The sequence below is a fragment of the Urocampus carinirostris genome, chromosome 6 (genome assembly GCF_059441175.1).
Source record: "Urocampus carinirostris isolate Australia breed hairy pipefish chromosome 6, RoL_Ucar_1.0, whole genome shotgun sequence".
Lineage (NCBI taxonomy): Eukaryota > Metazoa > Chordata > Actinopteri > Syngnathiformes > Syngnathidae > Urocampus > Urocampus carinirostris.
In genome coordinates this window covers 32,515,169-32,565,899 of record NC_142354.1, presented here as the reverse complement: position 1 = coordinate 32,565,899, position 50,731 = coordinate 32,515,169, and the positions used below count along the sequence as shown (strand labels likewise).

At 38.1% G+C, this 50,731-nt stretch overlaps 3 protein-coding genes across 8 annotated transcripts; all 3 read right to left on the bottom strand.

The window, feature by feature from the left end:
- Window positions 1–1,524: 1,524 nt before the first annotated feature.
- Window positions 1,525–13,319, bottom strand: LOC148364611 (poly(rC)-binding protein 2-like). 4 transcript variants are annotated; one of them, XM_088338771.1, is made up of 12 exons: window positions 13,178–13,319; window positions 11,281–11,304; window positions 11,178–11,210; window positions 10,944–11,060; window positions 10,590–10,721; window positions 10,387–10,515; window positions 10,144–10,218; window positions 9,884–9,925; window positions 8,901–9,000; window positions 8,769–8,821; window positions 8,526–8,695; window positions 1,525–1,666 (listed from the first exon to the last, which is right to left on the bottom strand). In XM_088338771.1, exons 1-12 carry the CDS (start codon window positions 13,244–13,246, stop codon window positions 1,630–1,632), a joined length of 981 nt encoding a protein of 326 aa, XP_088194897.1. In that variant the 5' UTR covers window positions 13,247–13,319; the 3' UTR covers window positions 1,525–1,629. The 4 variants fall into 4 exon arrangements, with proteins under 4 accessions (XP_088194897.1, XP_088194898.1, XP_088194895.1 ...); XM_088338772.1 differs by having other exon boundaries at window positions 8,901–8,973; XM_088338769.1 differs by lacking the exon at window positions 1,525–1,666 and adding an exon at window positions 6,226–6,850.
- A 6,126-nt stretch (window positions 13,320–19,445) lies between these two features.
- prr13 (proline rich 13) lies at window positions 19,446–26,934 on the bottom strand. 2 transcript variants are annotated; one of them, XM_088338767.1, is made up of 5 exons: window positions 26,615–26,934; window positions 26,444–26,488; window positions 22,316–22,350; window positions 21,761–22,239; window positions 19,446–19,982 (listed from the first exon to the last, which is right to left on the bottom strand). In XM_088338767.1, exons 3-5 carry the CDS (start codon window positions 22,329–22,331, stop codon window positions 19,932–19,934), a joined length of 546 nt encoding a protein of 181 aa, XP_088194893.1. In that variant the 5' UTR covers window positions 22,332–22,350; window positions 26,444–26,488; window positions 26,615–26,934; the 3' UTR covers window positions 19,446–19,931. The 2 variants fall into 2 exon arrangements, with proteins under 2 accessions (XP_088194893.1, XP_088194892.1); XM_088338766.1 differs by lacking the exon at window positions 26,615–26,934 and having other exon boundaries at window positions 26,444–26,608.
- Window positions 26,935–28,578: 1,644 nt separating this feature from the next.
- On the bottom strand, window positions 28,579–44,197 carry LOC148364609 (anti-Muellerian hormone type-2 receptor-like). 2 transcript variants are annotated; one of them, XM_088338764.1, is made up of 11 exons: window positions 44,032–44,197; window positions 41,828–42,019; window positions 38,488–38,628; window positions 36,651–36,743; window positions 35,340–35,434; window positions 33,377–33,598; window positions 31,895–32,009; window positions 31,670–31,818; window positions 31,448–31,604; window positions 28,797–28,933; window positions 28,579–28,738 (listed from the first exon to the last, which is right to left on the bottom strand). In XM_088338764.1, exons 1-11 carry the CDS (start codon window positions 44,066–44,068, stop codon window positions 28,637–28,639), a joined length of 1,440 nt encoding a protein of 479 aa, XP_088194890.1. In that variant the 5' UTR covers window positions 44,069–44,197; the 3' UTR covers window positions 28,579–28,636. The 2 variants fall into 2 exon arrangements, with proteins under 2 accessions (XP_088194890.1, XP_088194891.1); XM_088338765.1 differs by having other exon boundaries at window positions 31,670–31,815.
- Between the last annotated feature and the right edge of the window lie 6,534 nt (window positions 44,198–50,731).

Genomic DNA, 50,731 nt, shown 5'->3' with positions numbered 1-50,731 from the left:
TTGGGCATTTGGGTTGGCCATGGTCGAAAATCTTTTGTGTGTTTTTTGCTACTTTTTCCCTTTTTTAATTTTCTTTGTTATTGTGTTTGTTTTGCTGTCGGTCACCCCTCTTGAGGGATATGACCAGGGTAGGTAGATAGTTTTACATACTATAAAATACATGCACAATCACTTATTTTCTAAAAATATACCGCATAATATAAAATCAGTGACGCTAAGTTTGGGAGGGAACGTTTTTAAGATAGGAACCACCTCTTTGTTACTTAGTAGTGCAAAGGAGTCAGTTACTTGATGTATTCCTTTATTTGGTTGTTATTGTGCCATTAGTATATTATTATTGTTACTAGGTTTGCATGCAAACCCCTACCCCAAAAACCAGCCTGGAGGGGACGGGTGCCGCCAGGCTGTACTTGCCCAAGACACACCACAGGAAGTGGAGCCCCAAGGACATGTTCATACGTGTATTTCAAAGGGAGTTTACTTGGTCAATTAAAAAAAAAACGATCTTTAAGCAACTAATTATTCCATTAATCAAACAATGCCGTACAAATTAATGCCAGCCGCAGTTAGTTACGAGGGATGAGGGAAAGCAATGGCAAAGCGAAGCCACCAGAGAGCAATGTGGACATTATTTTAAAGCAGACTCGGTGAGCAACATGACAAGTTTAAACATTTACAAGCACATAACCTGAAAATCAAGCGCTTTTCAATTCTTAGAAATGCAGCATTAAAATGACACAGATTTTTCAAGGATTTCAAGCACCGGTGCAATCCGGTGTCCTAAGAAATTTTAACAAAGCGTGTTCAGTACAAAGAACAAGTCAGGGAGGTATGTGTTTACATTTCATTTTTTGTTTTATTTTTTTTAAACAAATTTGTGGCACCCAAGATCTACAGTCTCAGAAAAACAACAATGTGCACAAATGTCCTTTATTTCTTGCAAATTCTCATAAAAATCAAGAACCGGACAAAGCAAAGAGTGGGAAACTAACTCGCCACCTCTTTTCTTTGCCTTCATTTTGTTTCCCCTCATATAAGTGTCCCTCCCCGCTCATCCCTCCCTCCCATCCTTTGGTAGTTAAAAAAAAATACTTCTAATATTCCAAACTTTATTTTTTAAAGTATATAGCAGTCTTTACAACAAAAAGCTTTGCCCCTCAAAAAACCCTGACAAAAAAAAGACCTCCCCGCCCAGCACAAAAGGAAACATAATCCCAAGAAGGGGAATGACAACAAAAGGAAACACGCCTGTAATGTGTCCGTGATCGAGTGTGTGTCGTTACTCTCTGATGTGTAACAAAATACAATTTCGGGGGAATTAGAGTGACTAATCATCTTTTCTATCCATTATTTGTGTATTTTTCCCGCAAAATACACTACACTGTACACAACTAAATCTAAGTCTTTCTCTGGCTGCACTGTAATATGGTAGCTGAAAAACAGGGAACAGAAAAAGGTGTTGGTTTTAAAAAAAAAAATGCGACTAATTTAAAACCCCGCCTTTATACAAACAGGGTATCAAAATCACACGGGAGGCTGTGGACAATGGGGCGCTAAGAATAGAGGAAGGAAGAGGTGTTATATAGGTGTTATATAGCTTTTTGTGGATAGTGCAGACTAGAAGTTTCATCAGTTGGCTGCCAGTCCGGTGGCCTCCGAGGAAAGCCTGAAGGAAGACAAACGCACAAAAACACGCACAATGCAGGGTTGGATGTCTCAAAAACATTTTGTATTCGACATATATTGCGTAACATTCAAGGTACGAGTGCGCTACATTTCAAGACGGTAATGAAAAACCCCATTCAATTTGACCACGAGATGGCGCTACATGGAATACACTGATACGGCAAAAAGTAGCAAGTGCAGGTTGCAGAGCCCCGGGAGAGTCTACGCAGCACTTTTCTTCATTGAAATAAAGAAAATTTCAAAAAAGTATAATGTGAAACAGAGGTCAAGGACCTTTTAAACCCAAAGAGCCACAAAAGGAAAATATTTTGATTTCATTTTGAAAAAGCGCCACATCAGATATTTTTAAGACAAAATTCAACAAACCCGCTCGCAAGACATAAGCTCATTCTAGAACACATTTTAATTCACTGTGTGATCTTTAATGATTTGATAATATGTATAAAATAAGAATAATGCCAGAGACAATGTCCCAAAATTTCAACAAATACACCACTTCAAACTTGTCTCCCTCGCCCAATTACTTAAAACTGTTGAGGCTCATTTTGACCATTTTTTAAAAACAAGGTGCAAGCAGTGATTTTGTAAAAACGTCACAAAATTCTGCAAATGACGATCGCGACGTATTTTCTTTTGGAGTAGGGCGAGAGACAGGAGGGAGTACGTGTGCTCTTTGCATAGCTCCACCCATCCCTACCACTCACCTAATTAAATTGCTCTGGGTGCTCTTCCAGGGTTTTGGCATATTTACGGTTTGTTATGGGGATTTTCATCAAACGGTGTCTCAACCATGAACACCGATCATTTAATGAGCTTCCATGTAAAGGATTCCCTAGAAATATATAGCCAAAATGAGTTTGTTTTTGGTGTCAACTGTAGTTGACAGGGTACCCTATTTATACTGGACAGTACCGCTATGGGATTCAGTCTTGGTTTGCCCTCACGCGCACTACAATGGGCTTCCCTCAATCAAATTTGGAACAACAGAGATTATTTGCATGGAATCACTTTTGTCTCCGAGCCATCCGTACTTATGAAAAAAGCCATATATGGCTTGCGAGCCATAGGTTCGCGGCCCCGGCTTTAATACAGTATGCTCATTTTAAGTTACAGTACCGTAAATTATGAGTGTACAGTAAAGGATTACTATTTGAATGTGTTTTATAGCTTTTTAGGGTTAATTTATGTTTTAGTCGCTTTTGGGAGGCTAGGAACAAATTCATTATTTTCTAATCATTTAAAATCTGGAAAATATACTAGTCACGAGAAATTTAAGATACGAGCATGATCCTGGAACAAATTAAGGCAGTATGTAGAGGTATCACTGTATGTTTCTTTTTTTCTGCAAGACTATATTTTAGTGTGGACCAAATATGCTATAAGGCCCTAAGAGGAGCTTGGTGAGAAAGAAGAAAATGATGAAATCATTAGTATCGAATTAATATATTTTTTATGAGACTTAATGTATTAATCAAAGCGTCATTGAGGTAAAAGAAAAAACTAAACAATATAATACTCCTAGGTTGGAAAATTGGTATTTATTTGACATTACATAAGGCTCACCTAGAGAGAATTGACATGATTACAGCTGACCGAAAAACCATGCAAAGGCTGTGCTAAAATAAAATTTTAAAATGGCGCGGTTTGGTCCCTTCGCGTTTCAATTGTATTTATTCTATTTTGTGCTATTTGGCACTGGTTTGCAGTTGCACACGCAATACCACATCTAGTGGTCAGATGATAAAAAGTCCCGCTAACGTATTTTACTCATTTCCGATGCATTTTCTTTGTTACCATCTCAAAATTTAAGGCACACACCCTTCTATTATACCATCCAACTTTTGTGCCTTAAATCTTACATATGAGTCCCCTTTAAAATATTTAGAATTGGATGATTTTCCTGCTCGTTGCTTCGAGATTTTGAAACAAGTGTGTGATAAAAAGTTGGCAAAACACTGTCAGTATATATATAATCTTAATGATATGGTATGACAGACAAATATACTGTAGAACCAAACCATTTAAAACTGTATATTAGGTTTGAAAAGGTAGATTCACCAAAATAAATCCAGAAAGGCGTGCATCACAAAGTGCATTGAAATAAAAATAGTCTTACACAAATGTTTTTAAAAATAGCCTAACGTTTACTCCGTTCTGAGAGGGGATGAGCCAAATGCATGGCAACAAAATTACTGCAGAAAACAATTGAAGAAATTAAGCTGGTTTTAAAATGTGATGGCACAAATTCGTTTTAAAAAAAAAGAAGTCACACCGAACGTGTTTTAATTCTTATGTATGTAACACCCTAGTGGGCAATATGCAAACTTTGGTTAAATAAAAAACACCAGTTCCCTGAAATGTTTAAGTCAGACATCTGTCAAAAAGTGAGCACTTTTACTTTATTGTTGTTACAACACACAATGGCTTACTTTCTTTAAATATTATGTACAACAATGCTTCATAAAATCCTACCAAGAAACAATAACAACATATTTCTAATTGTTTTCTTTATTAGCAAGTGGGTATTTTTAGTGCATTTGAGGTGCTGAGAACTACAGTGGGCCAACTACTGCGTCTATTATTAATATATTTTTTGATTTTTACGTTTGGTCCCCACTACACCAAGGGTTTACAACATGGTTCCCACTTAGGGCAGCTCCGGTGCCAAACAAAAACTGTTCTGAAAATAGCTCACCAGTGCTGGGTCAGTGGTTTTCTAGTAAAGTGATATTTTTAAGTGGTTGACCGAGTATATTTAACCCTACCTACCAACAATAATCTGGTAATAACATAGTAACAACATAGTAATAATATGTACGTTGTTATTTTAAGAATGCATATCAAAGTTAGTGCCCTTTGCGATAATTAGGAACAAAAAGTAGCTCTCAGCTTGGAAAAGGTTGGAGAACCCTGCACTACACTATAATAGTTAGCCCATTATAGTTCTTGGTTGTCCAAACAAATCGCTAACAATTTATTTCACTTCACACTGATAAAAGGAAAAAAAGTTTTAAACAGCTGTTCCGAAAAGACATATTCATCTTTGAATCATTTGGAACAGGAAAGTGTGTTTTCAAGTCAACCTGAATTGTGTTCCACCCCTAAAGTCCCCCACCACACATGTTGTCAATAACTTACACACATCTATCCACACGATGCAAAATACAGAAGTTGCCAATAACGGCACGTGAAAAAATAATGAAGAATTAAATAATAGGGAGCAGGTTCATACAATTAGAAAGATCCAAAGCAGCGCACCCTCACAAGTCAAAGTGTGTATACCTGAAGCTCCTCTTAAAAAAAAAAAAAAAAAAGTTAATAATCATTCACTGTTATTATGGTGATGCTAAAACAAATCATACTAGCGCAAGCGTGACATCATCTTAGGAGAGAGAAACGCTACCTGAGCACAGCTTACACAAACAATGAGGGGGGAAAAAGGCCAAGCGGGACACATCCGCTTTGCATGCAAAAGTCACTTTGAATAGTCAGAATAATCACACTTGACAGGCAATAGAGTAAATATGTCAGCAAACTGTGTGCTCGTGTGTGTGTGTGTCAGGTTGCAAAATTCTGGTTTTGTTCATTTTGCAAACTTTCAATGGGAATTGATTATTATGTTAACACTGCTACTGGCAATCGAGACACTTTTTAGTGCAAGAAAAATGTACCATATTTTCCACACTAAGGAGCACCACCCACAAAAAGAATCTTTTGTCATGTATTTTTATAAGGCGAACTAGACTATAAATAGTAACTTAACAGTAAAGGGCATTCATGCATAACCGTTGGGCTCTTTGTACACCAACAGTGTATATTAAAGCAATGATCATGCAATGATCATGCAATGAATGAATAGTTGATGAGCGTCGCTGACTTAAATCCCAAAACATTGTATGCAACAGGAATCGAATCCTAGTAGTGGTGGTGAAGAGCACAGACCACTTTACCACCAGACGACCAATGGTACAGACAACATAGCAAAAGCCATTATACCCAATTTCATTATCACACCACTTTTACTAAGCCGGCCAGAAACCTTAATTTGCCTAGTGCATTTTAATGTTGAGAAACTGTTGAACCTTTCTTTGACTGTGCATCAATAACTTTGTGGCCTAATATGTCCGTAGAAGAGCACGTATTGAATTTTTATTGAAATACTCCATTCTCTAAAATTTGTTGAAGTGGACCGTTTTACCTATCGGAATACACGATGCAAATCAGCGTTTCTGGCACCCTGAGTAAAAATAGTGCGATTTAAGTTCTAATGCCTTTTTGTATGTCTTCTGTTCATCGTTGCATACAATGTCTTGTGATTTAGGTCAGCGTCGATTTGATCAATCATTGCACAATTATTGCTCAGATACCGTACAGGTATGATAACACATACCTGTATGTACCTCCAATCTTATCCACCGTATTCTGTGGTATATTGGGCGCATGGGTTATAAGGTGCAGTTTCAAATTTCTGTACAAATCAGGGGTTTTAGGTGCACCCTATAGTTGATACATTAATGAACATTAATTTATTAGATAGAAGAATTTTGCTTCAAATTGATGATTTGGGTGGTAGGAGAATGCAAAATGATGCCAGGATAATACGCAACTACAAGTCGAATACGTTAGTCTTGGTTTCCTGTTTATTCCAGAATTCCTCAGCATCTCTTTCCCATGGAAATTTACTGTGGACTTACCAGAAAGCTTGTACCGTGAGGCATGTGTTCGTGCAATGAGCGAGTTGTGTGTACACGTGGCCAAAGCAGGTGAAGATAATGGTTGGGGTTAGTAAGGGGAGAGCCGTCGCCGCTTGGACTTGGAGCCCAGCTCAGGGGCCATTTTGGGCTCGGGGTTTGCGGCCCCGCTGACAACATGGAGAGCCAGTAGAGGAAGGGGCTTGAGTGTGAGGAGACTGGACACACAGGCAGGAGAGGGGTCGGAGGAGGAAGAAGTGGAGGAGGAAGGAGGAGGCCCAGGAGGTAACAAGGACAGGGGGATGGAGGCTGAAGGGTTCACCACACAGGAGGAGGGAGCAGAGGAGGTGCTAGTAGTAGTAGCAGTGGAAGTAGTAGTAGAAGAGGTGGAGGAAAGGCACGGGCTGCTCGATTCGGGGTTCAAGGATGAGGAGGAGGAAGAGGGAGGAGGAGGAGGTTTAGAGGACTCTACACTGTAGAAAAAGAGACAAGGAGAGAGAAAGAGGGACAACACAGTCGGGATGGGTCACAGGGTAGGTTGGTCAGTGGGCAAATGGCACAGGAAAGGGAAGCTGTTTTTATTATTTATTTTATTTTGTGGAGCAAGAACCACGAGTGTCATGTCAACCCTAAACAAAACTGCAAGAAGTTAAAGAGCGAAGGAAGCCAGCACATTGTTGACCAATAAAATGAATGTACATTTAAAAGAAACGCTAGGCTAAACATATATATTTTACTAATGTGTATACGCTTTTTAGACCGATCTTGTCTTGCCAATTTCTGCATCTATGTGGATCATCTCTGACTGGTAGACGACAAGGTCATTGTGTATTGCTAATATTTTCACGGTATTCTACATAAACGGTCTTGCTGCGAACAAATAGGTGTCGCGTTGATTTTTTAAGGTTTATTATCGCCTAATAAGAAGGATTTGCAAAATTAATAAGGGAAACAATTGGCAAAGGTTGACAGGTATGAGATGAAAAGACTTGATGACATGTAAGCACTTACGGTACACTTTCATTTACTGTAACTTTAAATGAACGTACGTAGGGAAACAAATTTACAGAACTTTTTTTGCGTGTAGTAGTTAGCATGCGCAAACTGAACAAACAGATGCTGGCTATGGGTAGTCATGAGTGGTCTAGTGGTAGCCTCTGGCTGGATTTTCCTTTGTATAGCAAGCAAGTTAGAAGGTTTTTGTTCAATAAATATAACACTGAAATTCTCATGTTTAGAAGTGCTCATATAACAAGGTTTGTACAGCTTAAAACAATTTAAATACATTGCTTTAAGACTTTTTTAACTGCCCTAGAAATCAAATTTAAGACCAAGTGGAGGAAAAAAAAAAACAAAGATTTCCTGCACACGATACATCGTGCCTCGTACACATTACACGGCACAACCATGGCCATGATGAAAAACGTTCGTTGGACAAGCACCTGATTAAATTTACACTTTCCCACGGTAAACATCTCTGTCCAAAGTTGCTATGTGTATTGTGGGTAGACGTAAGACATGAGTCTGATTTAAAAGGCCTGACTAAAACCACTTCACTGTTGTGATGCTTTCGTTATTGTGGCCACGCACTGCTGTTAACAAAGTAAATCGGTGAATTATTTTAAAAAAAAAAGACAATTTATAACCTTTACTAAATCATTTAGTTCAAACAAATATAAATCTTATTAATGTGTTCATATTTTTAAGACTTTCAAAAATATGACTTGAGACATCTTAATGCCAAAAAAGGCTTTATTTTTAGAATAATGTATTAAATGACTTAAGACTAAGGATCCGCAGGAACCCTGTATAAAGATCTACCATTGCACGTAGTTTTTGCTTACATTTATTGTTTCTTCTACTACTGCCTGACTCACTTTTTTTATCACTCTGAAGAATCAAACGGCTGATTTCAAAAAGCACAAGTGAGAGAGTTTGTATTTAAAAACTTAAAGGTTTGGGGAGAAAATGACATATTCTGGCGCAACCTGCACTCTAAGGAAATGCTCATTACAAAGGAGACATCTTCGTGTTTTGGCTCAGCCCCCAACGCTGTAACTGTTTTTCCCCCCCAGTACCAAACTGAATTTTACCACTTGGTGGAAATGTAGCTTAGGTCTCAATTAAGCGACGAGTGTTTGTGCTGACCTGGCATTGATGAGGTACTCCGCCAAGCTGATGCTGGCAGGCGAGCCCGTGATGGTCACCTGCCGGTCGGTGGAGCCGTCAACTGGGTTTGCTATCTTGATCTGGGCGCCCGACATTTGTCTGATCTCGTTGATCTTGGCGCCCTGGCGACCGATGATGCAGCCTATGAGCTGAACAGGAAAAAGAAAGCTGATGGGTGAAAAGTACAACAAACCCATTAAAGATTTTTGGAAGAATTATTACCTCGTTTGGAATTTTCATCTCATTAGAACTGGTCTGAGCGGAAGCGTCCATTCCTGACAAAGACAGAAGTGTATTTTAGCGACATGAACTTTCCACAAGTAGGATACGGATGTTAACTTTAAGAGCGCGTACCAGTAAACCCCTGGTTGCTGTGTGCGATGGGGAAGGGACTCTGCTGCATAGCCAGCTGGTGAAGCTTGGTAAGCTGTGGAGAGATAGCAACAGAGGAAGACTGTGAGAGGAGGAGACAGAAAGAGGAGAAAGATTGAAGTGAAAACAAGGAATGAAAAGGGGAAGGGAAAAAAACGGCACAAAAAAAGTCAGTTCAAATTGTAAAGTTACAAATTTGAAGGGAAGGATGGAAACCTTAGTGAGGTGAAAAACTATTTTCCCGGCACCATTGAAGTGAAATCCATTTTTTTCGGTGTGGTGATTTTGAAGGGGAGACGATTTAAATACAAGTTGAACTATATTGTTTTTTTTAAAGGTTTACAAAGATATAGGGGTTGGAAACAACTAATTTACACAGCGTTGCAGTGCACATAAAACAAAAGTGGGACTGAAATTTTTGGTTTTACATCAGTGTTAACACTGACAAAGAGCATGTGTAACTTAATGTAAACTTGGAAGAGCATCACCAATGTATGCTATAAACTGGAAGGCAGCCTTTGCTATGTAAACCTTTGTGTGGGTGTTCTTTTAGTGTCTGATACAGATTTTTTCTGTGCAGTTACAATATTTAAAGGGGCTTCAAAACAAACGTTTAAAGGGTGTTAATGTTCGGCAGGAAAAAGAAAAAGTGAAAAGGGGGATTATTAATAGGAGCAACAGACAAAGCAAGTAAAAGAGAAGCAGATGGTCAAGGATTGGCAGGTGGGGTCTGGATGGAAAAAACTTGAGACAGAAAAAAACAGGACACACTCTACAATTTAAAAAAGTCAAATCCACCTGTAAACATACGACACAAAAATGTAAGGTATGGAGAATATTGAAATTCCATCTGCTTGACTAGCTGTAAATTACTAACCTTAAACAGAATTGACATCAATTACAGGACCAGAATGAATTCAAAAATAGGTAGGGAATGAAAGGGTTGAGGCAAGATTTTAACTTACATCTGGCTGTGGAATGGCATGCTGTCCTTGTACGGCATACGCCTAAAAAAATGACATCACACAACTTTCATATGATTTATCGGACGCCGGCTAAAGCAAGGCAAAAGATCAGCAGCAAATCTCCACGTTTCTTGCAAAACTTCAAGGACATGAAAGATCAATGAAAAAAGCCAGAAGACAATGCAGAATATCTTCAAAAGGATTATATAAGAACCTAAAGAAATAACATCTCAAAATTAGCATACAAAAATGGCATGTACCTGTCCGCCAGCAAAGATGACAGGGGATCCTGACGGCTTGGGTCGGTATGGGATAGTTACGCCTTTTGGGGGAGACTGTGCATAGGATATTAAATTGATTCGATCATTATAAAAAGAAAGAATTTTGTAAATACACTTCATACTTACAACAAAATATAATTGAGGCACAGTAGTAACAAATGTAAATATTTTATCAATTTCATGACTACTTTTTTCTCACTAGGCCAGAAAAAAAAGTCTTACCTCAAGCATGACCACACAGATCTGCTTGACGCACTCAATGATAGCCTGGGGTGTGCCGGCTATACTGATGGCGCGCTCTGTTGAGTTGGGCAGCATGTCGCCTGCCACTTGAACCTGAGCACTGGTTGACTGAAAGTGTGACAATCAAAGGGAAGTGAAAAAAAGCATACATTTGCGTTTGGCTTATAGAAGGAAGCAGGTACCTCTCGGATTTCTTTAATCTTGCAACCACCTTTTCCAATGAGGGAGCCGCACTGGCTGGCGGGCACCACAATGCGAAGGGTCACAGGAAGCTTGTTGGTGGCTGTATTGTTCGTCATTGAACTACTGATGTCCTGGAGGAACAGTTAAAACAATTTAAGACAGTGCTTTCTAACAATGTCATCAAGGCTCATCAGTTGTGTCAAATTATCAAGACCAGAAAAGCACAGATTAACTACAAATAACCCTTGATCAATTCTGGAATGGGTCTAATAAGTATATGCCGTGACTTGTCATTGGTTGGGAAGCACTCATTTATGTGTGCCCATCCACAATGAATTCATCTGGAACCCCACCTCTTCCAGTTTATCAATGATCATGGAGAAGGCTTTGAAAATGGCGGTAGTCGGCCCTGCCAGAGTGATGATCCTTTCGGGACAGTTGCCTTCAGAGATGTTAATGCGCGCACCACTCTGTGTGGAAAAATCTTAAATTAGAATGTGAGGAACAATCCTGTGGCAATTACATATGAATTCTTATGGTTAAGTGGATGTTAAAATTATTTGGAGAAGGACGGGAAAAGACCTCACCTCTTCTCTCATCTTCTTCACAGATTCGCCTTTCTAAAAAACAGAACGTAAGATTAAGTAGCTGAAAAATGTTTGAACTGAATTGTGTTCTATGAAGCCTTACTTTTCCAATTATACTGCCAACTTCCTGAAATTACAAAACAATGTCCATAAGGTTTCGCCACGTAATGAAGGGTAAAATTGTATGTGTATAGTCCCAAGTCAAGTGTTGCAGAATTCAATGTTCATGTGAAAAGTACTCCACTCAAGATAAAAACTTTTCAAAATGCACGCACAAAACCGAGTAAGACCTAATATCGGAGAATATACATCAAGCATGAGTATGGATATCTGTTTTGCCTCAAATGGCCTTATTTCAAATACTCTCTGCATGGCAGCTCTAATCACTGTGGTATACAAATATTTTGCCCACTCTCTGTAGTGACAAATCCATAAATTGGTGAAGCCGATGACGTAAAGTAAGTAGGGGTTTCTCAAAAACTGTTTTGAACATTGAGAAATGTAAATTGACCCAGAATGACTCAGTCAAAAATTAGGTGTCATATTTGACCCTGATCCGTCCCTTCAAACACAAGAGAAGAATATTACTAGAACAGCTTTCTTACATCTTTGCAAAATTGCTAAAATTCGTCCTATGCTGTCTCAGTCAGATGCGGAGATTATAATTCACGCACTTTTTACATCCCGTCTTGATTTCTGTAATGCACTACTCTTCGGTTTCCCGAAGTCCAAAATCAAGAGCCTTCAGCTGGTACAAAATACTGCAGCGAGGCTTTTAACTAAGACAAGAAAGTTTGATCACATTACCCAGATTTTAGCTAACCTGCATTGGCTCCCTGTTAGCTTAAGATGTGATTTTAAGGTTCTGTTGGTATTATACAAAATCATGCATGGACTTGCTCCCTCATATCTTTCAGATTTAATTCCCCCCTATGTTCCGGTCCGGAGCCTTTGCTCTGAAAACGCTGATCTACTAGTGATCCCAAGAGCCAAGAAGAGATCCGCGGGTTCGAGAGTGTTCTCCATTCGGGCCCCGGTGCTGTGGAATGCTCTTCCCCCTGATATTCTATCTGCAACCTCAGTATAAATGTTAAAATCTAAGCTTAAAACACACTCTTTAGCATATGAATAACCTATATTCCATGTTGATAATATGTGTATTATTTGCCCTCATGTGGGTTTTAGATGAGGGGATGTTATCATAATAGTCTGTAGTTTGCAATAGTCTTTAATCTGTGCAGCCCTTTGAGACTCTTTGTGATTAAGGGCTATACAAATAAACATGACTTTACGATGGAAAATGTAAAGTTTAATTAAATGTACTGCATGCTAATGAATGGGAAACGTCGAGTGCCTGCTTTCATTAAAAGTTAAATCATAGCCAGTTACTTTTATCAGTCTTTGACTAATCCATGTAGAGTTTTGCTAAATTGTACGTAATCAGAAAAGCATACTCAGCATTTGCGTGAGGTGGGAACCACCAGTTAACAAGAAAATGTGTTTGATTACCTTATAATGCATTAAAAGGGTTTTGTAATGCTATTTTATTGTATTGCAAAATCTACAGGAAAAGAGGGGTTTATTCGATGTGGGTAGCACACTTTGGTAACAACATCTTATCTGAATGAAAACGTAAAAAAAAATGATTAAGAGCACGATAATCAAAAATAAGCTTGCATAGTTTTTGGGGGCAAAAGACAGAATACACTAGGAGTGGTGATGAAAAATAGTTTGTTTCTTTCGGTTCATCACTCACGCTGCTGTTCTCATAACCTACACGTCTTTGATGAGAGTTGACTCGGGCACAACCAAACCTTTAAGTTGGTGGGTTTTTTTTTTTTGCATTGTTCATCAGTTTTGTTCAAGCAATTGCTTTTGTTTATTCACAAGGAAAAGTTGTCACCATGACAGGCCTAGGCAAAACCACGACTCATAAAATCTGTCCTTAAAGAGGAAAGGATCATTTGGTTGAAGAACGGCTGTGCATGCTGAGACCTTACCTTGCCGTGCATCAATAGCCTAATTGTAAGGGTAACATTGAGCCCTCCTTCAATCACACCGGAGTCCATAGCTGCAGCTGCTGTGCGTTGGCCTTCCTGCCTAACTTGAAGGGCTTGAGGAAGTACGGTCTTTGGTCAGAGATGATCTAATGAAAAAGGGTGGGACGATATGTTGAACATTACAATGTTAAAAAAAAAAAAAAACGGCATAACATACTCAAGTGAAGTTCCTAAATTCCCGATGAAAGACGAATTGACAAATTGTCGGACTATAAGCATTTTGCACAATATCACAGAGCAAATAAATCTTGGGATAAATGTAATAGAAATGTTTTTAAAAAAATAAAAATAAAAAAACTCCATACAATTAAGTTTTATCTTAACCCCTTACCGTTCCTGTAAAATTTGTCTAAAATCCCAATCCAAGACATACCTCATGTATAATGAATTATGTTCTGAAATCGTTTGGATAGTACTGTTTTCGTCTCTTTTGAAGGTAACACACTTGAGATTTTGTCCCAAACTGAAATAATCACTGCAAGTGCTAAAAACATTGAGTAATCGGAGTCGGAACACACAGGAATAGGTTTTTATTCTCTCTCTTTTTTGAAGGCAAATGTCAGCAAAAGTATGTAACATGGACATCTTAGCTGAAAAACAGGTAAAACAATAGCTTGAAGCATGACCTAATAGCTTGTCAAATTTGATCACTATCTGAAAAACGAAACATTTTATTTTACACATTTTTCTCATGGTACGTCCAGGCGATTCCAAAAGTGGCCATTTGGAAGTGATCATTTCACGGCCCTTAAAACTTTGCATTCGTGTATTTTGCTTTGGTCATTTTTTTTGTGAAAGAGTTGTAAATGTTTCACCTCTGTTTTGGGAAGTGGATGCATGATTGTGCACACTTGCTCTTAATAATGATGCGTAAAAATAAATCATGATTGGGTTCGGCTCTGATTTGATTACACACCGGAAATGTGCACATATTTACGTTGGGAATTAATTGGCTGTCAACCCACATTCAAATTGGTCACTATTGGCTAAATACTTTTAAAGCCGAATTGGTCATAACCTTTTTTTTTAATAAAGGCCCTCATGGATTGTCATGGGCTTAGGACCGTAAAAAAAAAAATTGCATTGGGCCAAGAGCCGTGTCAATCAAAAGGTCAGAGGCTGACGCAAGTATTGAAAATAATCTGACGAGTCTGTTTATTTTTAACAAATGAAGATCATTGAAAAATGCAGGAATGCTTTATGGCGTTTTTTTTTAATCTGTCGGTATTATTGTGCGTTTTGGAGTAAATATTCTACACTGTTGGATTCACTGGACTTCAATGAATGCAAACAGACCATATTTGCGGGAATTCGTATCACGAGCTGACTCAAAAAACGTTGTAGGTAAGCTATGCCGGCTTTAAAATTTTCAGATATCTTGCTTCAGACTGATCGTGATGTTTATATTTTGAAATGATCATCATATCTTGAACCCCAAGAGTTTAAGCTTTCCAATAATATGTGGCATGACGTATTTCAGTGACTGGGGACATCGTGAAGAAACGACAGCTTTCCAACGTCCTGGCGGTGGGCTGTCAAAACGTTAAGGGTTAGATTTCAGTTGGACATTTTGTTCATGTATTTTAATATTAAATATATTTCGTACCTTCTAATGGTACAAAAAATATTAGGGAATTTTTTTTTTGAATACTAGGCAAAAATACATTACTATTATGCCCATGTTATTTTTCAAGAAAAAAATAAATCCTAGGTAAAAAAAGGTGTGTTTCTTTTAAATAGTGGAATCCTTACCCAGAGGTCTCTGTCCTTTTACAGCTAGGCTGTTCTCTGTGGCATTGGATTTCGTTCGCATTAGACAATCCAGTGCCATCTAGTGGTCAAATATTACACACTGGGACGTTAAGCTAGTTTCTAACACATCTAATAATGTATTTGTTTAGTGCTGTAGAATGCTCATTTATTGGGACTGTGTACAATATAGAATTAAAGAGGAAAGTAAATATTACTGTTGAGGCAAATCTGATCATAGATAGTCAAATGCATACTACTAGTGGTAGGCGTGACACATGTTAAAAAGCAGGCGATGACAACAACGCAGTAGTAATTTTAAATCATTCAAATTTAACCCATAGCCACTTTGACAAAAAGGTAAAACAGCCGTGGAAATATGTCATGCACCTTTACCTTTATCAGTGTTTGCAGTCAAACACTGGTCCTGTTATGAGTACTTCCCTATGCGTAATGTAAATATTTTTCAAATGGATTAGAAGCCAACCGTCTCGTGATTATTATCTCGCTCTCACTTGTAGTAATAGTTGAACCAACTTTATGTCCAAATGTGTTTGGACAACTGAGTTTTAACTCGTGAGTTCTTAACTTTGTGTAATTACGTTTGTTGTAACATGTCTGACAAAAACGTGGGAGGAAATAAATGCAGTTTAGCTCGGAAAGTATCCTTCTCGTACATGGAAGCCAAAGTGGACAAGATTGTTTTAAGTGTCATACAGGTTGTGGGAATAAGTTTTATCGATCCCAATAACTAATAGGTCTTAAACAGGGTTTTAAACATATTGAATGAATGCTATACGGATTTCCTGAGTTCAAACGTACGCTAACATGAAAAGACTCAGTTATTTGACGTTTCTTTTACTTATGAGGATTTAAATAACTATCACAGTCAGGTTTGTGTGAATGTAGTTTGAAGTTTAGCGAGTTAATGAGTAGCGAAAACAGGACTAAACGCCAACATCGTTAGCCGGCTAACAGTTTCGTCATTATTAGCATCGTGCCTACTCGGCGCCTGACATTTCAACCTCCTAGAAGCGTTTCTTGATTTAGTTTGGTTTAAACTAGGATCGCTTAATCGATTTGCTAGCATTCATAAGTCTGATGTGCAATTTATTGTGGTAACTTTTAAACTACTTTCATTTACAGAAATTAGCATTTTGGAGGTTTTCGAAGTGGGGGGTTGGGGGAATGAATGGGTCATGCGCACGCTCGTTAGCGAAGCTAACGGTTAGCTTGAATGTAAAATAACAGTAAGGCATTTTGGCAATTTGTGAGGAATTTTAAATCGAACAAAGTGATTTTCATGATAGATTCTGTAAAATGCGAGGTGGTTTGATCTCCGCGCAAGCTCCACATTTGACGTTTCCGGTAGTTGGCTAAGCTAACAATGCTAATTTCAGACAGCGCACTCACGGTGGCTTTTGCGGCCTACTAGCATGATGCTAAGCTACTCCTCACTTCTCGGATCACAACAACACGGGCAACAAATCTAATCAAAATGATTGAGCTGAACCTACCCGGTTCGCGTGTTGGAGATGACCGGGGGATGGGTTGGGGTTGTAAGGGTAGAAGGGGAGAGGTTCGGGAGGGTAGAAACCCAGGGGGGGAAGAGTTTAGATAGGACTCGGGGGAAGAGGGAAGAGTGATGTGAGATCGAGCTCTACTCCTCTACACAAAGACAACAACATGGCGACCTCCGAACTTTTGCCTCTCACCCAATCTGAGCCCACATCCTGTGTGCGTCCCGCCCAATGGAGGAAAAAACTACACTGAAATATTATAACAAAAACCCGTATAGCAAAAATGAAACGCTTAACTAAATATAAAAAGACATAATTTTGTATAATGGATGATAGACGTTCACGCACGGTTGTAAAATATTGACCATATCCATCCAACATTTTTTAATTATTTGCATGTTTTTACATTGGTGTTTCCACGAGACCTGTGAAGTATATGGCAAACAAAACATGGGCCAAAAGCAACAATACAGCATTTGCGTACATAAATTGTCTTAGAATACCAATTATCACTTGTTTAAAATTATTACATGTTGGCTGTAGCAATAAAAATCGGACAATTTCCATACCGGTCAACCTCCAGGGCTCCATGCCCTTACAAACATTCGTATTTTCCCTTACAAAATAATCTTACACCATTTTTTTCAAACGTGTTTATTTATGTAATTTAACATGTTATATTGTACATGTGTTTCGTCATATCATATTTATCGTTAATCAACATTTTGTTGTGAGATATTGAGTTGCTCAACATTAATGAGATTTATTGTAAAAAGTTCAAAAATGGAGTGGCTTGGACATACACTGTAGAATGAAAAAATACATGCAAATATGATTAAGTAGAATATTCAAATTATTAATTCATTTTCTGAATTAAAATATTGTTGGTAATATACTGATTATAGGGATAACCACAAACCTGTCTTTTTTCATTTTCTCCTTTTAAACTTCCTTTTTTTCTTAACTTCTTTATACAACATAATAATTCGTAATATAATGCATCAAAGCAAGAGAGCCGTTTGAGAGCCGGCTCTCTTTAATGAGCTGAGCCGAAAAAGCCGGTTCTCTAAAAAGAGACAGACTTCTTTTCACTACACAACTACCACTGCGCACAGTAGCCACGAACCGCTTGCTTTGTTTGCAACGGGAAAAAAACGATACCGAGACAGAGGATACCGCGGCAACTTATTTGACTTGATTGATTTGCCGTTTCGTGATAGTCAGTGTATACCGGACGGTACCCATAATTGACAAATTTGCGTTTTTCCATACAGATTTTCTTGTACGTTGTACATGTATTAAAATGCATAATAAACGTACTTTGTACGGCAAAAACGTACATGTTGGCAGGTATGCATTTCTGAAGAATTATGAAATCATTTCAACATATACATCACCTTATTGAGCCTTTGCACGTGACGTCACGTTGCCTTCCCTGGCAGAATGAGAACCATGATGGACGGCAAGAGCACGCTAGCACACAGCACATAAATAAGCATTCGAGTTGAAACAAATATCAATAACGACAACAGAATATAACCACCACTTTTTAAGATGGTGATTTATATCTGCATTGGGAAAGGTTCCAAACCAGATTTTATGAAGACAGAAGATGACAATGTTCATCTGCACATCAGAGGGGCACAACATCTGCAGCGTATTCTAGGATTTGCAGTGAACATTTTTTACAGGATACGCTTTGTGTATTTTTGAGGAATTTTATGTTAAATAGGTACGAGTCAAGTCAAAGACACATACTAACTTAGCGAGTGCTTACTACATGCTTACTGTTGCCGTCTCTTACAACATAAACAAGCTGCTTTTATTGCGATTAACCAGCAATTCATAACAGTAATGTTCATGGGTAGTGTATTTTCTGAATATAACAAGTATTAAAAACTGTAATGTGCTCTACCATAACGCTTACTACACCGAAATGAACTGCCAAATTATCAATGAACAAAACGGGAAATTAATGTTCAGAAGATAAAACTTCAGCTCGCGGAAGTAACATGCTCAAAAGTGATTTCTATATAAGGTGCAAATGCCACGTGCTTTAGTGTTCTATTATATTCCCCCAAAACTTAGATACAGTCATTTTTCTAACATTTTGGCTAAGGGGACATTTCACGCCGGGGTTCAATTTTTCGGCACAGCGATACTCCATTTACAAGTGTCTCCACCGTAGTGCTCCCTTAGGACAGTTGAGATGTCCACGGACCTGTTCTGAAAATTACTCACTCGTGCTGAGTCAATGTGATTTTCTAGTACAATTGTTTCTGGGGGGGTCGGTTGACTGAGTCAATTTAACCTCCATTTTAAATAATTAACCTGGTAATAATGTTTTTTTTGCTTGTTATGAAGCTAAAATTTGGGCTTCTTTCCATCGAGCGATCTAGCTTTGTTTTTAGCTTTCTGACTGTCAACTCTTTCAAGTAGCTATCTGGCTCCCTTTTTTTTAACCTGTTTACCTCTCCAGCTAACTATCAAGCTAACTTTTTAGCTATTTATTAAGCCATAGAGCTAAGTTGCTGTTTAAGAAATTCATGTGAAACTGGGTGCCCTTTGCGCTGTTAAGTCACAAAAAGTAGCTCTCAGCTTGAAAAAGGTTAGAGATTCCTGATTTCCAATATAGTGGTACAGATCATATGAACTGAATTAAGGCAGACTGGGGGGTTTGGTTAGATCTGTAAACATGGCAGGAGGAAGACTGTATTGGTCGATAACTAGCCCTGCTAATGCTATCTTCAGTTTCTCTAAATACTGCTTTGTGGTTTGACAAGGTACACCTCATCCATCAGACAATATTCGTTTGACAACTCCATGGTGTCGAATAGTATAGCTTCTTTTGTTGTTGTCTACCGTTTACTGGCCATACCCACCGTTTTCTTCGGAATATTATTGTGTCGTCACGTGCGTGCAAAGGATCAATACCAAGATTTGAAAATGAAAAAAAGAATGGATGTATCTCTTAAAAAATATATTCCATGATAATAATCACCCCACACACAAAAAAATAATAATGAAACCATTCCCTCTACATTTGAAACACGTCATCTAAACAATCAGTATCTCAAACATGACACTGAATAACAAATAATTGTTTTAACATACAAATAACACACATGGTACATTAACTTGTTAACCACCAAACTGAAGAGTTTTACCAAGCGAAATTCAAAACAATAATTAACATGTTACAGGCACATCGCTCAACTACTCAAAAAGGTACAATGCAAAGGCTTTAAAATAGTGACCCGGATTCCACACATCTCGTTAAAATATTCAGTAACATAATATAGGACATTTAAATGGAGGTACAATAGATGTACACATAAATCTCTTGATATTTTTTTGCACACTTCCAAATAATCAATTGTATGGTGGCATTGAGCAGGCCATTTACAGTAGACTGGAAGATGACCTTAGTCGGAGTCACTGCTACTACTGCTACTACTGCTGCTGCTGCTGGAGGACTGTGGGAATAATGAAATAAATGTTTAAATGCAATGTCAATTTGATTGGTGGTAGGATTATTACTGTAAAGTTTTCTGGATTTTCTATAAAATCCAGAAAATCCTTCTTAAATCCATACCTGTTTGGAAAAATACAGTGATATCTCATTCTACGAGCGCCTCTACACACAAGAATTTCAATGTAAAACGTTTTTTTAACAAAAATCTTGCTCACTTTACGAAGAAAAATCCGTTACGGATCCCTCAAGACCGTTCACCGCCATCAGCTTGGTTCACTTTGCGTATGCACCTGATTCCGAGCCCTTCCTTATACCTGCTGTATTCCGCAGAAAGTTTATTTTACTTGCATTTTTTTCATCATATTTTATTGCATTTCGTTTTGAGGACTTTTTGGGACATCGGCCATGAGTTTCGGAAAGGGAAACTGTAAGGTGTCTGAGGAAAAAAAGGAGATTGATGACAATAAAACGAAGCAAGAAAAAAAAAAAAAACAAGTGCGAGATGTTGTGTGAGTGATCCAGCCTAGAAGTACAATTGGTAAGCAGCGAGTGCTGATCACAAAGCCACGGAAGATTTTTTTTAGCGCTTCACTGCAATAACTTCCAAGGGAGTTTATGTTCCTGTTACAAAAAAAAAAAAAAAACGCAAAAAGGAGGACAAACTATAGAAGCTGTCTTCAAAAGGGAGATTAGAGCTGGCTAAGTTGGAGGTAGTTCCCACTTTTGTGGACAAAAACATCCAGACAGAAAAAATGGCAACTGGTTGTGACACTGTACTTATATTTCCCTATCATCTTTTAGGGGAGGCAGAGACAATTATTTTTGGATAAGATTTTTTTCCCCCCAAAGACCAGTAGAAAGACACAGCCTAGCGAGTCCATCTAAATGGACAAAAGAAAGTGATGAATGAAAACTGAAACAGGCAAAAATACATTTAAAAAGTTCTCTGTAATTTTCTTTTGTGTTTTCATGTTCATTTAAAGTTACAGTAACCTCAATTTTAAGTGTACAGGAAGTTCCTAAATATGAAAAGTCGTGCGCCATCACTCCTTCCGCACCACGCATACACCACCGTTACAGAGACTCCATAATAAACTCGAGGAGCCCATCCCAGCTATCTTCGGGCACAGGCAGGGTACACCCTGAACTGGTTGCCAGCCAGTCGCAGGGTTGGTTTAAGATCAGGTAATTGTGTTATTGTAATCCTGTGCAGTCCTTTGACAACTCACTCGCTCATTCACACCTAGGAACAATTTGGACCGGCCAATTAACCTGACATGCATATTTTTGGAATGAGGGAGGAAACCGGAGTGCCCGGAGGAAAGCCATGCAAGCTCACGGAGAACATGCAAACTCCACACAGGAAGGTTCGATCTCATGACCTCAGAACTGTGCCGCACACGCGCTAACCACTGTGCTGCCGTGCTTCCCGCATTTTGTAATATCAGCTTATTTATCTTATTACTGTATTTTTTTGTTTAATCCCTATTTGAATGTTTTTTATTGATCAGGAAGATTTGTTTTTTAGGCATTTAGCGTTCACGTTGATCCTGGTGGAAGGTTGAGAATGGGCCAATTATTTAATAACGAGAAAATTCACTCAATACGCAAGAAATTTGAGCTACGAGCACAATCTTGGAACAAATTAAGTTTGTATGTATGGATATCACTGTACCAAACAAAATATAACCTGCTTGAAATTAGACAGCATTCGTGATGGACTATACTAATGCTAGGCACCTAACAGAGCTGATAGTGTGTGAATTGTGCAAATCTCACCTTCCCGCCATGTTTGTGATGCCCATGCCCCTTATGCATCTTCTTCAACTTTTTTCCCTTCTTCAGCTTTTTGGGAGATTTGTGTCCCATCATTCCCATAGCCATGCCAGCAATACCCCCGCCTAAGGCCCCACTTAAGGGATTGAAGGGGTTGACCCCGCCATGGTAGTGCTGGCCTTTACTATGGTGGTGTCCCTTTTTATGGTGACCCTTGGGAGAACGTGGGTACACACCAGCTTGGACACCTCCAACAGGGGCAACTGGATATCCGCCTGGTGCCACTGGGTACGTGTGTGGTCCCAGAGTGCTTGGATATGGGGTCCCACCAGGGCGTACATTGGGTATCATGGCTGGGTTTCCGCCAAATGGATACTGGACAGGTGGGTACTGTTGACTTGGGGGCTGGGGGAAAGCTCCTGCGGGAGGGACTGTGGGGTATGCAGGGTTGTAGCCCGGAGGGAAGGCTGGGTTGGATGGACCTAATGTAGACATAAAAATAATTTAATATTACCCATGCCACAATCTTCCCAAAGATTTTGATTATGTATTGTATACCTTGATTTGGCCACATGGTAGATCTTCTGACAGTTCTGGAAAGAAATTAGGTGATGCATTAACATTTCAATGGAATTTAGAAATCCAACACAGACTTTTGTAGTACCAGAAAAAAAAGAAATCAGACAGCATTAGCCCAGAAGTATGAAATATACTAATTTAATAGATTTTAAACGGTTGTAATACAGTGGAGCCCATCCCAGCCATCTCCGGGCAGTGGGCAGGGGACACCCTGAACTGGTTGCCAGCCAATTGCAGGGCACACAGGGACAGACAACTCATTCGCTCATTCACACCTAGGGACAATTTGGACCGGCCAATTCACCTGAAATACATATATATACTGGACTGTCTCAGAAAATTAGAATATTGTGATGAAGTTCTTTATTTTCTGTAATGCAATTAAAAAAACAAAAATGTCATACATTCTGGATTCATTACACATCAACTGAACTATTTCAAGCCTTTTATTATTTGAATATTGCTGAATTTGGCTTACAGCTTAAGAAAACTCAAAAATCCTATCTTAAAATATTAGAATATCATGAAAAAGTATACAAGTAGGCTATTCAACTAATCACCTGAATCATCTAATTAACTCGAAACACCTTGCGAGGGTTTCCTGAGCCTTAAAAACACTCAGCTTGGTTCAGTAAACTAAATCACAAGTATGGGGAAGACTGCTGATCTGTCTGCTGTCCAGAGGACCATCATTGATACCCTCCATCAGGAAGGTAAGACACAAAAAGAAATTTCTCAAAGAGCAGGCTGTTCACAGAGTGCAGTTTCAAAGGATATCCACAAAAAGTCTGTCGGAAGGGAAAAATGTGGCCGGAAACGCTGCACAACCAAGAGAGATGACCGCAGCCTTAACAAAATTGTGAAGAAGAGCCGCTTCCAGAATTTGGGGGAGCTTCAAAGACAGTGGGCTGAAGCTGGAGTCCAGGTATCAAAAGCCACAGTTCAAAGACGTGTCCGGGAAATGGGCTACAATAGCCGTATTCCCATGGTCAAGCCACTTCTGAACTCAAGACAACGGAAGAAGCGTCTGACTTGGGCTATGGAGAAGAAGCACTGGACAGTTGCAGAGTGGTCCAAAGTCCTCTTTTCAGACGAAAGCAAGTTTTGCATTTCATTTGGAAGTCAAGGCGCCAGAGTCTGGAGAAAGGCTGGAGAGGAGCAAAATCCAAGTTGCTTGAAATCCAGTGTGAAGTTCCCACAGTCAGCAATGGTTTGGGGAGCCATGTCAGCTGCTGGTGTTGGTCCACTGTGTTTCATCAAGTCCAGAGTAAATGCAACTGTGTACCAAGAGATTTTAGAGCACTACATGCTTCCATCTGCTGAAAAGCTCTATGGAGATGAGGATTTCATTTTCCAGCATGATCTGGCACCTGCCCACAGTGCCAAAACCACCAGTAACTGGTGCACTGACCATGGCATTACTGTCCTTGATTGGCCTGCTAATTCCCCTGACCTGAACCCCATCGAGAATTTGTGGGGTATAGTTAAGAAGAAGATGAAAGACACCAGACCTACAAATGCAAATGAGCTGAAGGCCGCTATCGAAGCATCCTGGGCATCAATAACACCTCAGCAATGCCACAGGCTGATTGCCTCCATGCCACGCCGGATTGATGCAGTAATCCGTGCAAAAGGATTCCCAACCAAGTACTGAGTGCATCAATGGACATTTTCAAATGTTTGATTTAGTTTTGCTGTTATAAAATTATTTTTTTACTTGGTCTGAGGAAGTATTCTAATATTTTGAGATAGGATTTTTGAGTTTTTTTCAGCTGTAAGCCAAAATCAGCAATATTCAAATAATAAAAGGCTTGAAATAGTTCAGTTGATGTGTAATGAATCCAGAATGTATGACATTTTTGTTTTTTTAATTGCATTACAGAAAATAAAGAACTTTATCACAATATTCTAATTTTCTGAGACAGTCCAGTATATATATATATATATATAAAATTAGTTTTTTTCTAGTTCAATGTAAAATTTAAAAAAAAAAAAAAGAATACATTTTACAGATATTGAACTAACGACTAGAAAACTATGTAAGAAGGTGGTAGGGGGGCGGCAGTCCAACGTCGAAGTCAGAAGTTTGAACGTAGTGCGCTTCTGAAACCGCAAAACACTGCGTTTTTTTTCAAGGTTTTGTAGTGAGTGATGGAGTTTTGGCCAACCACAATTGTTACCGTTTGAGTTTTAAAAGCGCCGACCAATCAGAGGCAAGTTTTAATAACAGCACAAGCCAATAAACGCGATTCAGGGGCGGCAGTAGCTTAGGAGGTAGAGCGCTCGTCTTGGGATCAAGGGATCCCAGTTAGAATCCCGGCTTGTCCGTGTTACATGTCGAAGTGTCCTTGGGTAAGACACTGAACCCCTAATACCCCCAATAAGCAGGTTAGCGTCTTACATGGCTGCAATACAAGGCCGCTATTGAGAATTGTGAAGCACACTGTAAAGCAATTTGGGAAGTCATTGACTTGAAAAGCGCTACATAAATGCAGATCATTTCGAATGCAGATCATTCAAAGTTTGCAAGCACCACACTATGCCACACCCACCGTGTGAGCTCATTGAGTGTCATCGCAGACTCCGTAAACATAGTCCCAGAGTCAACGAACGTGAAGGAAACAAACCTTCACCGAAGAAGGGAAGGACATGACTTGTTTGGACCTATTTTGGTTTTGACGAAGCAGACGTGGAGCAGAAGAAAACCCCTGTTGCAAAATTTACTTTCGCGTAGTCGTAGGTCCAGAGGAAACAAAAGTAATTGTACCAGCAAATTAAAAATTATCACGGCATGTAAAAAGGATTACAAGTAAAAGACGAAGAAGGAGCATCTACAATTGTACTGAGAGGTAAATAAACTTCCATCAAAGCAGCATTTGCGACCTTCACGCCGTACGAAAAAAGTTCGCAAAGGCACAAAGAAATAGCCGATGCTGTGACTAGCTAAAAATGTCCAATAGTGTCCAACCCCAAAACTGCATTATCGATTAGAGGTAACCATTTTTATTTATGCAAGTTAATAAGTGAAATGTTAGAATAAGAGTAATAAATAGTTGTAGCAGTAGTGTTAATAAGTTAGCAGGAATGTTGGGTTTGAATTAATACTTGAATACATTTCTTGCACTGATGAACATGCTGCAGTAGCACATGGTAAATTTTATATTATGCTAATTGTAGACATGTCGTGTTTACAGCGTTAAAAGTATGTGGATTATGTTTAGTGTGCAATGTCTACCTTTTTATAGTGTGCACAATTTATTTATTGTTGTTGATTACTTTGTTTGGGGTGGGTTATTTTAACCGTGTACGTTTGATCTTTTATACTGTGCAAATTTTCTTGATTTGTTATTTTCCTTTTTTCAAATGTTATTTATGTTAGATATTGACTTTGGTTATGAAGACATGTCAAAATAAATATGTGGAATGTTATTTTGTGTTTTTTTTGTATTTTGAAAATTCTCCAGACCACTATTTAATGAGCGTAAAGTGTTATCTAGTGCATTTTATAGGTGGGTAGGTACTTTTATTGGTTGAAGAATTGAAAAGTAAAAAAAATGTCTGGGGGGGGGGAGATTGGGGGGGGGGGGTCTAGTAATACACTGGGGAGCCAAGGGGGCGCCAGACTGCAAAAGTTTGAGAACCATTGCGCTAAATAACACACACTGTCCCTTAAAATAAATGTAAGGGGAGGATTCAATCTGAAAATCACCAAAACAGCGCTATGTAATTTTTTTACATATTTAAATAGAAATTCAAACGTATTTATTATGTTAATGAGAATTAAAACCGCAACTTAATAACGTCACGTCAAAATCTCTTTCCAACGAATCACTCGGCAAATCAGCAAATACTACTACTAATTCTACTACTACTAATAAATAAAACAATAAATGTTATGGTCTTTTTTTAACTCCAGTTTGATCGAACAAGACATATTTGAATGACCGTAGGGCAATAGCATAAGTTCAACGTCCTCAAAAGCTAAGGCGGTCATTAAATCTCAACCCTTTAACGGTTGACTTGCAACTTTTTGTGAATAAAACGCAAATATTTTGACAAGGTATTTATTTGGCAAGTAATAAGCAATGAAAGGAATCCAAAGTTTACCTTTTAGGCTTCTTTTTCGGTGGGTGAGACGCTTCAAATGCTTGACTTCCGCATTGACAGGGAGTCAGCGAGTGCGTTAAAAAAAAAAGTAAAGAAAAAAAGAAAAAGTCAGCTAATGGCGAGAAACAAACATGCGTAGGCAAAGGAAGCCGCGCCCAACCTTAAACTTACACGCAAGTCTCTTTACACGTGATGGAACAATTGAATACAAAGGAATGTACTTTATTGTTTTCAGGTGGAAACACAACTAGTCTATTTTTTTTGCTGCTGTCAAAGGAGACGAGATGTGGATGTACCCAAATGTCGATATTTTACCAATGCTAAACTAGTACTTGAATTAGATCGATACTATTGCCCTTGGTTTGGATCATTACATTAATTCTCAGTATCGCCCACCCAAATTGCGGACATGTAAAACTTACTGCGCTCACTGCATTGCTTTGCGACTGAACGTAAATTTAAAGGGACAGTGTGTATCGTATGACCGCTAGATTTTGCTGTATTGTTTAGTGCAACCGAAAATGAGTGCTTCAAAGCACAAGGGAGAATACAAACTACAGAGACTCAAAGTAACCAAACAGCACAATTTCTCTTTTAAATGTTTTGCCCGGCCTGTCATGGGGTTTTTGTTTTTTCCGGTACCCATAGTAGCATTTATGTCTGCTACCTCTATGTGAGACTCATTCCGTGTAAAATAAATGCATGTTTCTCAACCTACGAGTGTTTTAAAAATTACACGTTTATCAAAATCAAATCCAACTTTATTTGGAAAGCACTTTTCAGGCACGGAATTGATGCACAAAGTCTTGTATGAAAAGATACATCGTGTATTAATGGCAAGGGGAAGATTAACCATGTGAGGAAAAAGACATGAGGGAGACTCATCCACACTGATGATGACAGCATATCGCCGCAGGGAAGATTTTCAGCCATTAAATCACACCCTACCAATGCAGGGGTCCTCCAGACATCCTCCATGAGGAAACACTGAAATTAATAAGAAAAACAACTGCAGAACTAAGATATACAAATGCTTAATATGAAGTAACTTACATTGCGGTAAAAGATTAGAACTAACTAAATAAAACTAAATGAAAATAATGCTATGATAGTTCAGTCAATATTGTTTGTTTCAATAAAGATTTTTTTACCATTAGGGGGCGCTAGATAATAAACACTGTCCTTTTACATAATGTTATTAATTACCGATCTAAGCTAATACCGTAAAGTGAGAAAAAAACCTAGATTGTATTCCTAAAATAGTGCCATTTACCGATTGGAATTGAAACAATTTTTATTCTCATTGATAACACAGTGAACATTGTTTACAACACGGTTAAACATGGAATTCAAAGATAAAGATGTAATTTAAATAACTTAAAAAGGAAAAAAATGGGCTTGTAGATTGGCATGTTTCCATCAGAAAATTAGCAGAAAACATTTTGCAAAATATAAATGAAAATAAATAAAATATGATTTTGTTTTCTCAATACATTTGTAAGATTTTTTTTGTCTTTCTTGCTTATTTAGTGCGGTGAATGCCCTGGAAAAGAAACTGTCTCTGAGCCTATCATTCCTTGTAAATAGACGGGGTATTTATGTCATCTCTGAACATTAATTTCTCTGCCCTTGATTTGAAATATAGTGAAAAGCTGCCATTTTCAATCCAACAAGATGTTTGTGTAGTACTGCAACGACTATCTTAGAATATCACAATGTCCGACTTAGCTAGTTTAATGAAAACAAACACGAAAACTGCAAAGTGAGAGGATTACAACAACAAAACATTATTATTACTACAGTTAAATATAAATGGTCTGCATTTATATAGTGCTTTTCAGGTCAATGACAGCGCTTTACAATGTTCTTCACACTAACCCATTTTCACACACTCACAAACCAATAGCAATGTCAGCCATGCAAGGCAACTACCTGCTTATCAGGGGCATGAGAGATTTAATGTCTTGCCCAAGGACACTTCCAAATATAACACAAAGAAGCCAGGAATCGAACTTGTGACCTTTTGATCCCAAGTCGAAAGCTTTACCTCCTGAACTACCGCCCCAGTTTGCCGTGGATGCATAATTAAAATACAGTGTGAATGAACCCTTTGGCACACGACATCATCAAACACATTAATGACCTAAAACAATCTTTATTAAGTGATACAATCGATCTCAAACATGCATTATACTAAAAAAGCGAGACTAATCTGTTCACAACACACTGAGCAGTCAGCCGGGCTTCCGGGTCTACGTCCCAGCATTCTGTTAGTAGATCCTGCAGTGCTGGCCCCTGTGACAGCCAAAAAAGTCATGTATTTATTCAGTTTTGAATCCTTGTGTTTGCATACCTGTCTCAGGCGTTGCCATTGCTGAGGAATGAACGGTCTTTTTGCCATTTCGTACACATGGATGGTAAGGTTCTCCCGGGTCATGCGGCCTTGCAGCTCAGACTCATAAGGGAGGAGGTGCTGGGGCACGGTACCATCTTTAGAGAAATAAATTTAATTTTGATAGGACTGCAAAAACAATGAAAATACAACACAATGTAATTACAAACAAATTGAGCTATTAACTTACACAACATAGGGAAACTAAACATTTAATGCAAAAAATACCACTTGACTTTTATTATGTCAATGTTTGATGGATTGGAACATAGTTGACCCATAGTATATCGTTTACCCACCTTGTAGTACAGTTTCAGGGTTGAAATGTATGTTGATTTCGATTGTTTTGAGTAAACCACTCACAAAATGCGATTGCGCTCGTCAGGTTTATCACATGATTTTTTTGAATAGAACACACAATAAGAGACGAGAGACACTGATTTCAGCTCATGAGACGATGTGATCAGCTCAAGAACTGAATCTCATCTGGCTAGGGTTTCGACACCTTCTTTAATTTGAAAGCATTCAGACATACCCTCCAGGGAGGGCTATACAATACTTTAAGTCAAAGTCAAGGAAGGTTTTCTCTAGCCCCTGCAATAATTTTGCATGCATGTCAAAGTCGGTATGGCTTTGGAGCCAGAACCATACTCTCAAGTCTGAAGTCGGCCAGATCAGTAAAAGAATGTCAAATCCAAATATTTAGCTTTGTTTTTCAGTATTATGGTTTATCATTAAGCGTACATTAATAACCCACCCTACATATTATGAACATGGATGACAAGGGATCTTTTCCAAACAAAACACAGTGGCTCAGGAGGTAGAGCGCTCGTCTTGGGATCAAAAGATCGCAGTTTGATTCCCGGCTCCTCCATGTTACATGTCGAAGTGTCCTTGGGTAAGACACTGAACCCCTAATACCCTCAATATGCAGGTTAGCGCTTTACATGGCTGCATGGCCGCTATTGGGAAATGTGAAGCACATTGTAAAGCGCTTTGGGAAGTCTTGACTTGAAAAGCGCTATATAAATGCAGATCATTTCATTGGGCGGCAGTGGCTCAGGAGGTAGAGCGCTCGTCTTGGGATCAAGAGATCACAGTTCGAATCCCGGCCCCCGGGAAAACGTAGCCAGAGGCAGATGAGATCAATAGCAGATACACGATACACGGGCAGATACCAGGCAGGCAGGACGTAACAGACGGAATTGATACCTGATACACAAGAAAGATACCGGACAGGACGGGACCGATACCAAAGCAAGATACCAGACAGGATGGGACAGGCAGGATTGATACCGGACAGGACAGACGGAATCGATACCGAATACACGAGCAAGATACCTGACAGGACGGGACAGACACCGGAGCAAGATACAGGACGAGACAGGTGGGATTAATACCGGATACTTGAGCAAGTTATCGGACAGGACCAGACAGACAGGATCGATACCGGATACTGGAACATGATACCAGACAGGACGAGACAGACGGAATCGATACGTATACTGGAGCAAGATACCAGACAGGACGAGACAGGCGGGATCGATACCGGAGACTGGAGCAAAATACCGGACAGGACGAGACAGACGGGATCGATACCAGCGACTGGAGCAAGTTAACAGACAGGACGACACTGGAGTCAAAATACAAGTCTTGCAAGTGCAGAGGTTTGTTGACGGACTGACAAGGAGTGAATGAGAGCACTGAGTTTAAATAGGTGTGGAGCCAATCAGGCAATGAGCAGCAGCTGGCGCCAAACGAGCGGGCCCAAGTGAGGGCAATGGGCAACTGTGACAACGTCAGCAGTTTCAGCTGCATAAGCAAAGCTAGTTGCTAAGTGCCAGTCACAGCTAGCGACTCCTAAAGCAATACAATACAAATATTTAATTTATCAGCTTACTGCTAAAGCTAAATATGGCCTCACTAAATACATTAATTATTTTTGCAGTGTATTATGTGCATTCATTTTGATTTTTCCTTTTTTTTTTTAATTAAGGAGATTGATGCCAAGAAGCCGTCTCTGCAAAGCTAGCCACTAATATTCAGGTGCCATCAGTAGCCCAAAGTTTCTATTTAATCAAAAGTGAGCTGAATGGATTTACCTAAAAATAATTATGGCAATTATCTTATTCATTGAACTGAAATATTTTTTATAAAAAGAATTGGCTTGAAATAAAATAATACAAAGTGCAAAAACAACACTTTCTTCAAGGAGCAGTCACGTACAGTAAAAAACACACCATTGCCGGTGTATGATACAATATTACCTCACAATCATATCAGGGTCCATAGAAAACCTTTGGATGTGGCTCGGGGACCTTTTGATGTATGAGGCCTAGGCTAAGGTTGAGCTGCTTGAGCAAGACTTCCCCTCATGGGTGATGAGGCCATCTAGAGCAGGACAATTCTATTCATTTTTCAACTGTGCTTAATACATTTACAATAATCTCTAAAAAGTGCTTATGAGTGGTGACAATCAATCCAGGCTGTACCTCACTTTTATCACCCAAGGTCAGCAGCTCACCCACATTACAATTTATGGACTAGAAAATAGCCGCATTGTGCAGGTGTTCCTAAGGAGGTGACCTGTGAACGTGAGTAATGGACTTAACCTTCAAACAAGTCGGAGCAACGCATGCAGATTTCCCACAGAACCAGGCTCAAGGCGTAGATATCTCCATGCAGAAACCAGCTGTTGAAGAGGTTCACAGAACCTTCCAGGACCTCGGGCGGAATGTACTGCAGTGTGCATGCTGCTTGACGGAAGCTCTGTAGATGAAAAAAATGTGACAGGATGGCGGGCTGACATCTTTGCAAAGCTGATGAAAAGTCACCATTGCTTTTCCTGTCTGGTGATGTTTTGTGCTGCTGGCGCGCAGGATGGTGGAGCTACCAAAATCACACAAGGCACAGGTACCGTCTGCTCGGACCAGCACGTTAAAGCTGCTGAGGTCTCTGTGGGCCACGGGCGGTTTCTTTCCTTCTGGAAATAAAAGAAAGAAAAGAGGATCAAAAAATCTTAACCAAATCTAAAAGAGTTGGAGATTGCATTACAACACCTTGCGTGTACTGCCAAGAGTGGAGATAATCGAGTCCCTGAGATAAAGACAGGCACAACTTGAGTGACGATGGCCAGCAGCTTGTGTTGAGATCCAGGAAAGAGTGCAAAGAGCCCTGAAAATTAGAGCGAACAACAATGATATTTGGCCACAGCAACAATACATTGTCCAAGATATATCGAACTGAAAAAACAATCATTCATTTCCAGATTTGAATTCCCTAACATTTTATAACATTAACACAATCAGTTTCTTTACATACATGATCATTTCTTAATAATAACTTTCAATATAACCCTAAATATATATTTTTTAAAGTATCTTATCAATTATAAATGTATGCACAAAGTTGTTTTTTAGAGGATGATAATTTTGAGGTTGACTGAGTTTATTTAAGCCTCATTCACTCCTATCAATAACTAATAATGTAATGATAACATAGAAGTAACATAATAATAACATAATAATAACATAACATGGTAATTTCATATTTTAATCCAGAAGGATGCTTTTCACACTGCTCAATGTTATCTAAACTCGCCAGCTGAGATATCGTTCTTTTGCTCTGCTCTTTTGCCTGGCCACCTGAGAAAAAAAGAAGAAAAACGTGACAAAATAAAACAAATCCTCTGATAAGATAGAGGAGTTAAGGAATATGATCGAAGACAAATTCAACAAAATGAAAAAGCAAATGGAATGTAGATTTATCAAAATGGAAAGATTCAACAAATTGGATGACAAACTAGAAGAAAGGCTGGGAGCCTTTAATAAGATGACAGGTTCAACAACTATGCAAAGTAGTGAGTGAAAAAGATCCATGTTTTTTATGTAATACTGTGATAAGAATTTGGTTTCCTGAATTAATGGTAATGAAAAGTGTAGACTGTCAAGGGGACGGGACCAAGATAAGCTCTGAATTCTTTCCATCAGCCCATTTTCTTTTGTTTTTTCAAATGTTTCATAAAGTTGATGATTTTCAATTCATTGTCACATCCTATTTAGATAAAAGGAGGGAAAAATAAAAAGTTAACCAATCAATAAATAACATAATAACAGTTTTGTTTTCAGAAACAAATTAAAGGGACACTGTGTAATATTTAATCATTACCTGTCTTGTCAAGTCTAGTGCAACCAGAAAGGAGCGTTAAGAAGCATAAAAAAGATTACAAACTATGGAGACTCACAATGACCCTCTAGGTTAGCCTCATGTAAAATAAATGCAAATTTCTTGACCTACAATAATTTAAACAAATGCATGATTATTTGATAGCTCATGTATTTCTGCTTATTATTTACATCAATTTTGGTATGTTTAATAATTTAAGTTTTATTAACCACTAAACGGCTCTAAATAATCCTTCTAAAAAAACGGAGAGGCCTTTTTACTAGTCAGTAACAAGAGATGGCGCTCAGCTTTAAAAAAGGATGGTGACACCTGCCTACCTTACCTGAACAAAAAAAAATCACATTCTTGTAACTCACATATTCTGCAAACTGCAGGAACAGGAGCCAACTGTTGTCCTCCGACCTTCTCCAGGCCCCCAGGAATTGGATGATCCCAGCGTGGCTCATCAGTGGGAGTCCGTACACTTCGTTCTCGGAGAAGAACGCGTGCTGGGCGGCTGGTGGGAAGACTTTCACCGCCACTGTAGATCCTCGGTATGTTCCTCTCCAAACTGTGGCAAAATGCCCATGGGCCACTATCTAAAAGAGAGAAACAAGTCATTTTATGGTTTGACACACTTCTTAAAATACAGGGTGTCCTAAAAATGTTTACACATTGTAGCAGATGATAAGTATTTTTTTTTCCTTTACAGACTAAATCCATTGAACCAATAATGTGATGGCAACCAGACTTCACTTAGAAGAAAGGAAATGTATTCTTAAATGCTACTGGAAATATGAAAACACAATAGAAGTCCCAAGACCATTTAGAAGGGACTTTAACAAAGGACCACCAACACAAGGGACCATTACTCGAATCAAAGATAAGGAAATGATGTGACTGTTCAGGATGACGATAAGAAGCCATCGAGAAAACCACGTACATCGACAATTCCCACAAAAGAAAAAAGATAACTGGAACCATTTAGGCTAGTTGAGAAGTGGACATTTCAAAGTAGTCCGTCCATCGCTTCATGAAATGTTCTCAGTGGAGAAGTCAGAGATTAGTCTATACTCTTAATGAAGATGATCCACACCAAAGAGTACAGGTGGCATTAGCTCAGGAGGTAGAGCGCTTGTCTTGGGATCAAGAGGTCACAGGTTCGATTCCCGGCTCCTCCGTGTCGAAGACAAGACACTGAATCCCTAATGTCCCCAATAAGCAGGTAGGCTTGCATGGCTGACTCCCTATTGGTGTGTGAGTGTGTGTGTGTGTGTGTGTGTGTGTGTGAATGGGTAAGTGTGAAGCACATTGTAAAGCGCTTTGAGGGGTCTTCATTGACTTGAAAAGCGCTATATAAATGCAGACCATTAACCATTTACAGTATTGCGCGTAGTACTCAGGGATGGGAATTTTGGTACCAATCCGATCCAAGTAAAAAAAGGGTACCGTTGATCGACGCTGAATTGATACCGATACATTTTGCTTAGAAACATCACGATCATTGAATAATAGATCCCTCTCCCCTTAAATTAAAGTACAATTACAACAAACTCAGCACACAAATTCTAGGCACACATTTATTTTTATTAAATAACATATAACTAGTATAAAAACTATATTCATATTATACCTGTTTAAAAACAAAATGCCATGGCAGTCAAATTAAAAAGCAGCAATGAAACGAAAATACAAACACTGTAAAACAATGTTTGTTGCAGATCATTGCCCTATGCAAGGTGAGCTTTTTTCATGTAAATGTGAGGTGTCGTCGCAGTAGCCGACCACCTTACTACACAAATGACACTAGACATTGTCCTTTCCTGTAGTTGAAAAAAAGGGTGAAAGAGAGAGAGAAGCAGGGAAGCAGCGCTTTGAAAAATGATGTACAAGAGTAAAGTATCATTCCCAGGACTATAGTATTGATCCTATCCAAGTACCAACTTAGTATTGATAATATCGATATTTGGATAGATCCGCTCACTTGTAGTGGTACTTGGAACAATATAACGAAGATGCACACTCTCCCACAAAGATTGTGTAAAGTGAACAGGCCGCGTTCAAACTAAATGGTTCGATTAACAGACACAATTTGCACCTACTTGGGACTTGAGAATCCACATGTTATAGTCAAACCACCATGTTAATTTACCAGGAAATAATTGTGTTTTCATACTTCCAGGATCATTTTTGAATAACTTTTCTTTCTTCTAAGTCATGTCAGGTTGCCATCACTCAGTTCAATGAGTTCTGTCTATAAAGAAATAACAAGTTATTGGGTTATATGCTGCTACAATGTGTAAAACAAATTTTTGGGTCACCCATACTTAGACAATTAACCTGCTGCAGTTGAACATCAGCGATGTCAATCTTGGATGTTTGCTCCATTTTGCAGTGGCTCAACAGTGTGATATCAGGAGTATCTTGGGTGATCTCTAAGGCAACAAGTTCGAAAGGAAAGAAGTTCTTTAAGTATGAATTTCAACCGATGAACTTCATATAAAACCGGAACAATTGGGAAATACAGTAAATTCTTCCGTGTGCATCGCTATTATACATCAACAGTATTGGAACTAACGCCTTACACAGGAATACAATTACTTATGAATAAAATCTTGTAACTCTACAATTGTTACTATATGGTGTATTTCTGCATTATTTTGCTACTCATAATTTGCAAATAATGAATTACAATGTCACACACAACCTTAGGTAAGGGGTGGGCATTTTCATATTCACCTACAAAGTACAACTAGATACACTTTCTCAAACACAGAGTACGATTTTTCCTCATGGAGTTTTTTATCTTACTGTATACTGTATACACGCCTCAAAGCCGAATTTACAGCTACAAAAAAATATGGGGGCGTGGCCTGTACAGGAACAACAAACCAACGTGAAATTAATGGAGCAAACGTAGGCACAGAAAGGAGTAAGAGTGTTGAATTTTGGTCTTTTTACATTTTAAATTATTTTTTGCAATAAACATTACCTGGAGAAAAATGAAAATGTATTGAACAACACTTAGAAACGGAGAAGGAAATTTTCGAGTGGTCTGTAGCCCACAGACAAAATTGATATGGAGTGTCTCAGCTAAGTGTTTATTACCAAGCTCTCACTATTTTAAAAGCCAAGAAATATGAAGGGTTTAGTGATTCCACAGAGGTTGTTGTACACTCTTTCCTGCATTTATTTTATTATGTAGCTCTTTTGAAACAATTTCAGGGGGGTCGTCTTCAATACGAGTATATAACTTATTTATAACGATAGTCACTTTCGGAGAAACGCGCTACTTTTTGGTGCCGGTAATCTGAAGGGTAACTGATTTACTTTTTAAATGAAGTAACTAGTAACTGTAACTAAGTACCTTTTTCACAGTAATGCGCCCAACACATTACAGCAATCCATTCTGGCTCATTCTAATTAAGGAAATAAAACCACTAGCTCAGGTGCTTGAAAAGAGCATTAAAGCGGAGATAAGCCCCAAGGTCGGCCTTGCAAAAAAAGAAACACTTGCAAGGCCAAACAAAAGCCGTGTGTGAAATACCACAACACCGTTTTTCTTGGACTCTCCTTGATAAAAACCAGAGTCCTATCTTGTGTAAAATAAAGATGACGTCTAGAATGGATGAAATGAAAGGAAAACTTTACTTTTGTGTCTCCAGAGACATCGCCATTTCACTGCCACAAGAACCAGGCAGAGGATCAGCATAGCAGCAACGATTATGACGAGCCAATTTCCCTCTGTAAGGACATAATGCCGACATTTGTGAAGTATTTTTTAGATCTAGACCACTGTGCCGCGGCACGTCAGGTGTGCTGCGAGAGATCGTCCGATGTCACTTTTTAAAATTAAAAATTTCATAAAACATTTATGAATCATTTTCTGCAAATATTATGTCATTGTCAAGTGTCTGTGCTGTAAAAACTAGGGGTATTATAAATTATATTGTAATTAAACATACTGTTCGGTGTCATTTTTTAACATTTTTGGTTAGTAATGTGCCGCAAATTTTTTCCAATGTAAAAAACATGCCCTGGCTCAAAAAAGGTTGAAAAACACTGATCTAGACTTTGGTGTACAGGGGAACCTGGGTTGAAAATGATAGTGTGTATTACTTGGTACTTCCTACTGGTAAAAAAACAGTTATTTCATTAAAAATAATATATTTATATATTATATATTTAAATAAAAAGCAGAAAAACATTAACTATCATGTATTCCTGTGTTTTAAAAATACTCATAGCTCGAGAAATTTGTATTTTACATACATAAAAAACTAAAACCCGTCTTTATTGCTCATGCCATTTTCTTCTTCCTTCTTTTATTTTTACTTTCCTTGGTTTCTTTCCTTTTCCCTTAATCCCTTCCATTCATTTCTCTCTAACACGGTTGCCCATGGCGCCCAATTGGCCCCGCCCGTTTGGCGCCAGCGGCGGCGAGTTGACTGATATGCTTCCCTCCTATTTAAGCTCAGTGATCTCACTCACCCTTTGTCAGTCCGCCAACGAATCTCTGCACCCGCAAGACGTGGGTTTTGACTCTGTCCGGTTTCCTGCTTGTGTTCCCTGTCCGGTATCGTTCCAGTCTATTTTGTCCTGTTTTATGTAGATCTATTTTGTTCTGTTTAATTTCGATCTCCAGTGTCTGGTATCGTTTCCATTAATCTCGTCCTGCTTGTTATCGGACTCCAGGCTCCAGTGCCTGATATCAATCCTGTCTGTCCAGTCCTGTCCGGTATCAACCCCAATCTGTCCGATATCTGCTCGTGCAATTGGTATCGATCTCGTCGGCCTTTGGCTTCCTGTCATTCCACGCCAGACTGCTGCCTTACGTCTTCCGCCCAACGATTGCCGAATAAATGGCGTTTGGGTCAACGTGCATGACTGCCCCATTTCCCATAAAATAAACCTTGTGTGAGAAACGTCACGCATCTGGGTCCTCCTCCTGTTCCGGTTCTTGACACATTCTTTTTATTATTATTTTTTTCCTTTTCTTGTTCTCATTCTTATTGTGTTCTCTTACTTTTTCCCTTCTCATAAATATTTTCCTCATATAATTTAAAATGGCATCCTTTTTTCTTGCTTTTTCCTTTCCTTTTTTCTTTATTCGTGACATTTATGATATTTTTCTCTTTTAATTGTTTCTTTTATTTTTCCTTTGTCTTTCATTTTCTTTTGTTTCTTTGCGAAAGGCTTGGCAAAAAAATCGAAAAGAAGAATGTTGCGTTTTGGTCACATTGAGCCTCCGTAGTTTGTATTCTTCCTTGTGCTTTTTAACACACGTTTTCAGTAGCACTATACAGAACAGCGTCATCTAGTGGTCAAATATTAAATCCTGTCGCTTTAAAGTATTAAATTGCAGTCCCCGGAAAAACACTTTTTGTTCGAACTTGCACAATTTTCCAGGGGTCAAAGGTTTTGGAACACTGCTTCTAACTGCTCAGTTGCTGGTGTTAGATTATGAAAGAAAATGTTCGGGTCTTACCCACTTCAGGTGTCTTCTCGCTCCAAGTGATGTTGCGGTTACACAAGTCCATATTGCACAGACACTTCACCATGTGGCCTTTGAAACGAGTCTGCATTTTGCAAATAGAATCCGGGCAAGACTCCTCCCTCATATTGCATGCTAAAACATCAAGAAAATACACAATAACAGTGACGTGCAGAGAGTCAAGTGAGGCAAGCTATTCTCTTGCCTCATGACAGAGTGTGATGGTGAGACCAAGGTATCAAATTTTGCACAGACCTCAGCCCCAAATAATGGAATTATTCACTGTCTTAGCAGGCTAACTTCCAGTCAAGCCTTTCAGTATTTATTTTCTATTAGTATTTTCTCGTAGCATAGACTTTTTCACTATTGATGCTTTCTTTTAAGGTAAGACAATAAAACATTTTTTTTCCTATGCTACAGTTTATTTATTGCTTGAGTTATACATACCTGTCAACTTTTCCGATTTTTTATACTTATGGAATCATTTTAACAATTTTTTTATGTTTTTTTTCTTTGATTAAAATTTGTTAGACATCTTGGTCACTGGTAGCAGACAACAAAAACATCAATGCTAATATTGTGAGTGTACACACAACCATTGTCAATCAAGCATTTATCTTTTTGCGCGTCATGCTCCGTCTTCCTCACTTCAATGCTGACAGTGAGAGTTTTTGTCATGGATGCACTCGAGGTGGTGAGGACGCACAGCGCAGGAACACAGATTGGTGCAGTGACGGAGGTCTTAATTCAGACAGGGTACGGCACACAGGGATAACAACAAGTCTGTGAAAAGAAGGCTTAGGAAGTGACAAGGTGGCCAACGAACTAGCACAGAGCCAAGGGGACAGGTGTTTAAATAGTGAAAAGGGGGAGAGTCGTGATAAGAGGGTAATCAGGACAAGTAGTGACCGCAGCTAGAAGAAAATTTAACCATGAGGTGAGTGACTAAATGAGGTAAATTTGTAAGAGAGAGTGATTTTTTTTTACATATGTATATATAAATGTGTTATATGTGTCCCCTGCCCACTGCCCGATGATTGCTGGGATGGGCTCCAGCACCCCCGCGACCCTACTGAGGATAAGCGGTGCAGCTAATGAGATGAGATATATATATATATATATATATATATATATATATATATATATATATATATATATACGGAAACAATTGTTTGTGTTGTTTATTTGGTGAGTAAATGAAACTTGTTTACACAAATGATCTTAGTTTTTATTCTACAATACATAGTCTTGTTCTGAGTGAGTACATAGGTGCTGTATTGTGTTTTTAAGGTTTATTAGCGCTTAATAAAAGGGATTGCATTCATTATTAAGTGGCTGAGGCTGACAGGTATATTCATAAGATGTAGGTCAATTTTTTTGTGTATCTAACAAATGGACACGGATCTCCACACGTCATTGCGCAAAAACACCTGTGCAATAACAATAACACTAAAAATAATAAGCCTAATTCCACTGTGTAATAACCTAACTCTTAGTGATGTAGATGACATAGGAATTGTGGTATTATGTTCCTAATTTATGTTGTCAAGAAATTATTTTAATCATGCCCCCACATATTAAAAAAACTTGGTACTGATGTCATCTTTGTGGTGGTCTAGTGTCATGTTTACTCATCGCCCTCACCTGTGTCCGCTCGTTTGGCGCCAGCAGCTGCTTGTTGTCTGAGTGATTCCCTTCCTATTTATACCCAGTACGCCAGTCACTCCTGGTCAGTCCGTCAGCGAACCTCTGAATACGCAAGGCAAGCACTTTCACTCTAGCTCCCGTCGGTCCCGTTTTCATCCGTATACCGCTGGTCTGTTCCTGATTTCCCGTTTGTTTCCGGCTATCGACCCGTTTTGTCCATTTCACTCTAGCTCCCGTCGGTCCCGTTTTCATCCGTATACCGCTCGTCTGTTCCTGATTTCCCGTTTGTTTCCGGCTATCGACCCGTTTTGTCCATTTGACTACGCTCTGATCTCCCGCTCCAGCTATCAACCCGTTTTGCCCCTGACCACGCTCCAATCTTCCGTCCCGCCGAATCACTTCCGCATTCCAATCACGCTCCGATCCCGTGAGCTGATTGATCCTCCTGTCCAGCGATCACCGGATCGCTGGCGTTTGTTTCCTCGAGTTCACAATAAACTTTTGTGTGAAACGTTACGCGATTGGGTCTACCATTTGTTCTGGCCCTGACACTCTAGTGCAGGGGTCGGGAACCTTTTTGACTCAAAGAGCCATAAAAGCAAAAAATATTAATTTTATTTTGGGAAAGAGCCACACCATATATTATGAGACAAATTTACTAAATTGCTAAACCGGCGCCCCAGACAAAAGCTTAACAAGCTTATTTTTGATGATTTGATAAAAATTATGAAAAGAGAATAATGCCAGAGCCCCTGTCCCAAATTCAACAAACAGACCACTTTAAACTTGCAATTACTCAAGATCGGTTAAACTCCTTTTGACCTTTTTTTTCATACATATTGGTTTCAAAACCAGATGCAAGCATTTATTTTGTAAAAAAGTCACAACATTCTGAGAATAGGGAGCCTTATGTGCTTACCTTTGGCGAGAGATGGGAGGGAATGCTTGTACTTTTTGCATAGCTCCACCCATCCCTCCCACTCACCCAATCAAATGACTAAGTTCTCTTCCGGTGTTTTGGCGTATTTACAGTTCTGTGGATTCATCATAAAGTATCTGAACACTGAACACAGATTATATAGTGAACTTTTAAATAAAGGATTCTTTAGCGTTGTACAGCCAAAACGAGTTTTTTTCCCCCTTTTTTTGTGTGACACCTTGACTGTAAATTGTAGTGAAAAACGTGCCCTATATATACTGCGAAGTGTTGCCTTTGAATTTAGCTTTGGTTTGGCTTTACGTGTACCTGGATAGGATAGACAACTCCGGTTTTAAACAAGATGGAGAAGTTTTGCATGCAATCAAATTGGTCTCTGAGCCACAGATACTCATAGAAAGAGCCATATATGGCTCGCGAGCCATAGGTTCCCGACCCCTTCTCTAGTGGTTACGATCCAGCACTCTCACCGCTGCGATTATGGGTTTAATTCCCGTTTCATCTAATATTGTGAAAATGTGGTCTGCAATGTTTTTCGGCTAATCACTGATTACTCAAATCCGAAAATATTGTATGTTAAAAGCTAAAAAAATGTGCGTTATACACGGTATAAGCAATGAATAAGTAAACTTTTATGTCTTCTGTGCAGCCTGGTACTAAATGAGCCACTGTCCGGTACCGGCCCTTGGTTGCTAACCACTGAACTACGATAAAAAAATCAGCGGGGGAAAAAATATTCTGAGGCCTTACCGAGAGTTTCTACCTCCAGCTGGCCGCCACGGACGAAGAAGTATCCCACGCAGCACTGCGTGTGCTCGCATACCTGAACCGAGTCGCTCACATTGCCCGCTGTCAGGTACCCCCTGTTCTGCTCTTCCACCTGAAAGGCGCACCGCCGTCTCTCATCCGGTGAGTGGCTGCACACACAAGCAAAAATGCTTTCTGCAAAGAGATTTTGAATAAAATTACTTCTAATTTCAAAGAATACATCTATTTAGAACAGTGTTTCTCTACCCTTTTTGAACCAAGCTATGCTTATTTTCAATAAAAAATCTCAAGGCACACCTTTTGTCAAAAATATTCAAAATTATTTACCGGTATCAGTTTAATGGATTTGTTTTACCCTTAAAGGTGGGGTGTGTCAATTAAGGTGTCATTAAAATGTGGTAAATTCAATTTTTTCTGAACTGTTAAAATACCTAACCGAGTTCAAAAAGCAATTATGGTTTATTTTCCACTGCGCCTATCTGCTCTTATCTTACTCTTAGTGGAGCAGTTCAGTGCGGAACACATTAGGTAGGACGAATGGGGGACATTGGGGTGGAGACTGAATTAATGGATAGATTAAAGATTTTTTTTCTTTATATTTGTTCGTGTAGCATGAAAATATTACAAGTGAAAAAGACATGCATCAAGTAGAGACCAAACGCAAACCCAAACCCTAAGAAAGATTAAAAGGAGATTTTATTCAAGCTCATTTTATAAATGCATACTTGCATGTGCATCCTAAATGAGCTGACTAAGGCTGCAATGATGACAAAAGCCAGGAGATGGCAACAGATAGTAAAAAAGGTCCAAATTCCATACAGCTTCCTGAAATGATCTTGTTGCCTAAACTAACAGTAGGTTTATTTCATCATTTGTGGCCACCGCAGCTCAGGAGGTAATACAGGTTATAATTATTCAGGTTACTATAGGTTACTACAGGTTAATACAGGTTACATTTTACAATATTTTTAACCTATTTTTTAAGTTTTACGATATTTTATGTTGTTTGTCTGGAAAGATTAAACAGATAATACATAAAATAAGAAAATAAAAATATTTTTTCAACATTCACACTTTTTTTTTTAAAATGTTTGTAAAAAAAGGAAAACTATGTTAAATACTTTTAGTTTAGTTCATTATGTTTAATAATTTGCTTTCATAAGGTATTTAGCACATTTAAAGAAAAAACCCAAGTTTTAATATATTCTTAGCTTATTTCTCTTGAAAAATCTCAACAAAAGTATTTGAAATGAGCAAAAATATGTGCCTGTAAACAAAAACGTTTCCAAAAAGGTAGACCCAAGCAGCAAAAACCATGTGAATGGTTGGGCAAAAAAATAAGAAGACAAATTGTGCAGTTTGGTCACCTTGAGTTTTCGTAGTTTCCATCTTCCTTGTGCTTTGTTGCACTCGTTTGAGTAGCACTACATAATACAACATCTCTTGGTGAAATATTACACACTGTGTGATAGAATTAAAAAGATAACGGAAACAAATATTACATTAATCACTTTCTTGTTTGAAAAAATGAAACAAAGAAATGTTATGAAGATGTAAAACACTTTTTGGTCTACTGGCAGATACTTTTTCCTCATTATAACTATGATTTCTGAATGAATAAATGAATCAATGGCCTTCATTGTCATTATACAGAAGTATGATGAGATAGCAGGGTTTATTATTTTATTGATAATCAAAACAATGGGAAAAAAATATGTAAAAAAAATAAATGTTAAAGAAAACAACAACCACAATGTATTAATTATATATAATAAATATGTGTGAGATTCTGAGGAGTTTTGTCACTTTTCTAGAAAGAAAATGTGATTGAAAAAAAAAAACCTTAAATTTTGAAAAACAGGTCAAAAATATTTAAAAAGAACAAAACATGGCAAAAACATTAACCAAAATGAATAATTGTATTCAACTCTTGAGCTGCAGTGTACACAAATAATGAGACATACTTTATATTGTGAATTTAGGCTACATAAAAAAATTAAACATTAAATAAATCAAAATGCAATTAAAAAACAAACAAATATGAAACTGCACAGAATTATTTTAAAACAGTTACGACGGACGGTGTGGCTTAAGATTTTAATTGGCTCGAAAAAGTTTGAGAAACAGTTGAGAAACAGAAACAAATCATTTTTAATTTATGAACATGAGAAAAAAGAGAGACTCACCCAATGCCAGCATGCAAATGAGCCAGAATGGTAACATGTTCAGGCACAATGCCTGGTAAGCGACAATGTGTGAGATTTTCCTTTTCTTTCCGCCTTTTATCTCTGAGAGTCTTGGGAATGTGGGAGATTCAGACGGTTGCTTCCCAGCATCACTCCCACAAACGCACACCTGCAGTCCGCACACAAACAGCCAAGGGCATTTTTTTATTTTGTCATGGTGTAATATTTCCTTGCGCTTCATAATTATATGCGATTTCGGTATGTACAAGAAATATTAGAAGAAAAGGTATGATGGTGGAATTGCTCACAATGTCAATTGCATGAAATCCCTCGCTTTTTTGGGTGTGCGACTTAACGTATTTTCATCATCCATTGTGTTCTGCTTTCTGATTGGCTAAATAGTCGAACGCCTCTTTTCTGCCAGTGTCTGCCTGTGTGTCAATAACGTTGCAGTCAACAGCTTGACAAACCTACATTACATACGCGCAACTCGTTTTTAATTTTGAGTTTTGAGCAGTTATGTCAACAGAACGATCTAGAGTAGACACACAAAACAGCATAAGGAAGAGAAAGATGCTTTGTATCACCTGGAAAGTTGGGACTTCTCCACATACTTAAGGAAGGTAAAACCATTTTTACGCCACATTTTTTCAAGAGGATAGTATCCTGAAATAATTTCCACCCCTTATGGAATCAATAGTGCAATAGAGCTGGGGGGTTTGTTCTTTGGTTTTAATCGGGTGTTCACCCACAGACACATTCTGCCCACCTAAAGAAAACTGGATGTAGTGGTGAGCAATGTTCCCTCTAAGCTGCGCGCGTGCGCAATCGCGCACTGTCCGCACATTCTCAGCGCACAAAAAAAATGTAGCCAGGGCACAAAAATCAGGGCTTGAAATTGCTAATTAAGAAGCGAATTAAGTCAAAGTCACAGTGCATGAAGGTAAAAATACACGGGTTCCCCTGACGCTGTGTTCTAAATGCGGTATTTTGAAGTCAATGTCGAACGAAGTTGAAAAGTAAAGTCAGTAGTTTTTCGAGAACCGGCTTCTTCGGCTCGGGTCACTAAAGAGAACCGGCTCTTTCGGGTCCCAAACGGCTCTTCGGGTTGTTTTTGCTTCTTTAATCCTTACACGACCAAATATTATGTAAAATTGTGCACAAAATTACTTAAAGGAAGGGGGGAAATAGAACAAAAAGAAAAAAATACCAAAATGAAAAAGTAGTGAAAAGCTGAAAAAAAAAACAACAGGAAGAGAAAAAAGAAGGAAAAATTCTGAAAAAAGACGGAAAAAAAGAAAAGAATGAAACAAAAGGAAAAAAAGTAAATAGAGAACAAAAAGAAAAAAGTAACAGCTAGGAAAAAATAAACACAATGACATTTTTTTAAAGGAATTAAAAAAAAATAGAAGAAAAAACAGGGAAAAAGAAGAAAAGTTTGTGTTGCATTCAAATAATTTCCAATTATACCAAGTCAATCTTGTTGCCAACATTGTACTTCCACTAAAAAAATGTGATTAAATGCAGTTCAGTCTCTTGCAACCGACTAAATAAGCCCCCCAAAATGTTAGTATTATGTGTCAAAAGATAGCAGGGAAAAAAAATGAAAATCTTGTGAAAGAATTGTTGTAAAAACAAATGACGTTTGTAGGCCGTACAAGCTTATCAATAGTACATGGGTCAATTCCTTCAAAAGTGAAAAATAATTTTGCAATGCCGGAAACTCAGCAAAATGTAAGTTGATGTCAAGTTTTGGACATGTTTGATAATGATTTAGTTGCCACACTTGGGGTTGCTGTTGCTCACTGTTGTTTCAAGCGTTGCTCACCGACTTTGTGTGAACGCTCAGAGCCCTGGAAAATTACAGGGAACATTGGTGGTGAGGGCAGTCTGTAAAAAAAGAAAAACAAAAGAAACAAATAAAAAACAAGGAAAAAAAGGAAAAAAAAACAAGAAAAAAAGGAAAACAAGAAAAATAAAAAAGCAAGAATAAAAAAAAGGAAAAAGCAAGGAAAAAGAAGAAACAAACAAAATTAAAAAGACAATAATGATAAAGAAAAAAAGCAAGCAGGAAAAAAAGAGCAAAAAAAACAAAGAGCCAATGTAAAAAGCTAGGAAATAGAAACAGAAGAAGAAAAAAAGGAAAATGGAGAACACAATAAGAAAAGTAGGAAAAACAGAGTAAAAAGCTAGGAGAGGAAGACATAAAGAAAAAAAAGGAAACATAAAAACGGGTATTTTTGTTCGGTATATTACTAATAATAATGTAATAATCTGCACAAAATAAATCAATACATTTTCTAAATATATATATAAATTATTCTACAAAATTATAATATTTTTTTAACTGTGCTGTGAACTTTTAACTCATAAAAAAACTATACAAACTTAATCATAAAAATTTTGAGGGTAATAACAGTTGTGCCCCTTTGTGAATTTGACAATCCCCTCCCCTGAGACTCATGTCTGGCAACGGCCGTGTGTGTCTCTTTACCCCCCTAAATTTCAAAATATTTTGCTTTTATGGCTTTTTGAGTTTAAAAAGTTACGTCACAGGCGGTTTCTGTAAAATGCAGAGAATATCTCTGCACTGGTATGGGTTCCAGCACCCCCGCAAGCCTGGTTAGGATAAGCAGTGCCGAAAATGGATGGATTACGCTTACATTGTATTTTCAACAATATAAAGTAAACTGATAAGAGTTCAACATATGGAATAATAATGTGTGAAATAACGTACCGCTATTTAAAACACTTTTGTATTTGTAAAAGTAATAAAAAGTGCGGATCAAATTACCTTCTAATATCCATTCATGCACCAAAGGGAAATTGACGCTGGACCACTGTTTTACTGCATCTTGCAGTCTGGGGAGATAATTTTCACATCAGAAAATGGTAATATAAATACTAGTACTTGTAGTATATATATTCGAGCTCATACACAAACACAGACCCTTTCTGACATGAAATGTGCATGTTTCTGAATCACATAGATTTCCCAACGTCATTCTTCAGGAGGCATTTGGGTGGTGTTTTTGAATCTCCCATACTATTGCATCAGGTTATTCAGCTCCGATTGAAGAATACTTATCAGAGTTCCTAGAATGAAAAAGTAAACATTGTTACTAACTTGCAAAGCATCTTCTTTTTAGAAGCCTAGAAAGATCCTTCTCCTCATGATATTTTAGTTTACCCAAAGTTTGAGGACAATATTGCCAATCAAATGATAAATAAATTCTGCGAAATGTGTGGGCTTATGGGGGAATTACAATCTCTAAACTAGTACACACGTATTTGCAGGCACTTAAATTCTAGTGTTATATACTGTATTTTAGATAACGACAGAAGATTTGAGTGAGCAATCATTGCAACTCCCAATACTCTACCCCTGGGGTCTCTAACGTGGTTCCCGTGTACACCAAGGGTGCCCACGGAACTGTTCTGAAAGTTGCTCACCAGTGCTGGGTCATTGATATTTCCTAGTTAAATTGCTTTCTATTAGTTAACTAAGTCTATTTAGTCCTATTTTAATAAGTAACCTGGTAATAACATAGTAATAACATGATAAAATTGTCATTTTAGAAAATTAAAAAAAAAATCGGTATTAATTATTTTTATTTTAAAGTAAAATGGGAATCTATTCATGTATTAAACAAATTGATTCATTCATCTTTTTACAGAGTTATTTTACAACAAACTAAACTTTAATAAATGGGTTTTATGAAGCTAATGAGCAAAAAATGTGCCGTTTTTTAGCTTGCTATCTGGCTGCCTTTTGGGGGCTTTGTAGCTATCTTCCCACATTTTTAGCTATTTAACAAGCGCTCTGGCTAGCTTTTACATTTTTTGCATGCTATTTACATAACATTTTATCTTTTTTTGCTAGTTATTAAGCAAAATTTTAGCTTCCTTTCTAGCAAGCGATCTTGCTTTTTATAGCTTTCTATCTGGCAATTTAATTGACATTTTACTCTATTCTCTAGCTAGCTTACAAGCTAGTTTTTTTTTAACAGTTTACCTTTCTAGCTAACTATAAAGCTACTTTTTAGCTATTTAGCAAGCCATCTGGTAAAATTGCTATTTTAGAAATTCAAATGAATCTGGGTGCCCTTTACGTTTATCAGACCAACAATGAGTAGCTCGACACATGGAAATAATTGGAGACCCCTGTTCTACTCCTTTATCAACTGCACTGCCATGAAAATAAGCAATTGAACCAAATTTAATTATATTTTATCAACAACAATCATGAAAATTTATAGTTATTTACCGTTAACTCTCTCCTGTGATTCTCCACCGGATAGTTCTTAGCGGCACACCAAAATTGCTGGCGATTTTTGAACTGTTGTATCAGAAAGCACCCGTAATCTATGGACAACCAGTGCATATATTATACGCGGTGCTCAAATACTTGTAAAATCTGCATTATGTAGTCATTGGTTTTGGAAGAGTAGCAAAAATTTACCTCGAGCATTTAAAAAATCATTTCGTAAAAATATCATCCCATGGTGGGTTTTCAACGTGATCTGATGAAGTCACAAAAACTGCAGGAAAAACATTAAAACTAGGCATTTCGTTTACTTCTGATTGCAGTGGTTATGTGAATTGTTCGCCACCTACAGGACAGGACAGGAATGACCATTGTCCTGCACAAATAACCGATTTCAAGCCGTACCCACCCACTTTGTCATCTTGCAAAGTGTAAAACTGGAAAACGCAAATGGTCAAAACGCAGAGCCCGCCAAAGGCATAAGCGAGATAAGCGGCTGCTTAGGGCCCTCTAACCACGAGGGGGCCCCCAAGAGTGGTTAACTTTTTCGGTTCCAACATTGTCCCCATTGTCTCTTAGTGTGTCCACTCCAAACTACTTCTACAGAAATACAACAAAAATACTACACAATAATTCCAAGACTAAATATCAAATAAAGTGCTTAAAAATAGGGACCTCATATATTATTTTGCTTTCATCCTGAAAATAAAATTGTATGGAAGTACTATAAAAATACTACATAAATACTTTATTACAAACTACTGCAAATGAATTATTTACTCAAAAAAATCTTCAAAAAGACAACCACAGTAGTATTACAAAAATACTAAAGAACTATGAAAAAAATGCATCTCTGGAAAAACTACAGAAATTCTACTAAAATACAACTTTGGAAATTCATCAATCATACTTCTACTGAAAGACTAAAAAAATACCAATACATAATACTACAATATTAAGAACTACTAGAGAAATATAACTACAAAAATACTACTACAAGAGGATTACAACAGAAATGCTGCAACTAACACCTGTAGCAATACTACAAACATTTTCCTATGGAAATGTTACAAAAATAAAACTACAGTAACACTGTCCTACAAAAATACTACAGAAATACTGCAGATGTACAACATTCTTATATGGCTATACTACAACATACAACAGCGATAGCACATAAATACTACAAAGAAATATTACAGTAACACTACAAAAATACTGTACTCATAAAACTACTGTAGTAATACAAAAATCTACTTTCGAAATACAAAAGTACTACAGAAATACTAAAAAAATACTTCTATAGAAATACTACCTAAATTACTTTAGAAATACTACTAAAATAAAACTAGTTACACTACAATAAACTACAGAACTTCAATAAAAATTAGACTTTTACTAAAAAAAAAACTAAAAATTACAATAACACTTCAAAGCTAAATAACAAATGAAGTGGTTAAAACAAGAACTAATATGCTATCTTGCTCCAATTGTGGTCGTTTCAAAACCAATTTGATGAAATTAAACTATTCAAAAAGAAGTACAACATGTTACATGCGGCCCCTCCTGACTCCAAATAGTTGCAGACCCCTGGAGTAGAACATAGAATTAGTTATTAGTAATGATCAAGGGGCCCCAAATCTAATTTTGCTTGGGCCGGTCCTGTTAAAACGTTATATGGCTTCGGCAAAACGGCATTTGCCAAAACAGCGTTGGGAATTACAAAAGGGCATTGGGCAAAATGACGTTTTGAGATAAAACGTTCTTTCTGAAGAATGATTAAAAAAAAAAATCATGAATAGATCCATGGCAATTATGATGAACTTCAATTATGTTTTGCTAAAAGCTTATTTTAAAAGGCAGCCCTTTGAGACTCTTTGTGATTAAGGGCTATACAAATAAACATGACTTGACTTAATGGAATGTTTTATGATTAGAATTAATAATATGTTCGTTTATAGGACGTTTTTATTAAATGTTCATTTTATTTAAGTGTGGCCCTCTGGGCTTCCATACCATTTTACCACTAACCGCAATTATGGAGTGTAATAAAAATGTTGAGTCGCTCAACAACCAATCACAACTTACCTCTTTTCTCGGTTGAGTCATGTGACATCAATCCTAAGAAGCCGTGATGTGTTGACGCCAACTGGCAAATTCCTCAAATGCATACCTGTCAACCTGTACGTTTTTGCCGTACAAAGTACATTTATTATGCATTTTAAGACGTGTATGACGTACAAGAAAATCTGTACGGAAAAACGCAAATTTGTCAATGATGGGTACCATCCGGTATACACCGACGATTACGAAACAGCAAATCGATCAAGTCAAACGAATTTGCTGCGGTAGCCTCTATCTCAGTATCGTTTTTTCTTTGCAATGAAGCGAGCGGTTTGATGCTAGTGTGCACATGCGTCTGCCGCCTGTGGT

Coding starts and splice junctions, on each gene's coding strand:
- prr13 (XM_088338767.1), bottom strand. Junction 19,983..21,760: donor ATCACAAACATGGCGGGAAG/GTGAGATTTGCA, acceptor TTATTCCCACAG/TCCTCCAGCAGCAGCAGCAG.
- LOC148364609 (XM_088338764.1), bottom strand. CDS start 44,068: ATGTTACCATTCTGGCTCATTTGCATGCTGGCATTGG. Junction 42,020..44,031: donor CATTTGCATGCTGGCATTGG/GTGAGTCTCTCT, acceptor ATCTCTTTGCAG/AAAGCATTTTTGCTTGTGTG. Junction 32,010..33,376: donor TCCTGCAGTTTGCAGAATAT/GTGAGTTACAAG, acceptor TCTAATTTTCAG/GGCTCTTTGCACTCTTTCCT.
- LOC148364611 (XM_088338769.1), bottom strand. CDS start 13,246: ATGGACTCCGGTGTGATTGAAGGAGGGCTCAATGTTACCCTTACAATT. Junction 11,305..13,177: donor GGCTATTGATGCACGGCAAG/GTAAGGTCTCAG, acceptor TTGTAATTTCAG/GAAGTTGGCAGTATAATTGG. Junction 10,722..10,943: donor TCATTGATAAACTGGAAGAG/GTGGGGTTCCAG, acceptor CTGTTCCTCCAG/GACATCAGTAGTTCAATGAC.